At 42.4% G+C, this 72,089-nt stretch overlaps 1 protein-coding gene across 1 annotated transcript; it reads left to right on the top strand.

Moving 5' to 3' along the window:
* Positions 1 to 30,870: 30,870 nt before the first annotated feature.
* GRPR (gastrin releasing peptide receptor) lies at positions 30,871 to 51,559 on the top strand. The gene is made up of 3 exons (XM_058800245.1): positions 30,871 to 31,531; positions 48,267 to 48,618; positions 51,167 to 51,559. Exons 1-3 carry the CDS (start codon positions 31,113 to 31,115, stop codon positions 51,557 to 51,559), a joined length of 1,164 nt encoding a protein of 387 aa, XP_058656228.1. The 5' UTR covers positions 30,871 to 31,112.
* The last annotated feature ends 20,530 nt before the right edge of the window (positions 51,560 to 72,089 follow it).

A 72,089-nucleotide genomic window follows, 5' to 3' on the forward strand; every position in this document is an offset into this window, starting at 1 on the left:
CTGAGCCTCTTATTTTTGGAGAGGCAATGGAGGAGCATTTGTTTGACTGCTTTTACAGGACCAATCCCAGTGTAGACATAAACACCATTGGTAATTACATGAAACTGTTTTTTCCTAGGCACCTTATCTTTTTTAGTACATATTTAGCAGGTCTTTATTGTCATATTTTTCTCATTTTTGTCTCCATATTTTACCTCCTGCAGGCTATTGAAACCACACACTGGAGACAGAACTATTTGCTTCTTCCCATGATGCCTATTTATGTGAGATCTGTTAATGACTTGTATTTTTTATATACCCAGCAAATGAGTGGGGATCTACTTTGCAAAGGGAAATCTGGGACACAGCTAATAGAGTTAAAAACATGCATTAATTTTGAGTATCCAATCAGAGATACTTTCAACCTTACTTTTTCAAAGCCTTGTATAGCCAATTCTAATTCAAGCAACAAATCTGAGTGTTCAGTGCTTTGACAGACCTGATCCCAGAGTTTCATATCACACATCACAGAAAATGAGGAACATTTTGACCACATGTGAAAAGCTCACTGCATGCCTTGAATGCCCTTGCGCAGGAACATGGTGGCAGAGGCAATAATTGTAGCTGATCCTCCACAGCATCACCTGGCCATTGTTTTTTCCGAGAGGTTCCTGCAACTCCTCCAACCATCTTTAAAAAATAGGGCTGAGACCACACAAGAAGCCATCTTCTCTACTACATGTCTCATATTCCTCCCTTAAGAAGTTTAATTCTGTGTTTTGACTGAGTAGGTGACATTTAGCCAAAATGATAAGAAAGCATATAATTGAAGACTTCAAAACAGAGTGCTCAAGAGAGATGTAACCCCAGTGCACTGACAAGCTGAACTGTAGCATTCCTTTGTTCTGAAGCACTTTCCATTCCATTTGTTCACAGGGTATTGTTCCCATCAGGGCTGGGTGCTGGGGTTGGAGCGACTGCAGCCCCTCAGCTGCAGCTCCTGCACTGGCTCCTCGTGTCACCACAGTGTCCTGCCTGGGACACCCTGGCCATCATCTCACACCTGCTGCTTTGAAGCACAAGATGGGTGCAGCTGAGGTCCTCAGCCCTGTCTGATGCTGTGGGGGGATCTGACTCCTCCCAATGCCCAATCTCCTCACACAGTCACCATTTCTTCCTGACCTGGCTTTCTTTTTCCTACTCCCCCTTTTCAGCCTCAGTGTACCCACACTGATGTTCCCCATCCCTGACTCAGCCCAGGCTGATTTGGGGTCTGTAAGGTCCCAAATGCCCTTGTTGCTACACAGGAAAGGAGGCACAGGACTGGGACAACAGGCTGCACAGAGCAGCTGTTACAGAGTGAATATTCAAAGGAGAAGAGATCATTAAGACACAGTTCTCAAGACCCTGAGTGACAGGGCCTGGATCATAGCTGAATAATCAAAATTGCCTCATAGTGCTTTTCTTAATACTGAAAAACAGCTTCTCTTCTTGTCTTTTTTATTTTTTTTTGTTCTGTTTTTTTCCCTAGTTGTTTTCTTCCTTCTCAGAAGTGGCTAATCTACTTTGCCTGAAACCTCTGAAAAATGTTCAGCTTAGGGTGGGCACGTAGCACTGATATTTACAGCCTGAAGCATTCATGTCTGACAAAGTTAAAAGCAACTGAAAAAAGGGTATTGTAATAGGAAACAAAATAGGAATACCAAACTTAATAATCAGAAACTCTATCACCTCTGCCTGTTGTAATAAATGATCCAGAGAAGGTAATTCAAAGGACTCTTGTTTGCCCTTTCTCAGAAGATGAACAAGGTGACATTAAATGGAAAGGCTAAAGGGAAATACTCCTCACAGAGCATGCAGCACCTGAAATTTACTGTCAGATGATAATGCTGAGAACAAGAGAGCAGGAATTCACAGAAGAGTCAGTTCCACATAACAGGAACACCTACCATTGATTGATAAGACACATTTATAGAAGACATTTTTCTTTATGCTTAAGGACATATGGCAAGTGCTAACTGCCTGAAGAATTTTTCCTAACAGATTACCTGGCCACTGGGATTATCAGACCTGCTTCTCCAAAGTATTCAGCACTGCATTTGAACATGTTTGGACTATGAAGTATTCAAACCTACCAGTTCATTCACACAAACCTTAGCAGTCCCCTCAGCCAGTGACAGTGGGGTGGTGGGGTGGTGTTTTGGGTTTTGTTCGACTTAGGAGCAATTGAAAGGGAGATGAGCTGCTCTGTTCAAATGATGAAACATGGATCATCTCATGCATTAAATAATTGCAGTTTTAACATCAACATTCAGTGTTCCCAGAATAGATTCAAAACACAACTATTTATTCTAAAATATAACCTCTCTCCTTGATCAGTGTGTCACCAATGTTTTTAAATTGTAACATATGTCCTTTCCATCAGACATTGCATGATACATTTCAAAGGAAGAAAAGTCAAAATCACCTTTCAAGGCAAATGTCTAAAGGCAGCACACACTTTAATTGCTAGCTTATCACCAGATATTTGCTGTCACCTAACATACTACTGAACACATACTACTACAACATACTTGTCAGCAGTGCTACAGATGACTAGGAATTAAACAAACAGGATGAATTCCCTTAGAAGCTGCTCTGCCTAGTCTGATATGATGGAAATGTACAGGCAATTTTGTTTAGAACTTACTCTTCAGATACATTTCACTGTATTTGTGCAATAATGAGCCTTTTACATGCAACTTCATTTCCTCTGAACCACAAAAGCTTTCACACACTAGGTGTGAATTATGATAAAATCATTCACCATTGTCAAATTATAACATATATATTTTTCCATCTAAGTTTTTTTTAATCTGGTAAATCATTAATTGCAAGTAAAAGTGTCTACTGATAGTCTCTTTCTTAACAAAAGAAGTTATTCTGTGGGTTAGTTTAAATTAGTCTTGTCACAGCAGTTCCAGTTGAGATGGAAATAATCTGAATAATGAGTTTGTCTCACTAGAATATCTCAGTGTTATGGTGGGCTTCAAAAATAATACTTGTATATAACTCAAGTTATACATAAATCATATAAATATTGGCAAATTATTGCTTTATTCTTGTAATGAGATTTAATTTTTTTTCAAAATACAAATAAACCAAGAACAAAAACATCAGCAAAAGTAAAGAAATATCTATATATCTGGGATTACTTATCTAGTTTTATATTTATCAAACTTTCATGTGTGATATTGTCAAAAACTGATAGAATCATAAAAAATCCTGAGCCAGATGGGGCTCACACGAATCACCAAATTCCAGCTCCTGGCCCTGCACAGGACACCCCCAGGAATCCCTTCACATGCCCAAGTGCTGTCCAAGCATGTTGTGAACTCTGGCAGGCTGAGCACTTCAACTCCAGCACCAGTTCCAGTGCCCAGCCACTCTCTGGGTGAGGAACCTTTTCCTAATGTCCAACCCAGATCGCCACTGACACAGGTTCCTGCTTTTCCCTGGGTGCAAATTGGACCAGTTCAGGTGTCTGTCACAGCCTCTGTATCTCCATGTGCTGGGACAGAGGGCTCCTCAGTGCAGCGGAAAACTCTTCTCTGAGCCAGGAATTGCAGCTGCTCCTGATTGTGACAAGATGTGCAGACAGGATGTAGCAAGCAGAGCCAGTGAGTGCCATGTCTATGTGCCTGCAATCTGGAAATGAAGTCAGCACTGAAACTGTAAAAAAAAAAGTTGAAACTCCCCCAATTAATAACTTAGAAGCACTCAGGAAAAAAACAAACTTGTTCAATTTATAGGGTATTTACAGGACATTTTTTTTTCATGTCAGAATCTACTGTTCCAAAAAAGCAAATAACTTGCCTTATCCATTCTTCCAGTGGGGTTTTCTTGGGGGTTTTATTTGGTTTGGGGTTTTTTTTTCTGCACTGAATAATCACTGCATTAATTCAAGTCATTGAAGCAAAACTTCTAAGGGCAGCAAGGAGGCTGAGACTACAAAAATCTTCTGTTGGGCTACATAAGCACAAACAATATGGGTACCACTTCACTGCTGAGAGAAAGGTCTGTGAAAAGCAGCTGTAAAGGCAGATAAAGTGGGAGAGGACTGAGGCATCCTGGTATTTTGCTATTTCATGTTACCTGGTGTCACCCTCCAGTCTAAATTATTTGGTATTTTCTTTAATTGGCAGTAAATTGAATTTTAAAAATTTTAATTATATTGGCATTTCATTACTCATTCTGAGGAGATGATAAAAAATATCTGGAGAAAAAAGGATCCAGAATTAAATAATTGGCTAATACTGCCAATAGGGAAAAAAAAGTCTTTTCCTCATATTTGAAAGGAGAAAGAAGTCATAAATATTTTACAGACAACAGGACTGAGCTGGATATTTTATATTTATATGTATACATTTATACGGCTAGACCTTTACATCTGTCAATATGTGTGCATACATATGAGTGTAGTATATCTGCATGAGTATGTATATGTCTGTACACAAAAAATATATTAAATCACTGGAAAAGCCAGATACTTAATAAGTTGGAGATATTCTGCCAGTGGAAATCCTTTTTTTTTTTCTGAATCATGACCAGCAGTCCAGAATTATTATCTGACACTAAAGTGACACCAGTGAGAAAACAGAAGTAAAAATTTTCCTCTTCAGTTGCAAAAGTATGCATTATGATGGATACATTTCCTTAGGATACATTGATGGATACATTTCCTACATTATCCTGAGGACCTGGCTGAAGAGGTTCACACCTCTGAACATTTAGCTATATTACTATGGACTAATTGCTGTCATTTCAATTAAGGTGGTCCACATGTTTGTGAGGCACACAAAGAAATCATTGTGGTGGAAAATAACACACCAAGTACAATTTTCCATGGATATTACTAACCCAAATTATTCCAGCATCTTGGGTCATACAGGAACAAGGAGTTGAAGGGAGCAATAAGGTTCATTTTGGCAGCAGGAGTGCACAGGTAGAGAGGGAACCATCGAGAACCACACATGTAGAACAAGATAGGTAGATATAGATTAGATATAGAGATAGATAGGTAGATAGGTAGATAGATAGATAGATAGATAGATAGATTGATAGATAGATAGATAGATAGATAGATAGATAGATAGATAGATAGATAGATAGATAGATAGAACTGGACCAAATGAATTGAAATCACTTTGCAAGCTCTGAGAGCAGCCGGGAAGCTGAGGGAGGGAGGTGACAAAGCAAGCAGCAGGTGACAGAAACCTTGTCCTGCTGAGGACTGGTAACTCCTGAGCCCTTTCTCTCCCCCTGCCACCTGCCTTTCAGCCACTCAGGGTTGCTCTGGTACTTCCAGAGTGATTCTAAGATACATTCAATGAAAACAATGATTGTGCTTGCTTTTGCCCCCCATATTCTGGCTGCTAAGCAGACATCAGGATTTATCAGTTTACAACACCAGAGCATCACTAACCACTTGTGTTGATTGTGATTTAGAGCAATCCAATTGAAAAAGGTTTGGAATCCAGTTTGTAAAAGCTCTGATATCTTCACAGAAATGGACTTTACAAAGCAGAAATACTGCCCAGTGCAGATATCAGTTGTAAATACAGATGATTTATTGCACTGTAAAAATGCAAAAAAAAAAAATCTTACATGGGAGCATCAAGAAAGACTTTAGATAAAACTATGTCACTGTCACTTCAGAGAAATCTGTACATTACAAGATGTCTGGTTGCTACTTCTGGTTTTGTGTAACTTGCAGCCAACCCACTCCTGTTCAGTCAGGGATGCCTTTGGTTCAGTACATCAGTTGGGATCAACCAGCACAAAATCACTCACATCAGTGAAATTACAATCTGCATTCACCATGTGGCCTAAGGCAATTACCATGTCTCTTATGTCAATAGTTACAATTTTCCTTCTGTTAGCTTTACATATCTGTGACACACCAGCTTCTAGACACCACAGCTTTTTTTATTTCTGATTCTTACTGCATATGGTGAAGTGCCTGGGTATTTTGGTACAGTCTGACATGCTCCGGAAGTGCCAAATGGCCCAGTCTCACATAGTTAGCACTACTCCAGCAGCCTGTCTAGAAGTGTCATCTTAGGTCACACTCAGCTATGGAGGATTGCTTTGGTTTTGTTTACTGTAAGCTACAAGAAACCTGGATTTGAGCTGTTCTCCATAAGTGTGAGTTTGCACATGACTGTGTGGCCATCTGGAGTCTGTAGTCTTCTGCAAGGTGAACCTCACCTTCAGCAAAGAGCACCACCACCACCATGCTCCTCAGCCTAATTCCCGACCAGCCCATCACACAAGATTATCTTGCTGCCCAACTAATACTGACATGCAAAATTGCAATTTTTATGGCAGGTGAGAAACCTGAGTAGTGTTTCATCACCGTGTTTTATAATGACAATAAAAATATGCTTAAAAGTTATCTGCATCATTTAACTGTGTACAGCATTCCTCTTACTTCCCAGGAAATGTCCATAACACAGGACCACCTGCATCCGGAGTATCCTTGTACATGTCTACACCAAGGAAAGAGAAGATCAAGGAACAATCTCTGCAATTGAGGCCAACTGGCCAAGAGATCTGAGATATTAAAAGTACCTGAAGTGATAGTGGGGGCATGGGGGAGCTTGTCAGACTGTACTTATTACAACAAACTCATAGTGTGTGTTGCACTCTCTGGGGTGGGGTGAAAATACAGATGAATGGCTGATAGTTTAGCTAAGGAAAAGCTGATACAGTGCAAGAGATCCCTACATGGATACTATCCTGTGGGGGATAGAATGTAAGAAAATAAAGATTGTGCAGGAGGCAATCTCACCCCTGAGGAGTTGCAGCTGTACTAATTAGCAAAGATTAGGAACAGGCCTGACCTTAACAGGCCACAGCTGTGTCCAGTGAGGATGAGTGCTATAAAAGAGTGGGTTAGCTGGTTAAGAAAGGAGCTGCAGATTGTTGGCTCTGCTGTGAAGAAGAAAGAGTCAGTGCTGAGGAGCTGCTCGTGGGAAATTGCCAAAAAGGTATGGAACTTTTGCAATGAGATGACCACGCTATCCCATCCCCTCATCCGAGTTAACCCATCCTTGGGACATAAGAAAGTCTTTATTATTTTAGTTCTTTGCTGTAATTTCCATCGTGAGCTGATATCTTTAAATTTGTAGGTATATTAACTACTTTCTGCCTATTTTATTGCTTCTTTGCAATTTAAGGAATGCAATAAAACAGATAAATCAATCCCCTTACAAAAAGGCCACAAATTAGCTGTGTACAGCTATCCTAGTGCAAACAAATCTACCATGTGAATAAGAACAGAAATGTGTGAATAATGAGAGAAATAAGGGAAATTGCTTCATTAAGGAAATTTCCCTGGAAACAGTTATTGCTTGAAGCACTGTAACAAAAGATATTTTGTTTATGCCACAATTTAAAGAAATTATTTAACAATTCCCATGAGCATTCTCTGACTTAAAAATAAACACATTATGTCTTAGTCTGTGCCCAAAGAGTTAATGGCCAAATAAAATAGTTCAGCTTGGCTCTCACTCACATTAAAAGCATTTTGTACTCTGCCAGCATCAAGTAGCCAGAGTTCTGCCAGGCTTAAGAACTGGGAGTTGTACTTTTGCACATTTGGAAGAAGTCCAAAATGTATCCCAATACTGAGTACGTTTTAAGCTGCTTAAGGTGACTTTAAATGATGAGATTAGCGAAAAGGCTCAGGAAAGCAAATGACTCTGAGGTACAACAGGTCCACAGATGCACACTGCCCCCAAAGTTGTAGCAGCCCTGTGACATTCTAGTTGTTTAGCTATTTTTCAAGATCAGAGGTCCCCTTGGGCACCAATACCAGCGGGACTGGTATGGAGTATGTGACTGCTCCCGAGAATGAAGAATAATATTTTTGTTACAGAGTGTATTAGCTGCATAAAAATACTCTCTATTTGGAACACAACTGGCTTCCAGATTTGTGGGGAGTTTCTTGCATGTTAAAGCTGTACCTGGTTGCTTTCAAAAAAACTCTGTCCTGCTCCCCCCATTTGGCAAATGGTTAGAAGGTCCCAATGAAAACTGTGTGTTAATAACATTACAAACTGTTCTATTAATATTTTAATGAATATATAATGAATACTGTGAAATCAAAAGACTGGAACAGATTTAGTAAATAAGATGACTTTAAAACGCCATAGAATATTAGAATGATCCTGCAAAATCAGTATCTTTCCCCAAAGACTGAAAATTTGTCTTTATTATGTACTGAATAAGAAACCTCATAATCAAAAACCCCACATTTTTCTTTCAGCCTGAGACAAAACAGAGCCATATACTCAGAAATGTTTCTTCTGAGCTGTGTTCAAGTGGCAGTGATTTACATTTGAAGTCTTGCACTTCCAAAAATACACATGAATTTAAGTGGTCATGCCATCTTCTGATTTAGTAGGTTTTTTTTCATTATAGCACCCTTCTCTGCTCAGATGGAAAACAAGTTAGTTGGCATGTGGACTAAAATCAAAAATGCCTGCATGCTCATAAATGTGAGGCTCCTGTTTACCTGCATTTCCACCTTCTCAAGCTAAATTCCTGTCTGTTGCTCTGCACAATAAGAACTGCTTCTCTGCAGGTTTTAATTCTGTAATAATCTGCCTAGACTCCACATCTTTGCATCCCCCCTTGCAAAAAAAATGCAAAAAACCCCCACAATCTGACAGTATACCAAAGGGAATAGAGAATTCCCTGATTAATGCAAAAGCATGCAAAGCTTATAAAGCTGCCTCAGCATAAGACTTACAAAGCTTAATCCAGTTTTATTATATTCTAGACACTAATAGAAAAGCTTTGATTAAAAGGGTACTCTTTGTAAGAGTAAAAAAAAGAAGTGTTAATTTTCTATGTTATTTTGAGCAATTTCTTCTAAATGTTAATCCTGCTTTAATTCCTGTGAGAGCTTACAGCAGTAATGGGAGCAGGTTGTCCTGTGGCGTGCAGAGACCCAAACTCTTTGTCACCTCTCCAGCTACATCAATCTGTTGCTCAGGCTCACAGATACTAGTGAGAGAGAAAAAACTATTGTCAGCACATCATGAACCTTTCATCTGCTCTTGGAGGTGGCTTGGTACATCCAGGAGAGCTTACCTGGTGATATATATCTGTCTCAAATATATATAAGCATCGACACATTTACAGAAGTCTGAAGAACCTAGAAGAAGGCTGACTATTTATCTATATATTCTCAGTAAAATGACTTAACATTTCTCTCAACATATACAAACACCAAATTTGGGGTGAAGGGGATTTGCAGATTCAACTGTGTGAATTGGCTTCTGTAGCCTCTGACTCCATAGATTTAGAGGACTTCACTGGCTCTCTGTTGAGTCTTAAGGAATGTCAAAATCAGTCCCCTGTCATCCCTGTTGATAATTCTTTAATGTTTCATGCTCAGGCAGTAACAAATAGACACCTGTAAGGGGCATCCTTCACTAATATTCACAATCCACCTTAAGGATGGCCTCTTCATAAATCAGCCTCAGAGGAGGATTATTCAAAAGACAGCAACAAATGAAGCCTGACACATCCTGAGTAGTGAGGGGTTCTGAGTAAAAAGCAAAAATGTTATTAATGGCAAAGTCCATTAACACCTAACCAATAGTCACAAAAGTGACTATCAAATAGTAAGACTTATCCTTCCCTTGAATGGGAATGCTTTTAGAGAAGCACTAATACAGCAGGCACAAACATTGCAAAAAGAGGTCACATCACCTTGCAATTAAAATATTAACACCCTCGCTGAAGGAAGGTGTATAAAAAAAGTCTGAAGTGATGTTTTCCTAGAATGGTGAAGTCTAGCACAAAAACAAAGAAAAAACAGAGCTAGCTGACCTCTGTTGTGAGATTTAGCTGTCTAAAGCCTTGCTCTGTCTGATCACACTATCCTTACTCAACAGTATGACTGCAGTAAGTGGCTGGCACTTCAAAACCTGTGTAATCATCAAGAGTCAAGACAAGGGGTGTTTCTGGGCAGACAGTACAGTTTGGTGGCAATTTTCCATAGGAAAAGAAAGTGCAGAAAAGTAGCATGGATAACTTTGAGGAGCAGTGCAGACAAAATTTCTGTCAATTTAAGTGCTTTGAAGTTCATTCTTCCATATGCCCTTACAGGTCACACAGCCATCAGCCACCTGTGTATTTTACTGACAGAAGTTGATGCAATATAAGTTTCCAGACAAGTACAGTCAGGCCCATTCTGTACTGAAAAGATTGCCCAGAGGACAATAATGGTTTTTTGAAATATTCAACACGTCTTCACACTGTGCAATGTCCACCAGCAACCTTCATTTACACTTTTCCAGCTCAAGTTTCATATACAGAAATATTTGGAATCAAATAAAAAACTGCACCAGCTTCTGAATTGTACTGAAATTTGATTTCCATATGTACTGTCCTCCATCTGAGAACACAAAAGAAAGGAAGAAAATAAATCTAATACATAGCATCAGTTAGACTTAGTGGTGTTGAGTAGTTTGTGATGATATAATTGATTTTATATGGGATTTTGAGGTACCATTGTGCTATGAGTATGTGTGCTTCTAGACCTTGATCTGCTATTTCAGCATGCACGGTTCTTTTCAAAAACCTTTGTAGTAAGCTTCCCATTCTCAACATCTGATGCAATCACTAAGCTATATAACCAAGAGATCTTGGTCTCCAACTACCTTCTCCCACTTAAGATACAAAAGAGCCAAGTCATACTATCAAGATTCTCTTTGCGTCATAGCAGAATCATATTTCTAAATAACAGTAATTTTTTATCATCAATGGATTACTTCTATTTATTTGCTGACTGAATCATTACAAATCAAAGCGGTAGTAAATTTATTCCTGTTGAGAAGCCTTTACAGAATCATTCCATTTCTATAAACATGTTTATTTTCTGCAAGCAATAGTAAGTTATTTCCCTGATTATATTTCAAGAGATTTGTCTTTCATTTTTCTGCTTCCCAGAGTTGTTGATTGAAATCTGGAGGCAGGTGAATAATGACTGGCTTTCTCCAAGTGTTTGAAATGCAATATGGGCTCCATGGTGATTCATTAAATTCAGTAAGAATACATAGAGGTTTTTCCCAAATTGCAGGCAGCTGTCCTAGTTACTATAAATGATAAATATTGTTATGAAAATAAATGAAAATGAAATCATTGCTTTTATTCCTCAGGATGTTCACAAGTCACTCACAATAATGAGTCAAGATTAAATACCTCAACAGTCTGGCAGATCCAGAGTGTCTAAACTTTAGAAATTAAATACCCATGCTTCTTGTCTGCTGCCAGAGACTTTGTCCAGGACAGGATTTCAGACCTCATTAAATGGCCCTTGTCATTTTATCCAAAAGTTTGGATAAAAGTGGCGTTATTGCCATTTGAGAAAAATTGGCGCAATTTGAAAAATTGTGCTTCTTAGAGATATGGACTTAGAATCTCTACTGAGACTAGGGATCGTTGCTGGTGGCCAAAACTTTGGAAATAGGCGTGTTTCTAGGGCAGGCATGGGACAGAAAGTTGAGAGCTCTGCTAGTCCGGGTCTCAATAGGGGCGCTGCCTCTGTGGCACCTCACAGATTTCCCACATGGCACCCATTCAGAGCAAGCCCCACAGGAAACACTTTCATTGCTTCATTTTCTAACTCTGTTTCTACCTGCTCCATAGGCATGAGATGCACCTTCCTCTCAAATCATCCAGCTGAAAGCTCACTCATGCCCAGTTTGTTGTGATGACTCCTGACCTGTCCCCTCCTGGCTGGAGGGCACCTTAGTAACAGTAAAATAGCAGAGTAAACTTGTGAGGAGAAATTTTTCCTTTGTTTTTTTCCCCTGCATAATAGAGAGCTGTAAATTACCAGCACTGCTCTTAGCAAGGCAGATTACATCTCTAATGTCCTGCAGTGCTGCTGACTGCAGTCAGTGCATCATTACACCCTGTGTGGCAAAGGCAGGTGCTGGCTCACTGTAAACAGAGCAGGACTTCTCCCCTCTTCTGCATCTGAAACCCCTGGACTACAGGAACAGCCTGCAACAAATTCTGTGTGGGGCCACAGTGAATCAGGAGGGCTTGGGAACAGTGTCAAAGCAGTGCCCAGGGCTGGCAGAGAGCAAAGGAAAGGAAGGTTTCCCCCTCTAAGGACTAAAAAGGAAAGCCAGAAGGGGTTGTCATAGAAAGGGAGGTAAACAAGGATAATTTGCCAACAGTGTGTTCCAATAAGATAAATGATACACTAAAACTTTTCTAATAAGGAATGAAAGAACTGTCAGGGGTTTAAACATTCAAATAAACACTTTTTACAATTTCAGTCACAAGGAATTTTCTGTGACTGGAGAGAGTAAACAGTGGCTCTCACAGAAGATTATTTCTAAGTTTGTGAGCTGAGGCTCAAGAGACATTTAAAATACAGAGTTTTTTCCTTTTTTTACTCTTCTGAACCTAAGGGGAAACATATAATGTCAAACCTTTAAGTGCAAAGGTGAAGAGCATGTGCACAAAACTTCCAGAAAGCATGGACGGGGTGACTCATATGGATGTGGACAGTGGCTTTAAATGTTTCCATGTTTACTGTAACCAGGCAAGGAATTTTTAATTTTGAAGAAGAGTAATTGAATATTTTAAGAAAACTTCCAGCAAAGCTCCTCGACTACAATTGCCTAGAGGCTTGAGGAAAAATCCAGCCCTTCACCTCTGTTGCAACCTGGCCTAGAAGGTAAAAGTAACTCAAGTTCTTGTTAATAGATCCCTTGGGGTAGATTAGAGTGAAATTACACTGAATGATCAGTGTTTGTAAAAAAAAAAAATATAGACTTTATCTTTCAACAGTTTGGTTGCAATAGAAGCTTTCCACCTGAGCCACTCATAGCCTTCATTTCTTATGGGACTAAACTGTGTTTGGTAACTGACCTCAAGTGCGAGGACAGCTACAAAGAAAATTTTCCCAGGTTAAGGAAAAGAAAGAACATATAAATGGGACAATCCATAAGAAAACAATATTATCTTTATCGTAATTGTTCCAAAAATACCATTAGTCTGCCTTACTCACTACCTGAAAATTATCCAGTATCTTCCATGAGTGTTTTGTGGACAGTTTGCTACAGCAGGGTGTTGTTGAAGTAAAAAAATCAGCTCTTTCCAAGAACAAGGTCATGGATATTTGATGGTTTAGTTAAGGATAAAGAATTGACTAGTAGAAAATTAAGAAGAGGCTTATTGCCTCAGTAACAGATAATACAGCTATGAGGGGAGTGGTGATGTGAAAGCAAAAAATGGGGATTCCTGAAAGTGTTCAGATAGTTTGGAAGCCAGGTGAGCTTCCAACATCCAGTTATACCTAACTGAACAAAACCTTGTTCAGCAGAGCAGATCCCTGATTTTGCAGAGATGCCAGCGTTTTTGTCAAAAGCTGTGATGCTGATTTACAAAATAAATACATCTTCAGTGAAAAATTAAAAAAAAAAAAAAAGAAGATAAAATAAAAGGGATTAGATGGAGTGGCAAAAATTCTCTCTGTGTTAAAGTCTGCAGAATCAGTGTAGTCAATTCATCTAAGACAGGAAGCATTTAAATAATTATATAGCAGAAGCTTCTTACTAAGATTATAAAGAGCATTCTCTTGAAAACAGCAGTACAGCCAGTATCAGTTAAAGGTGCACAGAAGGTGCTGGACAAGAGAAAAACTGGCACATTTAATTGTTTGAGCTTCAGAAGGACCTAAAGGTTTATAGAATTGCAAAGAAACCATTCCTGCAGATGGATTTTTTACTGCAAAAACACTGACAAAGACAAGGAAAGATGGCACTTGTAGAGATAAAATTGACTGTGAACTTCCACCTGCTAACTGAAAGAGTGCTTTGTCAGGGTGACTGACTCCATGTGTCCCTGTTATTAAAGAACCACCATGGAAAAACAATTAAGAAAATAAATTATAGCGAGAAGCAAACTGTCATAATGGATTTTTCTATCTGAAACAGAGAAATAAAGATCTACCTGACTTTAACTGCAATAAAATTCATCTTCTAACAGGAGAGTGGGATGGAGTTTCTGAACTGCACTGCACCTTAGACTCTCAGCAACTCAGCATCCTTGGATGTTCAAAGGCAGACATCCCTTAGCTTAGGTCTTCAGTGTACAAAAATGGTGCACAAAACTGATCTTTATTTTCAGTAATTAGTTCATTAACTAGACAAAAGAAATTAATCACTGAGAATAATATGCATTTCTGTCTGTGGGCAGTTGTCAGCAGGATGGGCCCAGACTCTTCAGTGCTGCCCAACAAGAGGACAAGGGGTAACAGTCACAAATTGAAGTTCCATCTAAATATGAGGAAAAAACCCCAAAACTTCTTTACTGTGAGGATGACAGAGCACTGGAAGAGGCTGTGCAGAAAGGTTGTGAAATGTCCTTCTCTGGAGGTACTCAAAATTCTCCTGGACGTGACTCTGTGCAACCAGCTCCAGGTGAACCTGCTTTAGCAGGGGATCTGGGCTAGATGATCTCCAGAAGTCCCTTCCAATCCCAGCTATTCTGGGATTTCTGTCATTCTCTAGATACTTCGGGGAAAATTTGAGCTACACTCTGTTTTTTAGGCTCCCATGCCTTTTTCTAAAGGCCACATTCTGAAAACTGCTGCTTTCATTGTTCAGGTCATTATTGGATCAAATAATATTTTTTCAGGTTCTCTTGGATCAAAACATGATTGTTATAGGTAACTGTGATGCAACATTCAAAGATAGCACATAATGTAGCATTGGTGCTGCAGAGAAGCAGAAGTGCTCTAGTACTCAATTGTTTGTGTCAAGGGCATCAATGGGATGACCAACACAGAAACCCAGAGAAGCTTTGGCAAAATGATGAATTAACTGACATAAAATAAGCTGCTTAAGATGTTTGGCCATGACATGGCAAAAGCAGACACTTTTTGAACGTCCTGTACTGAAGCAAGAAACGTGCTCTGAAAAAAGAGAAAGAAAATTGAAGGGAAAGTATTGAAAGTGTCACCTAATAATACAAGAAGGAAATGCACAAAGAGTGAAAGAGGTTAAATGAACCAGTGGAAAGGGCTAGGAAGATAGGTTAAACATAGATGTTTTTTTAAAAAGAAGAATTGGGATGAAGCATTTGCAGCATATTCCCATTTAATATATAACACAAGAGAAAAGATGACACAGATTAAAAGTACCCCTTTGGAAGGGGGAAAAGAAATAGCAATTTTAGGCAAACATCAAAGGGTAATTGCTCTGTTTATACTGAATGAAAAATGTTCTGCAAAGGAGTCAATTTACATAATGTGGAGGCATTTAGTATGATTTATAGCCCTGCCTTAAAGGCAGTGGAGTGCAAAAAATGTTATTAAAACCCTTATATTTTCTTGGAGGAATAATTGATGTTGAAGAAGAAACTTGTAAGAACATCATGAGTTTAGAGATTGGGAAGAAGCTGCAGGTGGACTTGTGTTGTTGCACAGTTAGACGGGGAGCTGCAAGGGCACCTTTTCCCCAGTACCATTATGGGAAAATGGGAAGAAAGAGCCTTGCAGGCAGCCAGAGTGAGATCCCATAAGACCCTGAGGAGGACAGACTTTCCCCCCAGAGCTCTAATGTGTGGTGATATGCTCTCCATCTTAAACAGTAAACTAGCAGCCAACTGCCCTGCTGAATCTCCCCAAGTTGCCTGCCTGCCTGTGCTCTAGCTCACAGCTAGCTCATATTTTGCTTGGTAACTTCCACACCAAAACCAATCTGGATATAAAAAGTGTTTCTTCACTTCTTTCTGGTCCTGCTGCCAGCTGGACCTGCTTCTTGAGACTGCCCGGGTCTCAGGTGTCAGTACTCACAGGAAAACAAAGGTGGATGTGGAAAATGCTCAGCCCAGCAAGGGGACAGGGCAGCGCCTCTCTTGTGACAGCTGCCCCTCAGATTTTGCAGCTTAAAGCAGTTGCAGAACAACAGCCTCATTCCCTGTAGAGATCCTAGCCAGGAAGAGAGCTAAATCAGTGAGAAGCACAAGGCCTGAGATTGTATCAGGCTTCAACAGTTAAACAACTTTCTTATGCCATTTAAATTACACTCAGGGGAAGAGAAGTGCAGATAACTCAGAAGAGCCTCCTTTACACCAGTGTGACAGGGCTGCCCAAAGTTCCTGGCTGGAGCAGCCTGACACAGAGGTCTGGCAGAGCTTTGAGACAGAGTTCTGTGCAGGTGAGTTCCCAGCTCTGGGGGCTGTGCTGGTCACTGCCTGGGAGCCCAGAGGGTGCACATGGCATGAGCACTTGCTGCTGGGTGCCTTTAGGCTGAGCCTAAAGTTACAGCTCCGCTTTGCTGCTGGGATCCAGGGCAGCTTTATTCCCAGGCTACCTCTGGTCTCATTTTGCTCTTGAAAAGGGACTGCTTTTACCACAAAGGTGTTGCCACAGCACTCTTTACGCTGATCCTTCTGCCCTCTCCTGTTCTACAGCTCCTAAGGCCAGGCAGCAACATGAGCTCCTTGTGACTGGCACATGGATATTCCTGTGAGTTCTGCATAACCTGTGAAATGCTCTCCTTTCTGAGGAAAACTGCTCTGCTACTCACTTTCCAGCTGAGAAGGAATTCATGGCATGCCTATTTTGTTTTGAATCAAAAGAGGTGATCACATTTTGATTTGCCCATGGATAATATTTAGTGCAAGCTTTTAAAAGGAAGTATTTTTGCTTTGTTCTGCAAGACATTGAACACTCCCAAATTTTTAACAGCCTGGTGTAGTGGGACTTGTCCCTATCCATGGCAGGGGAGTTGAAACTCGATGATATTTTAAGGTCCTTTCCAACCCAAACCATTATATGATACTGTGATTCACTGATCTAAATGACAAATCATAATTCCCCACATGATAATGGAATAGTCTTGATCATGTTCTGGTAATAGCCACTGAGAAATTAGTAAAAGCTAGAGCTAACATTCTTCTTTTCAAACTCAGTGTTCTATTTACTTCCTTGAAAATGTGGAGATTGAGTTTCTCACCTGAGCACAAAGTAATTTCTACCAAACAAGTACTTATGGAACAAACTTGTTCATGCATTTTTGAGAGGCATAAAATGAGAACATTTTCATGAAAATTGCTACATAACGTTTCATTGTTTATCTTTGAAAAAAACGTAACAGAACACCATTAAGCTAAAGACTCTATCTCTGCTAGCCAGGGGTTAGCAGGTTGATAGTGCATGTAAGATCAATACCAGATAACTTAATTGTCGACTAATCTCAATTCACACATTCCTAGGGATAAGTGAACTATAGGGATTTTTATCCTGTTTAATTAATGAAAAAGGAAAGATTCTTTCCAAGATTACCCAGACTGTTCATTTTATAGACTGCACTTTAAAAAACACTGTTCTGTAAAATTGAAGAAACAGGAATCTGATACAAATCTAATACAGAAGGTAGTCAGGTAATTCATAATTTGAGCTCCATTCATAAATGTATTAGCTTCATAATGGTAGAAAATCATTTACCCTCTCACACACAGCCTAACTCATTGTCCCTGTCTGGTACTGTGGTCAGGACATTTGTCTTTCGAGCATTATTTAAACAATTTAAACTCATTAGGGACCATAATACCATTACTGACAGGGAGCAACACCTTACATAAAGTTCAGTCTCACCTGTCTCACCTATGGAATGAGACATTGGCCAAAATCAGTACAGACTGTGCAGCAGGGTCCTGAGTGTGTGGTAGCCATAGCAGAAAGAACAGGAAAATGTCACAGCATTATTATGTAAGCACGAAAGGTCTCATTGTTCCCAGTACAATTCTCTTTATTCTTGAGCATGTTCCTTTTACACACTTGCTGTGGGATTTTCAGGCTATTTTAGAGTATCTATGACTCAGTTATGAATCTTCATAAACACAGATCATTGTCAGCATGGGCTCAAGTGAATTCAGCATTTCCAAGGAGAAATAAATAGGCAATAAGAAGCATACTTCTCATTTCACATGTCTATTCAAATACTGTCTCACATCAGTCAGATCCATACACTTTAAAGCCTGCCTCGAGAGACTATGGCTGCACTTGTAAGTAGCAGCAGAAGCACTCAACAAGCTGAAAAGGAGTCACTGAGGGGATGTCACTGAACACAAAGCTTGGCAGACACTCATGATGGAGCATGACAACATGAAAGCCTTGACTGAATGCAGATCATGTCCATGGTTGTTCATTTGTGGGGGTTTTTTCAGGAGAATAATCTTTGCTTCCAGAGTGGTTAGGAGTCTTATTTATTCATTCACCGTACAACAGCACTTCACTGCTATTTATTTCTTTGAATCACAGGATCAATCATGTTGGAAAAGACCTGTGAAATCACTGAGTCCAACCCACAAGCCAACACCTGCCAACTAGACCAGGGCACCTAATGTCACATCCAGTCTTTCCTTAAACACCACCAGGACAGTGACTCCACCACCTCCCTGGGCAGCCCATTCCAAAATCTAATCACCCTTTCTGTGCAAAACCCTTCCTAATATCCAACCTAAACCTCCCCTGGTGGAGTTTAAGATAATGATGTCCTCTTGTCTTGTCATGGGTTGCCTGGGAGAAGAGGCTGATCCCTGTCTGGCCACAACCTTGTTTCAGGCAGTCACAGGGAGTGATAAGGTCAGTCCCTCAGACAATATACTTTGCTGCTCTGAGAGACCATTTCTGCCAAAGGAACACACCAAAGCTTGGCAATTGTCTTGAAGGAAATAGGTTGGATTTCAGCTGAGTCTCAGTTCATCCTGTCTGTCTGCTTCTCTCTTCAGTGAAAGAAAAGTGAATTGCTGCACACTTCACAGGGCTTTGTTCCAACAGCCATGAATTTGTTGGATGATTACATTGATAAGGAGATGCTTATCTGTCTGAGACCAGTGTTCCTATAAATTATTAGTAAATAACAGCAATCCCATGATAAAGCATTTATCTTCCTTTGTTTCATAACAATTGCATTTGTATTGACTTAATTTTCAGGAGGTAAGCCATTAGAAACCAGATGTTTATATCTTTACATTTGCCTCAGGGTGTAATGCCTAAACATAAGAGGAAGACATAAACAAAAACAAAAACCAGTGTAAAGGAATATATATAACCTATCCTGCATCCATCCCCATGCTGCATGGGCGGGGCCCAAAGCATTAATATAAAAATCTGAAATCCTTTCTACTATTACTTATAAATGATGAATGTGGGGAAGATGAGATGTAGTTGGTTTTTTTTTTAATCCTAGTATCTATTACAGAAAAGGTGATGGTACTTCATCCCTGACAGTCATCTGCAGGGTGTTTGCCAGCTTGCCAATTCCTCTTGATTAGGGCCATTTGGGTCAGCTCCAGTGAAACTCTTAATTATTCCATTGAACCAAGTACAGGAAGGAAAGGATGGATGGGTTGGTTGGAGTAATGACCACTGCATTCAGGGAAGGTGCAGAACTAAAGGCATTAAAAGGAGTGCAAGGCTCAGGACTGGGATGGAGATGAGAAGCCAGGGTGAGAAAGGTAAGGGAGGACCAGCTGTGGCAGGGCTCTATGTGTGCTTTGTGCCCTCATTCTGGGAGTGAAGTGGGAGTCCTGCCCCACTAGAATATGCTTACCTTCCCCATCTACCCACCTGCTCACTCCTGCAGTGTGCAGGAGAGGAACAGCACAAAATACAGAAGCATCTGAGCTGGCAGTGTGCCCTGGTGGCCAAGAAGGCAAATGGAATCCTGGGGTGCATAAGGAAGAGCATTGCCAGCAGGTCCAGGGATGTGATCCTGCCCCACTTGGCAGCCCTGGTGAAGCCACATCTGGACTGCTGTGTCCAGTTCTGGGCTCCTCAGTACAAGAAAGACTTGTACTGAAGTGGGTTCAGTGGAGGGCAAAAAAGAAAAAAGATGAATAAGGGATCTGAGCATCTCTCTTATGAGGAAAGGTTGGGGAAACTGCACCTGCTTATCTGCAAGGAGAGATGGCTAAAAGGGGACCTCATCAATGTTTATCAGTATCTGAAGGGAGGGTGCCAGAGGATGGAGCCAGTGTCTTCTCAGTGATGATGAGCAATCAGACAAGAAAACAACAAAAATTAAGCCTTTGAACTCCACTAACAAGTTGATAGGTAATTTCTCAGAGTGGAAAACTTTTGCTCATAGCTTTTTATTGTGGCTTAGTTTATCCTCATGAAACACTGAATGAGCACTCTTAATAACCATTCTGAGTGAAAGAGCAGCTTGGGCAGTGAGGTGAAGTGCCTCCACCTGCTGTGTTAGCCCAGACAAAAAGAGCACTTAGAATTGCCTTTACACACACAGAGCTTACTGTCAAAAAAAGGTATTTTAATTTATCAGCTCCCTCACAGAGTTTTCATAATAACTTTTCCTAGCTTTTCTGGTTCTTTGGTCTCAGAGCTATTCAGATGGGAAATGTAGGGTGCCTTCCTGTACAAATATCTTGATACTTTTAGTTTTCAGTTTAGTTAGAATTTTTATGTCAGGAAAATGGCTGCAGTCAGGCATTGGCCAAGAGTGTTCCCAGTGCAGCCTATTGGCATTAATGGAACCTCAAATAGGTTTCCTATTTGACTACCGAGGCTTGGAAAACAACCACAAAATCTGGACTGTTTTTAGATGTGGCTGAAAGTTATACAGCTATGTTGGGTTGAGTCTGCCTCGAAATTGTTTTGGATATTGTCAAGGACATGGTTTCATTTTACCTTCATCGTATTTAACACACTTGAAATGGTCCATTTGCATTGTACATTACAGGGAGAAGCCTGAACTGTTAGTGCTGTTAAATGTCTTATCAGTACTGCTGGGTTTTTTTCATCTAAGGGATAGAATGATGTTCAATTTTGGATGGCAAAGCATTTAATTATTTCTACTCTTTCTTCCCCAGCGTTTTAAATATTAATATGATATCTGTGTTTTGGCACACCCGAAAGAGCAGACTGGATTAGCACAAAAGTTTAATCTCACAGAAGGTGGGCGAAGGATAGTCCTGTTTTCAGTCACTGCTCAAGTTCCTGGAAAGGATTTTCAGTATGACAGCATAATTGGTGTGTTAGAGATAAATGTTGATAATTCAGAGTCCTCTGGTGACTTTCATCTGTGTCCAATACCCAACCAGCATAGCTGGTTTTCTGAGGCTAGAAAATCTTCATTTTACTGACAGCATCTTTGCTAAATAAATGCCTGCTGAAAATATTTTCTTTCCTGTCAAATTTGTGAGGTGGAAGCTGAGGACCTCAACATTCTTCATTTAGTCCACAATGTGTTCATATTGCCTGAGGTTTAAACTTCTTTGCTGAACAGAAGTGAATAATTTAGTTTCAGCTGCAAAGTTACTGACAGCTGGAACAGTCCTTTTGCCTTTTCTAGTGCTGCATATTGCATCCAAATTAACAGTACAAACACACTAGAAGAATGCTAATACAAAGATTGCAGGATGGATGAAAGGCAACCTAAAGTTAAAAAAAAAGATACATGTCCAATGTACATGTGTCCCAAGAAAAGAGATCAAAGCAGTGTCACAACTACAGCTCCAGCTGAATGACTGCAGAGCCATTCCTTGGTAGAGGATCCTCAAAGCATTTGCCAGATGCTTTGTCTTTTCCATATTCACATTTTCACTCAACTTCCAGGATGATACATTCACTTTGTACTTGAATTCTCTTCTCTTCTAACAGTGCAGTCTGACAGATAATAAGATTAGCTCCATGAAATGCAGAAGAAGCAATAGTTATACTTGTTGTATTGTTTTAGAAGCCTCTTATTTGGGATTTCTATGAATAGGATGTTTGCTGAAGCACAGTGATATGCTGAGAAAATTATTCAAAAAGTCATTTATTTTTCACACACTTGTCTGTCTGCCCAGAAAACCAATAATTTGTTTACTCAGTTAAATAAGATAGGACACTGACTTGCCAAGAAACAGAAATGAGTACTGAGAGCTGTCAATACATTCATGAATACAGATAGTATTTTACACTGACTTTGATTTAATTTTAGTTGAGGGCTTATGCATCTTCCTGAAACATTTTTTCCCCTGTGGTATTCATGGTAAGAACCATCAGGGCAGTAAACTCCAGGGATCTTCCAGCTCCCTCATTTTGTATGGATAACATTCATCATGGGAAGAAGAGCTGTATTTTATTGGAATGATATAACTGAATTGAGGTCCTATTCAATCATATCCATTGGCACATTCTCTACAAACCTTTGGCACTCTGATTTCTGAGTGAAGTTGAGGAACATGTTTAGAAATGTACTCTACATAGATGGAGTGGGAATTGCACACTGGGCCTTTCTTCCTTACGAAGCATGGAGAGCTTTCTCCTGGTTCAGTGCTGACTTTTCCAGCACACTCAAAGTTCTGTATCTCAATTTTGTCTCTCTCTGCAGTTGCTATAAATGCAGAATTGAATTTGCTGAATGCTGCTATGTGTCTTTTCCTGGTAAATCAAGACAACAAATCACTGAGTTCAGGGAAGTTATGCCATTAGAAAAGCAGTGTGATATCAGACTTGGCTCTCTGCCTCATTGCAACCTAAGCTATGCTCCAAATCAGACTAAGCTTTACCTATTTCACACTTTCAGGTTTCCTTCTGATACACTATTTTTCTGGGGATAAAAGCCCAGTTATTTCAGCATTGCAAAGCCTTTTATCCCTCTGTCTTTATTGTTGCTAATGTAATTGCTTGTTGCAAATGATCGATTTCCCCCCCCTTTTTTTCCTTCATTAGTTTATCATTTGTTGGATGCTCAGAGAATACCATGAGACCATTCTGAACACCCATCTACCATACAGGTAAATATACAATTTTCAGATGTTATTTATACAAAGCACTCTCCTATTTTGTAACCTTTATTAAACCCCAAGTTTATGAAAGCTTTCATGGTGTCCGAGCATAAATGTATTGTCTGACTATCCTTATTTACAACCACACTGCCTCCCAACTTCAGTAACATTAGGTTTGAGGGCAATGGTTTCCTTCTATGAATGTTGTGTTGATTTTCCCCCTACTCTTTGTATTTCTTCTACTGATTTTGTTTTTAAATATGCTGTCTTCTTCAGACACCAGAAGCAAGGTGTCTGCCCTGCAGCACCCTAGCTCTCCACGCTTTTTGGACATCAATGTAACATTTGCACCACCTTTCTTTCTACTACCATTTGTCAGAGCAAAGTCACTACTTGGCACAAAACCCAGCACTGGCAAATTCACAGGAGGTGTTTTAATAAATGGAACTACACTGGTAGATGGCTTTGCTTTCCAGAAAATGCAATTCTTCCCGCCTTTCCCAGACATCGGCTGGAGTTAATCAATCAGGATGGAGTCAGATGCTGTGTTGATATGGCAAAGCCACTAAAACAAATCCCGTGGATGGGTGATGGGGACAATGCACGAAACTAAAATCAGAGCTAAATTAAAGCGAGACAAGAACAGAAAGTCTGCCCAACTTCTGCCTCTGCCTCTCCCTGCTGTAGGAAGACCCTCTCAGTCTGTCACTGTCACCCGCCGGCTTCTCGCCCCTCCTGAGGCCCGAGCGCAGCACAGGGGCGCTCTCGGCCGGCTCTCGGTGCCTGTGGCCGCTGCTGTCGCTGTCTGTACCTGCGATCTGCAGCGCCAATGCCCGGTGGAGCAGCAGCGGCCCCTCCAAAAGCCCTCTGGGCCCCTTCCAGACCCCTCCCGGCCCCTCACGACCCTCCCCGGCCCCCGCCCGGCCCGGCCCGGCCCCGCCGCCGGCTCAGCGCCGCCCTCCGGCGGCCGCGGCCCGCAGCGCCCGGGGAGCGGCGGGCTCGGGAGGCCCAGCCCCGGGCAGGGGCGCGCGTCCCACCGGGCCCGATAAAGCACAGCAGACTTGCTCAAACAAAAGTGCCCTCGGAGCTTCTGTAAGGGTCCAGAGTCCCCCTGCCCGCGAGAAGCCGCTGGAGCGCTCTGCGGGGATGCGCCGAGGGGCTCGGGGCCTTTTGCTTGTCACAACTGCAGCTGCTTCCCCTTGTAACTTACACGACAAATCACTGCCCTTAAATATTTGAGATTTGCTCTCTTTCTCATGTGAGAGAAGATAATAGAAAACCAATCAGATACCAGCTGTAGACAAAACCGATTTGTTTAGAATTGTCATTACTGTCTGACTCTATATTGTGTGATTTTCTTCTTGAAACATCCCTCAAGTACAATATGAAGACGGTAAATGGTAATATTACCTTGCTGTGTTTCTCCAGCACATTTCTTGGTGAGTTATGCCAGGAAGCTTTGGAACCATTTGTTTAGAAAAAGCTTTAACAGCCTTGTTGATGATGGGTTTCAACATATTTTTCTTCTCTAAAATACATATTTGACACTGAGTTGTTTCATTTGTTCCAATCTCCCAGAGTACAATTCTTATTATTAATAATAACAATATTTCCATTTTTGTGTTTTTCTCTTAGGTGGGGAATTGTACTTTCCCATGACAATCAAGATGGGGGGAAAAAAGTGCATCTTACCTTACAAAAGGAAAAGAACAACATGCATTCAGCAATAATTTATTCCACCAGCTGCTTGTCAGTGACAACATTGAAAGAAAAAATGTTCCTGCCCCAGGAGCCCAAGGAAAATAGTGGGATGATGAAGGAAAGGAAGGGAGTGAAGCTGGGTGTGAATCCATCAGCACTGCTCAGCCCAAGGAAGGGCTGGCACATCATAAATGATACTTCTGGCAAGCCAGGGGTCAGGAACAAAGATTTAGTCTGGTTAAATTGGCACCTGTACTTCCTGTGAAGTGACACAGCTGAGATGCTGATGGACACAGGGCTGATGCTCACAATTCTAAGTGCCTTTAGTATTCCTGCCTGGCCTTGCCAGAGTTAGTGTTTGAACAAACTCTCAGGCTGACTCTGCCCAGGTTTCACCAACCAAATAAAGTCTGAGATACCTACTAATGGTCCCAGTGCTGTTCAGTGCTGTCTGGCAGTAGATCTGAAAATAAGGTGTTGGTAGGAAGGACTGGTAACATTGAGGGTGGTGTTTCATCACCTGTTTTGCAGTGTGTATGCCACTCAATGTTCTGCTCTGCTCAGTGGTCTTACCAGGGAAATGCTCCCACATCCCTGCCAAGGGCCAGCAACTGCAGGAAGGTGCTGGCTCTGCTGATGGCCAAGAGCAGGAGAGCTTTCCAGGAGTGTATCACCAAAGTGCCCAGTTTAAGGTGCCCTTCAGAAAGAATTAGCAAACTCACGAAAGGCACTTTTTGTGCACTTTTTGTGCCCTTCTATGCTGATGTGTCCAACCTTCTTGCACCCAGATCCTTTTATTCCCCCTTCATCTTGGAAAACAGATGCATGGAAAAAGAGCATCTTCTTTTACAGCTCCAGCCCAAACTTTTAATCCGGCTTAATCACCCCCACAGCACTGAAGTTTCATGCACAAAAGTCTATGATTCTTTAAGATTCTTCTAGCCCAAACTGTGCTACTAGCTTCACCTGACCTGGACATCCTATTTAGGATTATGTATTTGATTATACATTGAACCCAAAATCTTGGTTTCCCCTCCTTTTCTCATCTGCCTTCTCTTTTTCTGCATGCTTTTTCCCTTCTGCAGGATCTTTGATGATTTCTTTTTGTCTCCCCTCAGCTGTTTGTGGGATGATCTTTCCTTTGTATCCTTCCTTGCCTCTCTGAGCTGTCCTTATCCACAAACTTTCGCCTTCTTTCCGTGCAGACAACTTTCTTTCAATGACTTCACCTCCATCTATCAGGATGGGAATCTCATCCTACAACATTTCCTTGGGAATTATTTGCTGCCAACATGAGCTCCACATGGTTAAAAGAGATGTTAATGTCTTCTCTGCACCAAGGTGGCAGCACTTTTCTGGACTGTTTTTCACTCAGTCCTGCTTCCTACTTGTTGCTCTCCCTGCTTCCCCAGGTCTTTCTGTCTTGCAGGGTGTGGGTGCAGAGAGGTGTCTGCTCACAAAGTATGTGAAATAAAACTCCCTACCTCTTTTTTAGCTTTCTTGCCCATATCTTGCCTGTTACAGCATTCTTTGCTCTCAAAAAATGCATTGTTACTTCTTGAAGGGTTGCCAAGATCCTTTTCCTTGCACTGGGCTCACATCAACACCCTGTGCATCTTTTTCAATTGTGCCCTCCTTGAAAGTGGCTCACACAGGCGTCTCTCTACATTCTCAAGTCCCTTTTCATCCCTCATTTACCAGGTACAGTCTGGCTCCCTGCTCCTGCTTGCCCACCATGCAACCTTTACTTTCTCACTTACAGCATTTTCAGATGCTGTTATGGCTTTGTTACTCTTCAAGCAGAAGATTCCTGTAAACATTTATCTGCATGTGTCTCCTTCAAACACTTCTTCTCCATGAGCACACATCCAGTGTGTTAGGCAGTTCAGACATCCCTTCCAGCTGTGTCAGTTTTTGATGGCTGTGTGTCATGATGAAATGCTGGGAATATATAAGGGATTTGTAAAGCTAAAAACACACTGAAGGAGTTGCCTAATTTAGAATGAACAAGCTATTTTCAAAGGCACAGTGGGAGCACTTCACATTGTATGGCCTGCATCTTCATTTGCACTGTAGGCTGTGCGTCAGCAAGGCTGCAGGATGGAGGAAACCTGACAATGCTTCATTTCCATTTTTACATATGCAAGAAACCAGCACATTGTGTCTACTCAGGGGATTTTTACACTGTGAATCATATTCAGTTTCTTCCTCAGCCCCTCTGACCCCCAGTCATGCAGGTATGAGTAAAATCTTGGCTCAAGAAAATAAAAAGTTTATGTAATTTACTGTCTGTAAAGCCCTGATATAAATCTGATCCCTGGAATGAAATGGGTTAGAAAATCACCCTTTTGTGAACCATTTCTGTTAACTTTGGTGACTGAAATGGAGTGGTGAACACAGAGCACTATTCAGGCACATAGGAGTGACAGCAATAAAAATGAAGAATTTGCTTGAAGAGATTATAGGCAGGATGCCTTACACTGCTTCATTCCCTCTGGGAGATGAAGTTTGCAGGAGAATACTTAGTAAATCAGCGGATGTTGTGCTCCAGAAGCTCAGCAGTGAGTAATCCCTGGTTCACTGGTTCCTAGCCCCAGTAATCCAGTTATCAGGAACAGCAAAACCCTGAGCACAGAGACTCCTCCTGACTCCTGACCATGGATGCAAGTTTATCCATCTCCTTTGAGAGGGGAAGAGTTTGATGCAAAGGAAAGTCACACAAGCAACCATGACACCCCTGGCACAGAGCTCCAAGGAGATGATTTCCCATTGCCACCATGTTCCCTGCATGTGGGAGGTGTCTGGTGTGGGGGATGCTGCATGGGCTGCCCACCCTGGTGCAGCAGGTTGCTCCTGCTCTCCGAGGTGATGGCTGGGCCAGCCTCAGGGTCTGCTGGTGGCCACACCAGCATTCTCTGGCTCCCATCACCAGGTCATCTCCCATGGAACCTCACAGAATCCCCTGTTGCATTAGATTTTCCAAAGTGGTCCATTTAGATAGGTAGAACACATGATCAGTGTCGTACAAAAGACCTCGGCACACTGGCTGTTAGGGCTCTGAAAATCTGCCTGGAGCTGTGATTGTGGCAGCTGCAGCTCTCCAAGCACCTTTGAAAAGTGGGTCCTCGTGTACTTTTCTCAGTGCAGACTGCAGTTGTTTGAAACTCTGGCTCCACTTCCAGGTGTTACACTCATAAACAATGTAGGAGCCCAAACTTCATTACCTTTCATGTAGGCTTAACTGCTTTTGAAAATTTTGCCCATCAAACATTTACAAATCTCCCCCACTATGCACAGTTAAGAAAGTTTTCTCTTTGCAGCTGTCATTTGGAGGTTGGACAAAGGCTGAGAGATTAAATAAAAGCATCTACTGAAAGGATGTGTGGAATCTCCCATCGTCCAACCAGAAACCATTATAATGCAGGACCAGGCTCACAAGCCCTGCATCATTCTGTTCACAACTCTGCCAGCAGCTTGTTAAGTAACTTTGTGCCAGGTTTTTGGTGGTTTTGGGTTTGTTTTTTATTGTTTTTGGTTTTGGTTTTGTTTTTGTTTTTTTTTAATGCATGCAGGTTACTCCAGCAGTAAAACAGGGGTATTGATGCTTACTGTCCTTTGGAGAGAGGCTTGGGATCTTGAAAGGAACACAGAGGTGGTATGCTCATGGAAGTGCCCAGACATTTTGCCTGCTATGGGCTGGGGGAAGCTGTGGGGACCTCCCATACAGCCCATGGTAGGGGTGGTTCTCCGAGGGCACCGAGCTCATCCAGGGGGGCGACTCAGGCGGGGACGTGTGATGTTCTGAGGAGGCAGCAGTGATGTGATCATGATCCAGGGAGGCCACAACTGGTGGCAGGGAAAACAGACGTGACAAGTCTTTGTGTAGTACAAGAGTCTATTTTACTCCCCCCCTGTGCCAGGGAGCAGGGCCCGAGAGCCTGAGCAGAGCCCAGAGAGCTGGAAGCGAGCAGACCTGGGGCCATGGGGTTTTATCAGGTGTCCCATGGGAGGAGTCTTACAATCAGATTACAGCGTCCTCAGAACAGGAAGGCTCTACAAGATGTTCTATCTCTGAGTGGTGGGTTTACAAATCCCAGTGTCAATCTGAACGGGAAAGGAGACAAGTCCCCACCTCCTACTCAGGGTAGGTCACTGCTAACTACTGACCAGGCTGCTGGCCACAGGGGTCCATCAGGATTACACCAAGTGGCTGCTCCCATTTCCAGAAGTGTCCTGTCCCCTTTATCCTAATGCTCAGAAGGCACAGTGTGGGAGGAGGGAGGGGGAGGTGTGCATCCCTTTTTCATGCAGCCCCCATCACCAGGCTCCCAGGTATGCTGGGGGGATATTCTGGGAGAGGTGTCCCACCATGGTGTGTGGCAGGGCTGCTTCAGTAGCTCCACAGCTCCTCTCTGTGCCTTTGGCTCTGCTGTGTCAAATATGGCATTGCCTCCCAGGGGCACCCAGCCAGGCTGGCAGCGTTGCCCAGAGCTGGCCCTGACCTGCACAAGTCCCGTGTGCCCCGACCAGAATGCGCACAGTTGCTCTGCGTCCTCTGCTTTTAACCGTGGTAACCTCCAGCCTTTTCTTAAAAGCAGGCTTCTGTCTGAAAGGAACACTACAAAATTTGGCTTCTCCTCTGCACTCTCAAGCTCTCAGCACAGCACTGCCATGTGTGTTTGGCTTGAAAAACATATGGAAGTAGCCCTACTTAAAGTTAAGAGTACACATAAGTCCTTTGTTGACTTAGAGTGGACTGCAGTAAAACAGCTGAAAACACTGACCCAGGTCACGAGAATGAGGCAGAAAAACAGCTATTGAAGCCTCCTGCTTCAAATCCCACCCTGGGACACCACTTTCAAACCCCTGGGGATTTTCCAGAATGTGTCCTGAAATGCTTCTTTTATGCAGAAACCAGTGATCACACTTTAATGCCGGTTTTGAATTGCCTCCCCTCTCACTTCCAAGTAACTCTAGCAGTTGGTGAAACATTCTTTTGCCTGTAAAAATTAGCAGTCGGCAGAGAAAATTTAAAGTACAGCTTCATTTAATTCTGCAGGCTGGTTTCCAAATTAACTATGTATCTCTGCAGTCCAGAAAGTTCTCCTATAAATTCATAAATAGCCTGTTATAAAGCAGTAAGGCATCAGTAATAGTTATATCTTAATTCAGTTCTAAGAAGGAGTTTTTTCAGACTGTTATAAGCCAAGCAAATTTCTTTCTGTTTCATCTCAACATGCATTATCTATGGATGCCAATATGATGGGTACCTCATAAATAGAAATTATTGCATAGAATGGTGAACTTTGTCTCTTGGCATTGTTACCTCCAAATTAAAAAATTGACATAAAAGTGTGCAGAGTTAAGGTTTCCCTGTAAAACTTCAGGCTCACAGTGCTGATAATCATTTGCCTACCTTAACAACAATGTTGGGTTTTATCCTAATTGGCTTTATTAATTTCACCTGCCTAGGGAGGAGAGGGGAAGATGAATTTGGCTTTATATCATCATTCTCTTTCACTGGAATAATTGAATACCAGAGTGCAAGAAAAATAGGTGTGCTTTTAGTTAAGAAGGTGGGATGGCTTTCCTGAACACATTGTTCACAGTATGAAATTGGGTTTTGTTTCGTTGGTCGATTTGTATGGGGTACGGCTGTTTGATTTTGGTGGGTTTGAGGCTTTTTGTGGCTTGTTTGGGGGGCTTGGTGGGTTTTTTTCGGGAAGGGGGGGAGATTTGGGGGTTTTTTTGGGGGGGGTGGGAGATTTGGAGTTGGATTTTTTGGGGGGGGGGAGATTTGGGGTTGGATTTTTGGGGGAGGGGGGAGGTTTGGGGTTGGGTTTCTTTGGGGGAGGGAGTGTGTGTGGAGCCGGTGAGGCACGTCAGGAGCCCAGAGTGAGCAGACAGATGTGTGTTTTGTCAGCGGAAGGGTTAAGGGCGGCGCTGCCCGGAGCATCCAGCAGGCGGCCGCGCGGCCGCGCTCCCGCCGCTCCCGGAGCGCCGCCGGCAGCCCGCGCACTCCCCGGGAAGCAGCGCAAGGACTGACGTCCAGAACATCCTGCCTATAGGATCCCGGCCGCCAGCCGAGCCCCGCTTTCCCCCTCGCTTTAAATCCGGCCGGCGATGGCAGGCGGCGAAAGCGGGAGAGATTGGCAATGCAGCGCGGCAGCGACTCCCCAAAGTTCTTGTTTTCTGTAACTCCCGGCTTTCGGACTCGGAGCCGCCGGGCACTGCCGAAGCTGCGAGTTTAACCAGCCCTGTTTGCGAAAATGCCTGCCACTTACTGGTCTTTGAGTTTGATAATTGGCCTTCCAGAGCTGAGGAATACTTAACAGCAAGAGAAGTCGAGGAGGAAAAGGCAAGTTTCACAATTCAAACGATGCTAAAACAGGTTCTACTTTCGACCTTATGGAAACAGGACTGTGGATTAAGCTGCAGGTGCTTTTTGGTTGGGTTATTGACAAGATGTGCCACAAAGTGATATGACTTTTAAACTCTTCTGACTGTTTAAAGCCAGCAAGGAGCAGCAAAATTGAAGCAAGAATTTAATTTGAGGAATTTTGGGACTTTCAAGGAAGAAAGCTGTTTTCTGAGAAGAGCAAAGTAGGACGATGGCATCTGGAGAGTGCCTTCTGCTAGACCTAGAAACAGATAACTTCGTTTTCTATAACATCTCTGTGAACCAGAGTGCAAACTTCTCCCTCCTGGGGGAAGACTGGTTCTACCCAGCTTTCCTCTACGCCATCCCCACTATCTATGGGATCATCATTCTGATAGGCCTTATTGGCAATATCACCTTGATTAAGATCTTCTGTACTGTGAAATCGATGAGAAATGTCCCTAATTTGTTCATTTCCAGTTTGGCTCTGGGAGACCTGCTGCTTTTAGTGACTTGTGTGCCTGTGGATGCCAGCAGGTACCTTGCTGACGAGTGGCTGTTTGGCAGAACTGGATGCAAACTTATTCCCTTCATACAGCTCACCTCTGTAGGGGTGTCAGTCTTTACTCTCACTGCTCTCTCAGCTGACAGGTAAGCTTGGCTGCTGTTGCCTTGAAAAGAAGCCTGCATAATTATGACTCCATAAAATGTACAATTATAAATTTGTATTTTCGGGTAAAATGTTTCTTTTTAATGTGATGAGGGAAGAAGAACCACCTCAGGTGATTTCTGATGAATATTAGCATACAACTTGAGAAGGATGCTGACTGAACACAGGATACTTTTTCTGAACTGTTTGTGCAACTTAGCTAATAGTCTACATTAATTCAAAGAGAGACAAGAGCAGATCAAGCTAAAGCTAAAGACCACAGAAAGAAAATGCCATTAATGGAGCTCTGCTAAAAGATAGCGTGTTCATATTTGCCAAAAAGATAATTGATCCATACTTCATCAAGTGTGAAGGCACTGGAGCAGCAATTTAAAGTGCAATGAGAATAATTTCTTTCTAGTGGCTTGCTTCCTTGAAGTTAATAATATGTGAGACAATATTTCATAAAATATTTTTCAAATACTCAAATGAGCTTGCCTGAAACCAGGAATCATAGTTGCCACAGCCAGTGTATTTCCCTTGGTTAAACAGTTTGCCCCTTATCCAGTCAAAACTGATCTGTGTTGTTGGTTCAGAAACTTCAGTTTCCAATAATGTTTAGTAAAAAATAATGTGCAGTAAATATGTTGGTTTATTTTCTGAATGCTTCCAAAAGAGATTAAGGAACACATTGTTACCATGCTGAAGTGACACAGAAGTACTGAGTGAAAAATTATTTTAGTTTTGTTGTGATCAAAAAACACATGGGGATTGTATCCTTGATCACAAATAAGTGAAACCAGGTTTGCTTTGGGTAGTCTCTTGCATGCCACTGTCCCTTGCTAAGCTGCTTTAAAACATTAGACTACTTTTGTTCAGATTTCAGTGTAGTTCACACACATATTTCAATTTACTTTTTGCAGTCTCAATGAAAGCAGGAGCTCCTTGGTGTTTCAGAGACAGAATGGTCAATATGTTTGTCCTCTCCTCTGTGTTGGGATATATAAAAATAGCACTGTCTGTCCCAGTAGCAGATGACAAACAGGCCTATGTGTAGATAAAAGTCTTAAAGCAGTATGCTTTAAAGTGCTGTGAAGGTAGAAAAAACCTGCACTACTGAAAGACCACATGCACTTTTGCTCCTGAGTTTGATGTGGTGCTTGATGTGGTGTCTGGATCCCGTCTGACCGCTCTGAAGAAAATGTTGAGAAAATGATAAGTATCTCTTAAGGAAAATACATCTTTCTAAAGCTGTAATGTGTTTTAAGGGGTGTAAGGAAAACAAAAATGCATTGTAAAGAAGATTATGTTAGAGATATTTGTTGCTATCTGATCACTTGCTACATAAAGTAAACATTGCAAATGCTTTTACTGAGCAGCGCATCAATAGCACTTTTTGCCTGAAGTGGTAGAACAGAATAGAAAACAGCAGCTCTGCCAAGCTTGGGGTTTTGACTTCAAGTTCTGAACTTCAGCCTTATCAGGAACCTGTTAACCATTATGCTGCACTGATGATCAAATGTTTCCAGTTCAAAGGGATCATTTTGCCCTCTTCTAATGCATCTGTGGTCCACTGCCGAAGGAGATATTAATGAAACTTGTAACTTTGTTAGGTCTATGAATCTGATATGCTGTGCATTGAAACACAAATGTCCCTTATCTGTTAAGTTTACAGAAGTTTCGATTTTGATAAATTATCAGCAGTGCTGGGTTAATTTTGTTACAAAATAATACAGCCTGTATTTTGTCAGTTCACAGCCCATTAGTCTAGCTCCTTAGAACTGTCACCCTGAACTCCAGACCCCAGCATTAATCGTGTCAGAATCATTAGGGAAATAGCCTCAAAATGTAAAGGGAAAGCTTCCAAAATGTGCGTTGAATGTGAACCAGTGTGTGAACCAGCTGGCTGAGGGCTGTGGAGGGTCTGGAAGCCCAACTCCTGCAGGTGAGATGCTGAACCTAGCATGTGGGGTGGTTTCATAGACACCCATTTCTGATGACAGATATGGCGCTGCATGAAGGGAAACAGAAAAAAGGGGTGTGGTGGTGAGATGATTAATGTTCAGTGAGGTGAATCCTACATGAGATGCTTACCTGAGGTGTGTGAATGTCCCTGTTCTCACTAATCAAAGCCATAGGCCATCTAAGAGAAAAGGCTCCTAAATCTCCTGCTCTGAATAGCCTTACATGGCACTGTCTCCAAGGAAAGGGAGACTTGTCAGTGTACTACAGACCTTTTCTGTCTATAATTCATCATTTGCAAAAAGTTATCATAAAACCCTCTTGGTTTCAGCATCCTTCCATTGAAAAATCAAACATGGAAACAACTGCTGGCATTACTGAGCATATCATGGTGATGCCTGAGATACATCACAGGGAGCAGAATTCGGATGTGTAAGGAAAAGCATTGGAGTGTGATACAAGAGGGTCATTTCCAGAGACATGAGCATTGAAACACAAGGTGAAAGGCAGTGGGTAAGTGTGATGGACAGAGAGAGTATGTGGGAGTGTGAGACACTTCTGGTGCTTTACAACAATGGCACAAATTGTCCTGGCTGTATTGGATCACCTTCTGAAAACGAGGGGCCCAATTTTAGTAGGTTCTTGCACTCACATCATCAGTGCATCAGTATGTGCCTTCCTGAGGTATACTTTCATTATTTCCATTTCCACTTTGCCCCGTGTTAGGAATCTCTCATCTGCCAGTGACTGCAAACCCTTGACTGAGTGCCAGCCTCCAGCACAGAGCACCTAAAGCTACTCGGTGGTTTGACCCACCAGAATGAGGAGTTGTCCAGAGGATTGATTGTTCACTTGCACATTTCTCAAGGAGAAACAGAGGGACAAACTGCTGACATCAGCTTTTCCTGCCGTGGGAGCTTCTCAGCCTGCAAGTGCTCTGTGCACATATGGACACAGCTGAGCATGCCTGCCCAGGTTTGAGCAGCAAGGCACCAGCCAGAGCATCCCTGGGTGCTTAGGATGGGTCTGTGTACAATCATGAGATTTCTTTCCGATTTCACTGTTATTTCAGAAAATACCTAAGAAAGGACAAAAAAAAAAAAAGTTGACAGTATTATAAATGGATTTCCTCTGAGACCGCTCCACTGTCTGCACAGTGCTTGCATCTGTCTGGCTGCATTTGCAGGAGCAGTGGGAGCTGTCAGGAGACACCTGTTTTCCTGCAAGTGTGTCAGATTTTCAGAGCAGCCAGGAGAGGGTTAAGGCGTGTGCTGTGCTTCCAGCCACCTTCCATGAGTGATAAGGCGCCAGCACTGAGTATACAAGAGCGAGGAAACAAGCAGCCCATGTGTGTGCATGATGTTTCTGTGTTTTAGAAACACTGTAATGAGGTTGGTAGGGGACGGACAGCTGTCTGCCCTGCTGCTCTACACTGTTGAGCCAGTGGTTTCTTCAGTTACTGCTCCGTTTATCCCAGAAAAAACGGGAGTTTGGGTTCTGCCCTCCTCCTCCTTCACCTCCTCCTCAGCGGTACAGAGGCAGCCGTGAGAGCAGTGGCACCTGAGCTTCTAGCCCAGGCAGAAAAGCCAAGGCTGTCTCAGCAAGGGACAGGAGATTAAGGAAAATCTTTGCACAGCAAGAGGAAAAGCAACTATTTAATTGCCCATGTCATGGGAGATGTCTTTATTTAATCGGCTTTCTCCCGTGACTGACAGGGTATGTACATTTGCATTTGAATTAGCCAGGCTGTCAAGCATTGATCATCGTTCCTCCGTGTTAGGCCGGCATGGTAAAAGATCGAAATGCCCCGGTGCTCATGCAGCGAAACCTTTCTGAAGCAATGCTGTTTTCACAAGCACACAGCAGAGTCATGTGAAATGTAATTGGAGTTTACAGGCAGCATCTTTACTTTAAGCACCTTGCATTACGTGGATTCTAGCCCTGGGAAGCTGCAGCATGCCTGCAGCCCGTGGTGGGAGTGACAGCGTTCTGAGATATGTGCAGTGACATTACACTGGAGATTAGGTGGCTTACAGTGGTACAACCAGCTGCAGACAGCAGGGTTGCACTCATGTGGGATGCCTGAGATGAGGATGTTAGCTTTGGAAATGTTTGCCTTAGTGCCTTGGGTGCAGGGATGGATGCAGGAATGCTGCAGGGCTCCCAGCCCTGCTGGGTCCCTTGGAATGCACCACAAACACAAATTTTGATGTTCCTCTGATGGTTTGTTTATCTAAGAAATAAAACTTTGAAACAACACTCCTAAAAAAAGCTTCAGTGCAAGGAAAGAAACAAATCCAGAATTTCTACATTCATCACTTCTGTGATTTAGATGTCTCCAGACCCTATTATTAATATTACCTACCATACTACAGGAGGTGTAATATCTATATGCCAGATCATTTATTTTACTTTACAATCACTGGTTTATATCTCCACTACCGGACTAAGGGAAGTGTGCCATGGTAATAAAAAGCTGTGAAAAATCAACTCAGATTTCCCTGAGTTCATTTACATAATGACACTTTTAAAAAATACCATCAGTTGTAAAGTGCCAAGTCCGTAGTAGTTTAGAATGTATTCTGGGCATTCTAGTCACAGGGAAGAAAACTGGAGGGACTTTGGGGCCCAGCCCAAAGCCTTCCCTCACTCTGAAGCACCAGGCAGCCCCATTTCCACTCTTGCCACTGGCACAGTGTCTGTGCTGCTGCCCTTCATGTGCTGATGGATGCAGGATGATGGACACCTGTCTTCTTCAGCTGATCCTGGTTGCTGGACACGGTGTCAGTGCAATATAAACACTCTTTACACCCTTAGTTTTAGCTCTCATTTCCTCAGCCTCTGAATCCATCTGCACCAAAAGCAACTGATCAAAGAGCACAAACTTTCTTAATATCTTGATTAACCAGAGCAGATGGCCAAAACACAATGGATGTACTTCTATAACCAGGAAGATTAGAGCTTCCATTTATAGCAGTGGGACTAGTACGGAAATCTGAGTTTAGAGTCAGTGCTAATGTGCTGGAGACTGTCAATATTTAAGCAATCAAAAGGAAGAAAAGTCAGATTACCTATTGTTTACATTTCAGTAAAACCTAAAACCCCCAATCAGTTGTCATGGTCTCATAGTACGAGGTGCTCTACACACTGTTATTAAGGAGAGCAACTGGCTGCAGAGAATTTGCTGGCTGTGTGTCCCAGCAGTGGGCTGGGATTTAACCATCACTCAAGCAAGGAGATGAGCTTACTGTGGACCCGTCCGTTCATGTCTTACTGTTTGATGTTCAGATGTGGACAAGAGCCTGGCTGAGAGGAGTAGGAGGTAGCTGAGCTGAAAAAGTAGAAGCAGGCACAACCACACTGTGAAGTATCCAGCAACTGTTTTGCTCAGAGATGACCCTTGCAATAACCTGTTTTCCTTTATTTTGGAAAGAGACTTCACCACAGTCCCTAAGGAGCCCCCTCACCTTGTTTTTCAGCAGTTTGACACCCAGGTGCCCACCTCACCCTGTAATATCTGGGACACCATGGGCTGTGATCTCCTGCTCATAGCAGGCTCTGTAACCCCCCACCCACAGTCTGCTGAGCAGGATCTCAGGCAGAGCAAGGGCTCTCAAAATCCCTGTGCCATGGGGCAGAAAACAGGGACAGTCCATGGGCCTCTCACAGTACTGAGGCACCTGAAGGCATCCCAGCAGCAGGCCAAGTGCTCTGCTGTAGAGAAAAGCAGAAAGCTGGAGATGCCTTGCAGAAACTCCCCTCCTATGCCAGGCTAGTGATCAGTTTAATTGGACTGCAGAAAACTGTGGAGCATCAAAGGGAGAAGCATCAATAGAGCTCTGCCCATCCTGTCCTCACTTGCCCTCTGTCCACAGTCAGTCTCTGCAGCTCTCTGGGAAAGCAGGACAGAAAGCAGTACCATGACACCCTGAGAGAAAAAAATTTTCTTCACACCTTCAAGAACCCTGAAGCATGAGATTGAGACATGAATGTTTAAATTATTTGGGAGAACCAGAGATGTGGATGCAGGACTAGGAGATACCACATTAGCCATCAACTCAGCAGTAGTTCTTGCCCACACCTGTGCACAGAGGCTACTGAGTATCTCACAGGATTTGTATTAAAACAAATCTTTCCAGTGACCCGAGGCTGCTTTCTGAGCAGTCAGACTAAAGGCGCATACATCACTCTGCCGCCTCTGGTGTGTCTGGCACTCTGTTACCCTCTCGTCTTGGAACTCAGGTCATGTTTCAAATTGAAATTTGTCTGACCTCTAACCACTGCATAATAACCCAACTCACAGCAAACCTGAAAGGCTGAGAGCATTGTGGCTGTTCAGTATGGAGAAGAGAAGGTTCTGGGGATATCTGATTGCAGCCTTTCAATGCTTAAAGAGGTTTATGAGAAAGACAGAGCAACTTTTTACGAAGGCCTATAATGGATGAGGGGCAATGGACAGTGGGTTTAAGTTAGACATAAGGAAGAAATTTTTTATGGTGAGGGTTGTAAGGCCCTGGAGGGAGCTTGCCCAGAGAAGTGCCCCACCTCTCAAAGTGTTCAAAGCCAGCTTGGATGGGTCCTTGAGCAGCCTGACTTAATTGAAGATGTCCTTACTTATTGTGGGGGGCTTGTTAATCTTTTAAAGGTCCCCTCCTAACCAAGCTATTCTATGGCTCTATGATTAGAGCAGTCAAGGATAGCAATCGATTGTTCAGCCCCTACATGCTGCTGAAGGTTCATGTAGTGATGATGATCTCTTATGACACCTACATTTACTGAAACTACAGAAGGGACTTAAGGATCATATAACTGGCTTAGCTTTATATGGAATTACACTAAAGCCATAACACCATGAGAATCCCACAGGAGATCTCATTTTGTCACATGCAGAAGAGTCACTCTGATGTCTTCTTTTATCTCTTCTTAACAGAGCACTAATTTTTTTGCATCTCCAGCTCACTTGGCTCCTGTATTTACTATTTTACCCATAACTGAGTTAAAATGGTTTGTTTTAGACTATGGCCATTTACCCCAGTGACTACAATGTTCTCAGTCTGGTTAGCCACTGTATCATCTGCAAACTTTTCCAGCCAAGGTTTTATAGCCTGCTCAAGGCAGGTGATACACACAATAAATAACACTGCAGCTAGAGAAAGTGCCCAGGACCCAGGCTACAAATGGTTCCACACACTGCTTCTTACCATCATGCTTTTTGCACTGCTAGGGAAGCATGGGGCTCAGAGTCTCCACCTGGAATTCCCCCCTTCCCAGACCAGGAGTCCTCATTTTAACCCTCTCCTGTGGGAGTGGGACAGGGATTGCATGGGTAGGAGAGGGAGGATCACATGTACCCTGGCTCACACATGTGCATATCTACATGCACAGTCACCTGTGCCAACATGCTCACAAAAGCTCCAGCTCCTCTGTACACCAGCATGGCTCACACCCTATTTACACTCCCTGTTATGTTGTGACAAGATAAAACAATGCTGACATCTGCTCTGTGTTAAACAAGACAGACATATTAATTATCACCTGTTAGCAGGATTAACCTATCTCTTACTCCTTCTGCAACTGGCCATGGGCAGCACAAATATTTGCACTTTTCTTGGTCACACCATCCAGTTTTTCTGAACATCATATCTTTGAAGCCAGTTCTCCACTTCTGAGAAAATTCACCACTTTTTCAAGATTTGTAAAAAAATTAGCTCCACTTGTTCTTCAGCTGGTTCCTTTAGTACTCCTAGGTGTAAATTATTCAGGCCTGCTGGTGTGAAATTAGTTTGTGTTAGCAGATGTTGGCTCACAGCTTCCTTAATACAGCTCACAAGTTTTCTGCCACATCTGTAGTGCTGCACACATAGTATAGAACCACACAGATCTCCTGCTCATTTGGTTCTGAAGATGACTATCAAGTTACTGCTTTTCACTTTGTCTCATCATTGTTTATATCTTCACTATTTATGAGTATGCCTGCCTTACTGATTTTTTTTTTATTCCTGATGTATTTAAAAATGCACATTTGTCTGTTGCAGAGGGACCTTTGATAATTTGTTGGCTCCTTCAGCTTCCCTTATCAGTCATGAACATTTTAAAACTCCAATACTTGCTGTCATTTACTTTTGCTTTTTTTCCCATCTGTTGCATATTGATTTTTAAAATTACTTCTTTGAGGTTTTAGCATGACTCCTCCTTTTCTGTTATCCAGGGCAGCTTTTTGCTGTGCTTTTTTCATGGCAAGGAGAGAGACACCAGGGAGCAGGCTGGAAGTCAGTGACTAATTTATAGTTAGTGATACTCCTTTAGATTTGTGTTCTCAGTCTGTTGATTTGAAAGCTGATTTTAACTTTAGCAAATCTGCTTCTCTAAAGTTAACATAATCATAGAATCATAGAATGGTTTGGGTTGGAAGAGACCTTAGTGGTCATCTACTTCCAACCCCCCAGAAGTGGGCAGGAGCACCTTCCAGTAGACCAGGTTGCCCAAAGCCTCATCCAACCTGGCCTTGGTTCTAAATATATATAGCTTTTTATTCTATTTCAAAAAAACTAATATAAGCAAACCCCAGCTGCTATAGCTTATGGGAGTGCTAATTTTTAGGTCAATGATGAGCTCTTCTTTCTCTATCAAAACAAGGTACAGTATTGATTTATTGTATAGGAAGGACTTTTTCTGTTGAAAAACTGCCATTTTTAGAAACTCTAATGAATTTCTATAACTGGCTCTGTGGGATACCCAGCAGTTATGCCACCTACTTAGATTACTCAGTGATTCTGTCTTTTTGGACCAAAGGTAGTGCTTTCAGCAGAAATAAGGCAGATTCTCTAGGGAAATGAGGAGTCCATGTCTGAGGCTGCAGCTTTAGTTGCCCTGGTCACTGTTCAATCCTCAGGCCTGCACATCTCCCACTCCCAGGCTGCTGGCATCCCTGGAGATGGGCTGAGGCAGTAGAGCCCAGGATGGAAGCACCCCTGAGGCCTGCTCCTTCTCATGCCAGCTCTGTGCCAGCCCCAGTTGTCCCAGCTGCCTCCAGACGCTCAGCACATCACAACCCTGACACCAGCACATGCTCTGGTGCCACATGGCTCAGGCAGGAACATCCCTCTGGCTGCATCCAGGCACTGAGCACGCAGAAATGTGTGCAGTGCTTGGCTGGTGCTGGGCAGCTGAGTGGGAACTTGCCAGTTTTGAAATTAAAGGATGTTTCCAAGCTGTGTCCAGGGGGGCATCAGGCCCTGCATCACCATACGGGCAGGGAAGGGGACTGTCCCTTGGCAAGGGAGGGGATTGGCCCTCTGGCCCTGCACTGGGGCAGCCTCACCTCCAGTGCTGGGGGCAGTTCTGGGCACCACAATATAAGAAAGATATTAAACTATTACAGAGCATCCAAAGGAGGGCAACAAAGATGGTGAAGGGTCTCAAGGGGAAGCCATGTGAGGAGTGGGTGAGGTCACTTGGTCTGTTCAGCCTGGAGGAGACTGAGGGGAGATCTCACTGCAATTACAACTTCCTCATGAGGGGAAGAGCAGGGGCAGGCGCTGATCTCTGCTCTGTGGTGACCAGTGGCAGCACCCAAGGGAATGGCCTGAAGTTGTATCAGGGGAGGTTTAGGTTGGATATCAGGAAAAGGTTCTTCACCCACAGGGTGGTCAGGCACTGGAACAGCTCCCCAGGGAAGTGGTCACAGAAGTGAACCTGACAAGAGTTCAAGAAGCATTTGGACAATGCTCTCAGGCACAAGGTCTGGCTCTCAGGGTATCCTGTGCAGGGCCAGGAGTTGGATTCAGTGATCCTTGTGAGTCCCTTCCAGCTCAGCATATTCTGTGGTTCTGTAAATGGATGGGTCCCAGCCCTGCTTCAGACAGCAAGTCTCACATCTGTTTGCAAGGATCCATGAAGCTGGCCCCACTGAAATCTTTAACCTGGCATGAAGCTGAAGATCACCTTCTGGGAATAACTACCCTGGGTGTAAAGGGCATTCTTCTGATGTCCATGGAAGTCACACTGTTTCCTGCAGTAACCTTTTAATCCATTGTATTGTGGATTTTCATATGTATAATATGTATGTGTTGTTTTCATATGTATAGTCAATTTCTGAAATATTTTAAGTTGTTGATGATTATGATTAGGAATAACACTTTCACTATCAAATGACTAATGTTTAAGGTCTCCTTCACCAGTATGCAGTACAGTCCAGTGGTCTCTAAAACACTCTGTCTGAATTTAGGCATTCGTATACTGAGATTTTTATTTGTCCCTATTCCAGGATAATGTAGCAGTATGCAGATACAGATTGAATTTTGAACATATGCTTTAAAAGTAAGAGCTGTGCCACTTTCATCAATGCCTCCTTTTTCTTTCCATTTAAGTGTTAAATTAATAAAAAGAGAAAGTAGGCAGTACCTGCCAATGTATTTAGATTTGCCCATTAGAGATGTCTTTGTGCCCATATGCAATTTACTAAAGATTTTAATAACAGATGTTCACTCAAGAATCATGCATAATAATGATAATCTTAACTAAGTATGCAGAAAGCAGATAGACCCAGAATAGGTTGTCGGAGTGTGTTGATGGGTTAGACAGTCTAGCAATTTTGTGGATTTACTGAATTGTCTTCAGAGCTATAAATATTCATAACATCCATGGTGGAAACAATAAAGAAAGTTTGCGGATTGCATTTGTCATAAATTTCTTGGTATATTTAACAAGACTCTTTTCTTGCTTTCCAGGTGGAGCTTCACACTCAACAGGGCTCCATCTTCTTCATTTATGTAGTTTTTCCATGGCATCGATTTTTCTCTGTTGCCTGAGGCTTTTTTGCATGGTAATTGAGCCAGTCCTTCATATTATGTGGGCAAAACATTAATGTGATGCTCTTAGAACTTAATTGCAAAATCTTAATGAAAGTATTTGTGTTTGGTCTGTTCTCAGGCCAGGACCAGACCAATGTGCCATTAACCTTGCAAATGGAAACAGATGACTTTGGATCAGAGGGACTGCAAATTGCATTTTTCTCACTACAAGGGATTCAGTTACAAGTGGGAACAGAAGAAGTATGGGGGACGTGCTGACTGAGAGGCAGTTCTTCCATCCTTACCACAGGAAGTCATTGCAATTTCGGGAGCTCATTTTCTAGAACTGGGAGGAACTCAGAGTTTTCACTTCTCAGCAATTTACATGACTGCTTCTGTAAGACATCAGTTTGTTCCAGCCAATCCCTGCTTTTTTATTTAAGTCTGAGTTTCAAATTAGTTCAACTTCTCAAAAATAGAGCACAGTTCAAACAGATTCAAAACTTTGCAAGTGGATTTCTCCCTTCAGAGAGAAAGAAAGTAGCAATGTGTACATCTTTGCACCAGCTTCATGCAGTCTAAATAGTGGGATTAGTAATAAAGCAAGAGTGGGCAAAGCTTCTGAAATCGTGTTTGAACAGGTTTTAATACACTTGGATTTTAAACCACGATAAAAATTCAGGAGTGGGGCACAGGATCTTTTTATATAAAATGTGTAGGGCATAGTAAAAGATGATACTACTTGGAGGAAAATTTCCTTGACATTTAAGTACTCCTGCAAATTCATTTTGGAGGGGCACTGTCCCTTTTCTCTGGAGGAAAGATGGGCAGACCTTTTTTTTCCTCTTACATTTCTTGCAAGTGTGATGTTAAGTTGTAGAAAGATGGATGTGCTTGGAAGGACAGAGCTAGAAAAGGGCAGTACTCTGTGGCAGAGTCTTTTTCAGCCATTTTCTCTCCCTACACTCCCACTCCTGGGTCACCTACATTAGCTTTCCTTGCTGTCATAAGGGAAAGAAAGGCATCAATACCAAGCAGTCATGGAGAGGAGAGCAAGCTGAGGCTGCCTATAGCACCAGCTTCTCCACACAGCATAAAGTTACCTCCCTAAAAAAAACCAAAAGCACAAAACCAGAGACTTAGCCATATGGAGCTAAACTAATTTCAAATCCCAGGGAAACATCTGATTTCCCCCCTATGCTTTAGTTGTTTTCATTTAATTTTTATGGCTGCTGTAGCAGGCACAAGTAAGTGGATGAAGGTGACAGGAAAAAGCCATGAAGGAAGCACAGAGGCTGCAGTCTTTGTGGGTAAGGTCCTTTCTTCCCCAGAGAGCAAAACTACAGCCCTTCTGTGATTAGAAATGTATAGGCAGTGTGGCTTTGAAGGTAAAGCCTGTTCATGCTTCAGATGATGTGCATTTTCTTGGCTCAGCTGAGGAGCACAAAGATGGATAAAATATTTTTGTACCAACAGAGAAATACACCTAGGAAACACTGATATCATTTGGGGCCATAATTTGGTTGGTATCTTTGGACCATGTATCTATAAGTGTCTTTTTCATGCTGCAGCTACTTCTGTGTTTATATTTGAAGCTGCAGCTTTGGGGCTAAGTGCATGGTATTAACCAATGTTTGCATACTCCAAGCTTTAGAGTACATTAAGTGATGCTATCCTTAGTTACATTATTATTAATACAGGGACAATGACACAGTTTTCCTGTTTCCCTTGCATAGTAACCTCAGTGGGAAAAGTATTTGCCACAAAAAGACCTTGGGTGTGCCACATTTTAGTGGTTTATGGTCATTTCAGTAGTTTCAGTTGTGAGAAACAATTACTCAATGAGCACCATAGAGATCCTAAGGGATGTGTAAAAGATGTTTTCAAGGATTCAGTGGAGATGCACATGCTCTGTGGACTCCTACCAATCCACAGTGAATTTTTGGGATTGGGTTAAAAAGTGATCAGGTGTTCTGGGTTGAAGGAACACATCTTTCTCACAGCTTTCTCTTGGAGGCTTGAATACTGCCCTGGAGAACAGGGACAGAACCAGAGTCACTGTGGCTGGTGTGGGGAGGATTTCCTTAGCAGGGGAATCCTCACAGTGCCTCATGAATTCCAATTGCATTAAGCACACTTAGGATAGCCCCATGAGTAATTTCTTTTGAGGGCTTATTTGAGTGAGACTGTGAGACAAGGAGCTGACTGGCATCCATCCTGGCTGGGAGGTGATTGGCAGCTGCAGTGTACCTGGCTGCTTCACCATTGGGAACAGAGAAATTCAAAGACTGAGCAGTAGTAAAGGGCAGCATCTCTTTCATATTTCCAATCAGATCAGCAACTCAGTCATTTTCATCTGAGCTGTTTGGCATGAGTTCTTGACCATGTTTTCTTTAATTCAACTGAATCTTCACAAGACATATTTTGAAGTTTTGGGCTTTGTTGCATGCATTAATTGTACTTCTGTTTTTAAAACTTTTCCCAAAAATTCTTTAAAAGCCAATAGGGAAAGAAGTTTACCTGAAAAGAATATATATATATTTGAAACAATAATTCAATAATTAGAGACTGAATGTGTGAGCAGCAGAGGTGATCAGGCCAGGGCCATGTCTAGATCTACTGCAGACAGTTGAGCATGCAATGTGACTCACATTCTCAGAGGGCATGTTATGACCTGGGCTAAAAATTATGCATGAAAACTCAGTTCCATGAGATCCATGGCTCCTCTAAGGTGTATAGGTATATTCATCAATGTCTCCTTCAAAGGGGGTTGAAATATTTACATGCTGGATGTTAAATATGGGAAAGTTGTGTTCCTCAGGCTAACTCATTGAAAAACAAATGGCAGAGGACAAAGCTGTGGAAACTTGAAATATTGTTTGACATACAAACTGGAAATACACACGCTGAAAAGCAGAATGAGCTGCTACTCAAATCCAGTCTACCTGGATGAAGTTCTGAATAAATGTCAAATAAATTGTAAGCCCCAGGCTTGACCCTGCCAGGAAAGTGGTATGGAAAAGTAAAGGAGTGAAGGCATTTCTGACCCCTACTCAGGAGCCAACCAGGAGATGCAGCTTTTTCACACCCTGAGCACCAGCAACAGGGAAATCTAGTGCTGTCCCACCCAGCCCAAGCACCAGCCAGGGGAGCCAATTCCTCATGTGTAGCATCCCCTGTGCCCTGACCAGGAGCAGCCCCTGCAGCTGCTGTCCAGAGCCTGAGCTGGAGTGGAATGCTGGAACACAAACTGGAGAGACCCACTGACACATCAGCAAGGCAGCTGGAAATGGGGATTCCTACCAGATCAGTACTGATCACTCACACATCAATACTTGGGGAGTGACAGAGATTACTAGAGATTTCTGCTTAAATTTACCCACCATCAAGGAAGTCATGCAGAAAGTCAGCAAAATAACTTTATTTGAGTGTCAGGCTATTAAGAAAATACCTACCAGGTCCTGTACCTGGGAACTAATATTTTCAAAATCTTTTTTCTAGCTTTGTTTCCTCTGTTTTATCTTTCTCTTTTTTCACTCCCATCCCATGGGTCTACACTGAACCCTTTGCAAGCAAAACTTCTCTCATATCTTCTCTTACATCTGCTGTAGGAGGCTTTAAAAATACACTAAATGCCTAGTAGTCAGTGCCAACATCCTAGACATTTCTAATTATGTTCTGTCCAAATTAAATTGTTTGTGTATGCCATCTCTGATTAAAATGTGCCAATAACTTGAAATGAAGTAATTTTCTGGCTCCCCTGGCTCTGTTAATGTTAATAAAAATTAAACAGTTTCTCTATATTCTTTAACTTACCCATCTTCCTGGAACATAATACTAGAAAATATTCTCTCAGCTGTCTGTATCTTGTAAGACAATCCCTGAAATAATTATGCTAACATGTCATGTTGATAAGCATACAGTAAACATCTGCAGAAAGACCTTTGAATCAACCAAATTTGCTAATACCTTGATATATTATTAATTTCCTTTTGCATTTCTTTTCTTTAAGATTTACTGAAGACTTTCAGTGAGCTAATGTTTCTGTCAATAATCTATATCTGGTCAATGAGACTATAAATGGAGCTATTTTAACACCACTCCTTTAGTAATCTGCCTAGCACTTCTGTTTTATGACTGCAATATCCAGAGCATCATATTTGTTTAAGAGCTGTGACGTTCTTCACCTGAGTTTATGATCTGGTGCTGGAAAATTGTGTTTTGTGTTATGACACCACTTAATCCACAGTTTTCAGAGTGAAAGTTAAAGAGGCACTAAGCAAGCCTTAAAAATCCTGTGTGTGGCCCCTGTAGCTGGATAAAAGGGGAGCTGCAGGGCTTGGAGAGTAAGTGTTTAAACAGCAAACTACTGAGCACGGTGTTGGTAGTACATGAAAGGAAAAGTCCTCTACACAAGACACACCTGCATGAAGAAATACCTGCAAATGATAAAATGTCTAGATGCAGTCTTCATAAAAATAACTGTGTAACTATGTATGTAGTTATGTATACATAAATGTACATGCATATAAATATGTGTGTGTGTTTAAAATCATACACAAAGATACGTAGACACATATATACCTACATGGAGGGAAAGCTGGGTGTACTGAGCAGGATATTGCATATAATCAGAAGTTGAATGCATGCTTACCCTGCAAATAAAGCAATTAAGCAGTTAAAACACTTCAGGACTGATGGACTCCTCTTTCAGATGTTGAGCTTTAGGACAATGCAGGCTGTAGCAGGGGGGGACTCATGGAGTGTTTGTAGAGCCTGGTTTGTGCTGCTGCATGGAGGGGCCCTGCTGTGCCACCCGCACTGGGGCAGGGTGTGTGTGCTCACTGCCTCTGCTCCCACCCAGTGCCCACTTCAGCTGTCTGAAGGAGCCAGGATGCTGGAAGGAGCTTAGAGATGGACTGAGGAGCTGATGGGATGTACCCTGCCGTGCCAGAGAGGGCTGGGACTGCCCGGGACCCAGGCACACACCAGTCCCAGGGAGCAGTGACCAACGGGGAGCCAAGCACACCATGGCAGAGTGAGGCAGATCCTGGAAGAAATATCCGACAGTTTGTAACTTATAATAATGACCCTCCATGCTAGTTTGTGAAACGTGTAGATAGTCCTTCCTAATCACCTTTTTTTTCTTCTACTATGCTCCTTAAAAGCATATGTGAGTTGTGGCTTGCTTGGAGTGTCAAATCCTGCCAAAGCAGGGTTCCAGCATATATTAAGCTCTGATGTTTTCCATTCCTCTCATTACACACACCAATTTCAAATAAGTTTCATTCTTTGATATCCTTGGATTCTAAAGTACAATTTTCTGAAAGGCTGAAGTCATGAAAGGCAACATTTCAAGTCAAAAAATGTCTCTATGTATATAGAACAGCAAGCAATAATGGTGATTTTCTGCAAGAGACTCAGTTAGCACTTCTGGCTACTTTACCTCAATGCATTGAGCTACTCTTGGCAGCTACACCACCAAACAGCAATTAAGCAGGCAGCATGCTCTTTGTAGCTTGACAAAAAATAAGATTTGCAGGAGACCGCTATACTCACAGCTTGAAAAGTGTGTCAAAATCTCAGCCCAGTTTCCTTCAACACTGTTCTGGGGTATAAGCTGCTGTACACTTTGGAAGAGAAGTTTATGATTGCACTTCCTGTCTTAATGCTGTTTGCACACATATTAATGTCATTAATATTAATTAAAATGTTAATGTCAGGGAGCCCTGTGCTTTGTTGGGTCAATTACAAATTAAATGAACTCAATACACATGAAACTGAATGAACTGATGACAGGTGGTGCTGGGTTTAAATTGAGAAATCTATTGAAAATATTGAAATGAAAAACACCAGAAAAAATCCTGTCTTGAGTAAAGAATGGTTTTGTTTGTGTTTTTATTTCTGAATGGAAGGGAAAAGCAGTAATACTATGCTTGAATGTTGAGGTCAATAAACTATATCCCTTTTTTGTTTTTTTTAGGTATAAAGCTATAGTAAGGCCAATGGAGATCCAAGCATCGCATGCACTGATGAAGATTTGTGTGAGAGCTGCTATAATCTGGATTGTATCCATGTTGCTTGCCATCCCTGAAGCAGTATTTTCAGATCTGCACCCTTTCCATGACAAAGGGACTAATAAAACCTTTATCAGCTGCGCTCCTTACCCTCATTCAGATGGGCTGCATCCCAAAATCCACTCAATGGCATCCTTTCTCATATTTTATATTATTCCCCTATCTGTAATTTCAGTATATTATTATTTTATTGCTAAGAATCTGATCCAGAGTGCTTACAACATCCCCGTGGAAGGAAATGTGCATGTGAGAAAACAGGTAGAGATTTGACTTTCTTAAAAAATCCACATTTTCTTTGAATCTGGGAGGAAAGAGGGAATACAGGGAAATTTATACTGTGACAGACTGTGTCTGTCATACTGATTTTAATAGATTAGGTGGGGTAAAAGAATTAAAATGGATGAAAGAAGCCATAATACCGGGCTAAACAGTTAAAGCATCTCCTCCTGTTTGTAAGTTCAGAGACTTTGGCAGACTGGTCACCATGGCAAGCATAGCAGGAGACCCTTGCCAAAGCCTGGAAAGGTACTGACTAGGATGCAGGGAAAGGGGCAGAGCAGATACAGCATTGCAGATTGAAGCAAAGGGGTGATATGGGAGAAAATCAAAACTTCACAAAGTTGCTTTGTGAGAGGGAGGACCTTGGATGAAGCCTTGCCTGTTTCTAAACAGCCTATTTACCTTGAGGTATTTATCTTATTTTGCCTTACCTCCTCTTTTTAACTGAGGTGTGCTTCAACCTCAGCAAAACTAACACAAGCCATTCGTAGCTGAGCAATTGTCCACTCAGTTGCTCCCAGCTGGCGCCTCCACCTTAGACTGACCCAACAAAATCATCTTACCCAGCCTTCAGGTGCTATGCTGAAGCTGTAAGGCTGGAAAGACTTGGGTTTTGCCCATCAAATGATGTGTGATCCCTGAGATCCTTATCCTTTTTCCCTTCTGAATGTGCGTAAATCTTTTCCCCCGCAGGCCATTTCTCTGCTGATTCGATGGCTGTTTTGATTAGTGGCAATAAAGTGAGCAGTACAAGCAGCCCTTTCCCCTTTGGTTTTGGGGAGAGAGCTCTAAAGAAAGCAAAAGGCCAGGCTGGTCTAGCACCCTCTGTCCATCATTCCCATCCTGCAGTGCATTCAAGTGCTATACGTCTCCATCTGAGATAACTGGTATCGATTTCTTTATTGCATTGCTTCCTTTCTTTATAGTGCAGATGTGGCCTCAATAGCCCTATATCAAATTAAGAATACATTTTAAAAGAATATATGGTTTAGCCAAGGAGAGCCCTTTCTCAAAGGATTTAATTTTCAGCCTGCTCGCTGGAGATGTTATCATCTGGTGCATGTCAGTCCTTCCTGAGCTCAATGGCTGATTTTTTTAGTCTGTGCCATTAAAGGGGCATGAAATAAAGTCCAAATGGGCTTGCAGTGTCTCTCCTGCCTACTTCCTGCTTGCAGCTGTCCTGAGAATAGATCAGCCTGTGTGAAATGCTCAGTTTCTGATTTACCTGTGGAGCTTGGAAGCAGAGTGAGGATGGGGCAGTGTCCTGGGAGCCTGGCCAGGCGCTGTGGCCGCACTGGGGCAGGAGCAAGGGCAGCAGGGCTGAGGCTAGGGGCAGTTGCAGGCCTTTCACATCCTACTTAAGTACAAGAAGTGGGATGCAGCTAATTCTCTAGGAGTGCCAGGGAGTGTTAGTGGGATTACCACACAGGAGAACATTAGGGAGCCCTAAAAGATCAGCAGTGTTACATTTCCCAATCCTGCAAACTCTGGTGGCATTACCTCTCCCAAGGAGTGATGCATTTTAGCAGGTTTTTCTGGGCAGCTCTGTCCTCTCTTTTTCAGCAACCTCCTTCATGGCTTTTGCATTCATAAGGAAGAGAGATGTGGTTTTCAGTGGCTTTGTTATCTTAATGTACAGCATTTGTAGGCAAAAGACAAGGTGTGGTTTACCTCAGCTCCCCTCAGTTGAGCAATACCTATGGGTTGACTCCAAGCCTGTGGAAGCAAAAAGTAAAACAAAAGTGTGGCTGGTCTGCATGAAGGTTACACTGCGTGCTGGCTGGCTTTGTGAAAGCACCTTTCCCTGACAAAGCTCAGATTCTGCCTAGAGGTGGTCATCCATCTATTCACCACCTGCAGCTCTCTCCTGGTGGCTCCAGTGCTTTCAGCTGAAGGGTCCACCTCGCTGCTGCCTTGGTGTTCCTCCAAGTACAGAATATCCTCTTTTTGTTTCTCCATCTGCTTCAGACTGAGTGCTGAACTTGGTCTTAAAGGGCTGTGAGCTGTTGACAGCACTTTTGTGTACATACACTACATGGCCCCATGGCAGAATGTCCTGCCTGTGAGCTCTGTGAAATATCCCAGACTCCTACATGATTATTAATTATAATAATAGCAATAATAATAAGGTAATTTATTAAAATTACATTTGATTGTATATATTATGTGTGGATAACTAATGCAGATTGTCCACACTTTTCTTGCCAGAGCTGGGATTTTGCAAAGTGACAAGCCACTGGAAATTTTATTTCTAAACAGAAAGGAAAAGAAAGACTACTTCTTATGTAATAAATTCTCAGAATTTTTTGTTTATAAGGGAAGGGCGGTTGAGGAAGACAAGGAGAATTTTTGACTGTGTTCACCTGCAGTCCAGATTTCTTGACTGTGTTCACCTGCAGTCCACATCCCTGCTCTGGGTGTGCTATGTGCCATATATTAGCTGGAAAGCTGCAGCACTGGCAGAAATAGCCAGGCCCTGGTCTGAGCTAGGACCATCAGCTAATCTGTGTTTCTCTTCTTTGTCCAGATTGAGTCCCGTAAGCGCCTGGCCAAGACCGTGCTGGTCTTCGTGTGCCTCTTCGCCTTCTGCTGGCTGCCCACCCACATCATCTACTTGTACCGCTCCTACCACTACTCCGAGGTGGACACCTCAGTGCTGCATTTCATTGCCAGCATCTGTGCTCGGATCCTGGCCTTCACTAACTCTTGTGTCAACCCCTTTGCTCTGTACTTGCTGAGCAAGAGCTTCCGGAAGCAGTTCAACAACCAGCTGCTGTGCTGCAGGGCCCGCCTGCTCATCCGCTCGCACAGCATGGCCAGGAGCACCACGCGCATGACCTCCCTCAAGAGCACCAACCACTCCCTGGCCACCTTCAGCCTCATCAATGGCAACCACATCTGCCACGAGGGCTGTGTCTAAAGGGCACAGGCAGGGACGTGAATTGATGAGCGTGGCTGCTGGACTTTGCTCCGTGGGCATGGTGAGCAGCGCACGCACGCATGCGCACGCACATGCAGGGAGGTGTGCTGTGCTCAGAGAGCTCAGAGGAGCTTGAAGCAATCGGCATTTCATCTTGGGCTCAGGCTGAAGCATCCAGCATTTCACCCTGGACTGAGGCATCGCCAGAGCATCAGATCATTGAGCACCAGCTCACAGGATCTCCCTGGGAAGGGCTGCTGTGCTTTCAATGAGAGCAAAATGAGCACCTTAAGATCAAATCTTTTTTGGCTCTGCAGAATCCTCATCATTTCCTGCTCAATCCCATACTTATGCAGACTTGCAGCAGTGATAAAGACCATATCAGGTGCACACAATTTGTCAGAACAGTTGCATCCATCACTTCATGGTGTAATGTACTTTGACATAGAAATAAATCCATTCAAATAAGGTAAATACTTTTACAAAAGAGTTCAACATAGGTCATTTACAGACTTTTCAAGTATTTATTAATGTCCTGAGTACAGTGTTAATTCATGGTCTAAAAGATATCAAGAGTTTACTGGGGCATGTCTGTGGCCCCATCTGAAATGAGCACTATCTTGCACCACGTCAATGTGAAAGCAGTAACGTGAATAAATGTGAGTTGCAATATGTTTACAGCTTTCAACTGTGTGAGCTTTTGCTGTGTTGTGGAAGAGACAGCAGGGCAATTTCCAAGCATTACTGTTTTGTTCTTCCTGTCTTCAAAGGTGTGAGGTAGTGAAAGTTCCATCACCTAAGTGGTACCACAAAATTTGAGTAAGGTTTAACTAAGGGCAGGCAATAGCAGAAATTGATGTACAGCTATTTTTCTTGTAGTAGTGCTTTGTAAAGCACTAGTTTTTCAGCAAAAGCTATCAGCAATGCAAGGTGTGATCTCCAGCCTACATTTTTTCCTACTGTCCTCACAGAAATCTGTGGAGACAGAGTGCCAAAACTGGCTGACAGATTGGAGAAACAGATCTGTAAAGTTTGCCCCAGAACAATTCCTGTTCCAGATATCATCTGTTCTGGAACAGGAGCACAGTGTCCTGCAGATAATAAACTCCTGAAGCGCCTGGGCTATAAGACATTCAGTGAAGCTGCACACCTGATAAATAAAACTGCTGCCAAATGAGGCCATAAACCAATCACTGTAGCAGAATATTGGGTTTTTAATGGTCCTTATCCTCTTTGATGATGATATTTTTCATTACCACACCAAAAGATACATTAAAGCTGGTAAAACTTTACCTGGGTTTGCTCTGTGTTTGTAGAAAAAGTCATGTGTGCAGTGTAAAAGCTCTCAGCCTGTGTCTGCAGCTGCTTTGGGATGCTGGTGGGATCTGCCGTCTCCAAGGACTCAAACAGGCTCTGATGGCAAAGGCAGAGCCCTGAAAACTTCACCTCATTTTCCCTTTTGTGCTCTGGATGAGGCTGGGCACGCAGGTGAGCTGAGGATGGGGCCACTGTGCTGCCAAGGGTGACACTGCCCTGCTCACCCCAGCCCTGGGCACTGCCACCTGTGTGTCACCCCCTGCTGCAGTCATCAGTGCCCCACATCCCAGGCAGGCTGAAAACTAATGGGACAGGGTTATTTTAAACATGGGTCAATGCCCTTGCTTGGCTGACTGTGTCACTATGATGTTAATTTCAATTTACTGAGCTATCTGAGGTCCTCCCTTACTAAAATTTTCAGTGCTTTCCCTAATCTTTCCTACAAAGCCACATACAGTACCAGAAGCTCGGTCTGCAACCATTTCAGAGAGTTTGGTTGAATTCCAAGCTGTTTATGACATTTCAAAATGAGAAAAAATTATCTGGTGTAAGGTAATTTTATTAAATATTTTCTTTAGCCTTGTAAGAATTTAATCAAAGGGAAGCAGGAATTACATACTTCAACAGCAAACACACCAGGAATTACATATTTCAACAGCTACACAATGTGTCCTCCTGTTTGGTAACAAACAAGAGATTACTGTTGTTCTACAAGAGACTTCAAAAGTTTCTGATTTTTTTTTTTCTGAGAGAAGGGACTAAAATCATAAATCATGAATCATAAAAATGAGAAAATCATAAATATGGGGGAAAGAGCACGGTTATAACTCCCTTAGGGCTATGCTGAATCAAATAGCCTGCCTCTCTGAGAAAGGCATTGTTTTGAACACAGGAGAGCTATGAAGATTTAGCACTGTAGATTTAAATAAGTGCTATTGATTATATACTTCAAACCCGAGCTAGTGACTCCTCCAAGAACAGAAAAGGGTTATGGCTCTGGTCTGAAAAGTGCTTTCCAGAAATGCAGCTGCAGGTTGTCCACATGTGTCACAACCTCACTCTTGCTTAAGTTGCTCACTAGTGTTTAGTGATGGACTTGGCGCTGCTGGTTGAACTCAATGACCTTAGAGGTCTTTCCAACCTTAATGATTCTGTGATTCCATGATTCCTTTTTACTTTGTTTTTGCATCTGATAGGCTTAAATTTATGGGGGGGGCTCCATGCAAAATGCAATCTTTTCATCAGAATCTAAGACACATACAAGTTGTTTTAATATTTAGAAAATTAGATCAAGTCTTTTCAAATGAGATGTCAATTTTCATTAACATTCTTCATTTTATTCAGATCCGTGACTCCCTGTTCAATATCTTTAAGACAATTCGATGGGTCTGTGAAAAAAAATACTGAAAATGTTCCTTGCAAAAAGTATTTTGAAACACATTTCACAAACTTGCACTCATTTTTTAAAACCACTGAAAGAGCAAACCTGTGGTTGGATTTATTTCTATTTCATCCTCATATTAAAATAATGAAAAATATCAATGCAGCAGGTGAGATCAGAGAAGGAAGGAAGATTCAAGAAAGTTTTCTGAAATATGCCAGCATGTAACTGAAATATTTGTAGCTGCATTTTTTATGTGTGTTTCTCACTCCTTGTCTCATTACCTTGGTTTCAAAAACACGATGTACTTTACACTGTTGCAGCAGCCTGATCCCTTATCTAGGGCTCTCCCAGTGTTTGCCGGCACAGCTGCAGTGCTGATTCTTTGAACATGGAGCGTTGTCTGCAGCGTTTTGTTTGTTTGGTAAATTTTCAAAGTGCCAAAGATAAAACCTGTGCCCAAGCATATCCCAAGAAAACCTGTGCCCAAGATAAAATCCTGGCAGGCAGCTCCAGCCCTGTGCTCTCAGGTAGTGCCCAGTCCTGGGAGGCTGTGCAGTCCCTGGCTGTGACCCTGGGGTGGCTCTCCACCCTGCTTCCAGCTCCCTCCATCAGCACTGGAAGCACTGCAGCAGTGACTCAGGACATGGTTTTTGAGGAATGCTATATTTCAGTGTCCCTGGAATGCCTGGCTCCTGGGAGACTGAGGAATAAAGTGGAAAGGTGAAATTCCCTTTGAACCAGGCAGCCCTTTGGGTCAGTCTGGCCTGTCCTGTGTGACACATGGCAGTTGTGCCATTTCAGGTGTCTGCAGGCTGGCAGTGTGGGTCAGGCTGTGTGAGTGGCACAGCAGGGCACTGTAGCTGTTCCCACAGTGCAGCTCTGCTTTCCTCCTGGGTCACAAGCGCTACCAGGCAGAGAGGCACTAAAAGAATACATGGCTGCCATTTGCTGAAGTGGTGTGAAATGCAAAATTAACATTAAACAGGGATGGATCCAGTACCTGAAGGGGGACTGCAGTGAAACTGGAGAGGCACTCTTGATCAGGAACTGTAGTGACAGGACAGGGAGCAATGGGTTCAGACTGAAAGAGGGGAAATTTAGGTTTAGGCTTACAGAAGAAATTATTTACTGTGAGGGTGGTGAGGCACTGGAAGAGGATGTCCGGAGAAGCTGTGAATGCCCCATTCCTGGAAGAGTTCAGGGCCAGGCTGGATGGGGCTCTGAGCAACCTGGTCTAGTGGAAGGTGTCCAGACCCTTGAGACAGGGGCTGGAACTATATGGTCTTAATGGTTCCACCCAAACCAAGCTATTTTTTGATTCTACATTGAGTTATGTTCATGCTTACATTGAGTTATGTCCCTGCTTGCTGAGGAGGAATTAAATAGGATAAAAAATTGTTCTTCATTAGGAATTAATTTTTTTCTGAAATTCCTGAATTCCTTTCCTGAACCTGGTGGGAGATGAAGATGCCAAGTAAATCAGAGCTTTCAGCTGTTCTTGCTTTATTTTAGGATTCTTCTGAGCAATTTGGCTCTAAAACTATTTATTGTAGGTTTGAAAAATCACCACAAAGAAACTTGCTAATACTGACACCAGATATACAATTCATATTCCTCACCTCTGTCTGCAAGAGAAATTTTTCTTGCAGTATTTCCAAATGTCGCCTTTTAGAATATGTTTAAATATGAAAAATAAAAGGTGTAAAATTCTGCTACATGGCAACAATAGGTGCAAACAAGAAAAAATTCCGATGGTGAAAAAATATCAAGATGGCAAGAAATGGTGAAAAGAAAGAGTTTAAGTTTTAAACACAAAGATTTATTTATGAAAATATTTGTTGAACTCAGTTATTTTTTAAATCTACAAAAAATGCAAAAGGTAATGACTTTTTCTTTGTTTTAAATAACAAACAACAATTCAAAGCATCTCTGTTCACCTAACAAGAAAGAAGGAAGCCTGTTACTGATATGTGTAATCCTGATTCTCCCAATTAGCTTGATTTATGCAGAATGAATGTTATAGTTAAACCCCAGAAAGATTATACTTTTATGCATGGTTTGGCAGAAATAATATACCTTCTTCCTCATTTTTCTGACAAAATAATTTTTTTACAGCAGAAAACTGTGTGTATTCAGCTGGGGAAAAGTCCCTATCTTTCAGCCTTCTTTAAAGGCAAGAAGCTCAGTGCTGCTTATCTGAGCAGTGAGCAATCCCCTGAATGCTAACTGCTCTTTGTTAGTGCTGGGCCATGATAATAGGGTAGCTTATCCTCTCCATCCTAGGAAACCACAGCAGGTGATGGGCCTCTGTCATTCACCATAAATCATTAGAGATTACTGATATTGCCCTTTCCAAGACAAACATGGCAGCAGTTTGAAGATGCAAGGAAATATTTAGATGACATTGTTCAAACCTGAGAGTTTTCTGCCCCTTACTGAAATATTTGTGCTACCCTCACTTCATTGTATTTTTTTAATGACATAATCTTTATATGTGATACTGTCTTTTAACACTAAAAATCATGGAGGGAAAATAGCTGATTTTAGCTGACTTGGGTCTTCTGGCACAGGGTGTTTCTTGCAGGGGTTGTACATCTCACATGCACCTCTGCAGCCAGAGCCAGCAGCCTGGGCCAGCCTGGTGCTCACACACTCCCTTTGGTCAGACACCTTGCCCTGACCCCTCTCTCCTCGCAGAAGGGCTGGCAGGGTTCCACTGCTGCCATCCCACTGCAGCTGGGGCTGTAGGCAGCTGCACCCCTGGAAGAAGAGGCACTACACATCTCCAAATGGTGCTTCAGGCACCCCAGGTGCTGCTGCTTGGGCCCAGGCTGCAGATCTCCTGTAACTTATTTCTCCATTGTAATGGCTCCCCTAGGAAGGCTGAAGTTTGATTACTAATTCTTCAGGCCACCTTGAAAGGCTCAGCACCTTGAAATTGGTGGAGTTCCATGAGGATTCACACTTAACCCATGAGTCCTCACACAGGTAGGGCAGCTGTGCAGGTCATCCACAAAAGGGATGAAAGAGTTCCCTTTGGAAAGAGTCCCTCCTTAAAAAGTACCTCACTGCTGGCCAGCTGGATTAGTATTATGTCTTTATTACTTCCTAATAATTGAGCACAGCAATTGTAAAATCTTTAAAGAATAGAGACTGAATAACATTCTGCTTAATGCTAAGATTATCAATGAAGACTATGTCTCATTTTGTATTAAAATCACATCTAAAAGTCATTTTATAAGTGCCTAATTGCTTGTTTATGGAAATAGCTACTTCAAATGATTTCTGTGATTAGCCTGACTGTTTCACTGTAAGTGGATATGAATTAAAGAGAATCAATCCTAGAATTCTTTTGAAATAAAAGATTGAATCTATCTTAATGTAAATTAATAACATTTACTGGAAAAATGCCTGCCTTATGCTGAACATCTCTTTGTAACGGCTACTCTGTGTTTTCCAGGCAAGTCAGGTCCACCCAGTGTGTTGCTCTGAAGTGATGGATCTGAGCTTTGTGTCAGCACTTCCAGCTGCAGAGTCAGTGTATTATCCACACCAACATCCCTCTGCAGCTGGGCTTTAGTGGGAATGGATTTGACTCCAGGCTCTGCACTGAGGTAGAGAAGGAAGACTATAACATATGTCCATTGAGTAAGTCTTCTTGTCCAAAACGTTTCAAAGAGTTAAAGGGAATTAAAAAAAAAAAAAAAAAAGAAAAGAAAAAAAAAAAAAAGATGTTTCTATCTGTGTTTTATGATTGCCTAAACTCAAATCAAAGCAGGTAGAAATGGGTGGCTCACTGGCCCTGGAGGTCAGCAAAAAAGCTGAGCATAGTTCCAAAGGTGTGGGGTGCCACTCTCCTTCCTACAGCACTGATAAAAGCAGGCACCCAGCCTTGTTGAGCATCCACCTTGTCCTCACCAGTCCATGGAGATGGACAGGCTCATCCTCACCAATCTATGGACATAGACAGACACATCCTCACCAATCCATGGAGATGAACAGGCTCATCCTCACCAATCTATGGAGATAGACAGACACATCCTCACCAATCCATGGAGATGGACAGGCTCATCCTCACCAGTCCATGGAGATGGACAGGCACATCCAGTGCACACTGTACCCCCTGTTTTGGACACCACCCTTTGCATGAGACCCAGGCCCCATCTCCCATCTCCCAGACCAACTCCAGCTGGCCACATGGGCTGAATGCCTAACTTTTAAATGGCTGATGTCTGTCCAGCTAAGTCCCAGCACACTGATCTGAGTCTCTCTATCCAGCCCTGTCTCCCTGCTGGCCAGCAGAAGGATGTACCTGATGCCCCATTATTCTATTCTTACCAGCTGCTGCCCTGTCACTACCATCTCATGTCACCTTAGGTTGGCTCTCAGGTTTAACAAGGAGAATGAGTCTTTTACTCCCCACAAGTCACCTTAATGAGGCATATAGGAGACCTCTTCAGATGGTGGTTCAGTTCTTTGCTCATTTGTCCCTCTGAGGTTGTCAAATTCCCCACTGGCATGATAAGGGGAATTGGCTGTGAAAACACTCCCAGTGGCCACAGGGACCCTGTGGGACCACTTGAGACAACTTGCTCAAGCTCTGCTAGACCAGAAGTCTAATTTATGGCCTGTCTCCCATGTGCCATCTGGTTACATAGAATAAAAATGTCTTACTGCCATTCAGAAGAAGGTAATCCAGGAAGTTCTCAAGCCAATCTCATGCCTACAGTATTTACACTTCTTCTATCTATGCCAGAGGCTGAAGGCAAAGAGCAAGAGAACTGGTCCTTGATCTGAAACACACTCATATGTGCCATGAAAGGGACAATCTGTAGGAAAAAACAATTTATGGATGACCAAAACAAAACTTGGGAAAAGTGGGTGTGTTTCTCCCTATAAGTGTAGTATTGCATTTCAGGGAAGAGGCAAACTGCACAGTATCATCTGAGGGACAGTCTAGGTTGAAAAACACTCTAATTTTGTGCCCTCACTCAGCAGTTAGCAGTGTCCAGGCAGAACTCACCTCTTTCCAAGAAGTGGAGCCCTTTGAGGGAGCGGTGAGTGCTAAACTCCAGGGAGGCATTTCAAGTTCGGTTGTTTGTTCCTGGAGGAAAAATCATTGAGCGCTTCCAATCATTCTGAATGTGCATTCAAGACCAGTTGCTGGCAATCTAGAACAAGCCAGGAATCGATTCAGGAAGGTGGCAATCCATTACCATGATATGCACTTAAAAATATCTTAAAGAGACCACGCAGTATTTGCTTTTTATAAAAATCAGAACAGCAGGATGAGAAGCCACAGCTTTATCAGCAGTGCACTCTGAGGACAGCAGAAGACACAGCTCCCGTCATTTCAGTTTCCAAGTGCATATGTGCAAAAGCTTAGTTACAAACTACAAGATTGTACATATTTCATAAAATGTGCAAAAATTTGATACTTCCTATGAATATTATTTATTGCTTTGTAAAGTAATGTATGTATGCATTCAGCCATCTGTATAGAATGTATATATCTTGTATTGCTGTGCACACAGACAGTGCAGTTTATTTCATCTGAAACATACTTTGCTTTCCTTTTCCAGAGGTATGTATAATCTGCTATGAAAACAGGGAAAAATAATTTCCCTATTAAAAGAAAATTTGCATTAATGTCAATGTCTCAGCTCTCTTGAAATAGCATTTAGAAGGAAATTTAGAAGAAAAAATGTCAAAAAATGAAAACGTGTTACAATTTGGATTTTTTTCTGTGACTTTGATGTATTTTCTAATTTTATGCACTATGCTTTTAAAATTGCTCATGACTGGCCTCTACATAAATATGGACTCAGTTGAAGACTGTCAAATGTGAATATTGAATTGCACAAAACTTACAGCTAATAAAGCATGACAGACAAAATAGATTACATCTCTTGCTTCTTAGTTAGAAGAAAACCTACAAGTTTCATAAACATGTTTATCCACTTGCTTTTGTGTGAATTTTCAAGCATCAGAAAGGGTTATCTTCCAGTGACCAAACAGACAAGACCAGAGGCTGTGCCACCAAAAATCCCACTGAGAACCTCATCCCAGGTCCAGTTTGCTCCCATGGGCAGCACTGGACTGGCAACAGGTGTGCAAACCCAAAGGGCTTGGCAGAGGAGAGGTTTTTTGATGCTCCCATTTCTGCCACCACTGACCTGCAGCACTGGTGGAGATGTGAATGCAGCACCGGGGGCTGTGGAGGGAGCAGGGGAGAGATGAGGCCACAGCCTGAGCAATGAAAAGCTGCAGTCAGCATTGCCTGTAAAAACAAAGGGCTCTGAGCAATTGTATTAGAATAATTGGATACATCTAACAGTTATTGGCTGTGAAACTCAGCTGCATAAGGTTGATTAATTAATGGAAATATACAGAAGCATGTTGTGAAAGCTCTCCTGTGACAGGTTGGCATCGGTGGACTTTGTGTCTGGCTCACTGGAAGGAAACTGTGAGTGACCTTTGCTTCAACATCCATACCACTTAGAGCATCTGTTACACACAGTTTTGGCCCTCTTAGAATCAATTGCAGCTCACAATTGAAGGAGATGTTGCTTTTGTGGAGAGTTATTGCACTTGAGGTCATCCATCCAATCCACCAAGTCCATGGCTCTTTTCCATCCTCACTACAAACATTGTGAGCTGGATGCAGATTTAGGAATGTAGGAGTGCTGCAGGAGGCAGAATGTCACACTAACTTCATTTTCTTCTGCTTGGCATTGTTTTATTCAGATTCATAATGCAGCTCACACTTTGCTCCATGTTTGACTTATTATTAATAATATTATTTAAAGCATAAACAGTATAGACAATTGACAAAAGACTGTTTATTGGGAAGGTTTTCTTTGTATGTTTAGACCATCCCTCATTTAAAACTTCAATATCCTGTTGGCTACAGTTCTGTTCTATATCATTATACAAAACTGCTTCTTATATTGCATTGTCTTCCAAGTGATCTGTGTATTATAATATTAAACACTACTAAATAATCTGAATACTGCATTTGAGTAGATATTTTTCACAGATTACATGTATCAAAACAGACCTTTCACTGTGCATTTAACATTAAAAGGTATGGAGCACAGTAATCCCATTAGTTTGGGGGGTTTTTTTATGTAGCACTTTGCACAAATTGGAAGTTCCCTGATACTCACTGGAAAATCTATAGAGAAAAGTGTTGCAAGACACTTCTCACAGCACTGCAAGCAATGCAGTTCCCAGAGGCTGCAAATTCTACAAGTCTGCAGTCTGGTTTCTTTCTGCTCAGGCAGACAAGGCCATTACGAGTTGTGCTGGCACATCAGCAATCTCATGGCTTGAACACACAAAGAAGTAAAGAAATTCTCTGAGCAACCTGTTCCAGCATCTCACAGTAATGAAGAATTTCCTCCTGACATCTCATTTCAACCTGTACTTTTTCAGGATGAAGCCATTCCCCCTTGTCCTAGAATTACAGGCCATGGTAAAAAGTCCAGCTCTCATTTCAGTGCTTTGGGTGCTGCAAGGCTGATAGCAGGTCAGAGCCTTCTCCTCTCCATGCCAAACAGCCCCAGCTCTCTCAGGCTGTCCTCATAGGAGGGGTGCTCCAGCCCTTTGTCCCTCTCATGCTGGGTCCCCAGAGCTGGCTGCAGAACTCCAGGTGAGGTCTCATGAGAGTGGAGCTGAGGGAGTGAATCCCTTCCCTCGACACCCCTCCTGGTGCAGCTGAGGACTCTGCTGGCTTGCAGGGCTGTGAGCACACATTGCTGGGTCATGTCCAGCTCCTTGTCCACCAACACCCACAATTCTTAGAACAGCTTTGTCATATAATACAAGAATGGTAAAAAGTATCACCTTATGCTGCCTGACATTACTTTCAGATAGAAATGTTCTGGACCAGAACTGTGCTTCTCTTGGTTTCTGCTGCATCTTGTCCAGTGTTGACATTAATTACCAGTTTACATTGTATTTCTATTTGCATGAGAGATCTTGGGAATTCTCTACTGGAAAAATACATTTCTTTGCTGTTTCATACTATCAGACATAGGGATTTATTAAGATACTCATTAAGAAAATATGTCAAGTCTCTTACCTAATAGGTTTTATTAAGTTTGGGGTTATTAACTTTACTGGGTTTTATTAAGTTTTCTGCCACTGGCTTAAAGGACACTCTTACCAGGAAATTAAGTTAATGAAGCTTATTTCCATATTATACTTATATTAGGAATATTATGTGCACCCTCATTCAGAGCTGGTCAAATGTAAATAAGGATATCTTTACTGGCAGTTACTCTAGGGTCCCTCAAGCCACTTAATTCAGTTTCATCAGTATGACTGAGAACTGATTCTTAAGCTTTCTTGTGTAACCTCAACTTCTTGCTAATCCTCCTGCAACAGACTATTAGCCTTTGATTAAGATAGGTTATTATTTTCTTTATTATAATTTTTCATTTGTTTGTAGTAACCATACTTGAATTTGTTAAGCTTCAGGGGGCACTCCAGTGAACTTGTGAGTGCAGTTTCCATGTAAGAAGGGAACAGATCTGGTAAGTCACTATACATTCACACAAACACAACAGACCCTAGAACAGCTCTAAAATTCAAATTAAGGCAGAGGATCTAAAACCACATTCTCTTGCACTGAAAAATTAAATAAATGCTATTGGGGGAAACAAAAAAATTTTTGCTGAGAGAAAAATGTGCTCTCCCTGCTGCTTCACCAGAGCGGGATAATTTTCTGCAATGACACTTTCCAAAGCCTACCCAGTAGATATTTTCCAGGAACAAGAGGCGCAGGAAGAACAAAATGAAACATCACTACAGCTGAGTTGTGGTGTTTCATCCATTGAGAAACCTGAATGGAAACATTTCTGATGTTGGAAATGTTATAGAAATTGTTACCTTCAGCACTGGCTTCTTTGCAGACTTTTTCTAGATGCCATGTGAAAATAAGGCTTTGAAGAAAACAGTAAAGATGGATGGGGTGAGTCTTCTCAAGCAATGCAAGATGTTTTTTGATAAAAAATGTTACTGTGCCTGGTGAAAAGAGCAGAGAGACAACTGGAAAAAAAAAAGTGATGGAGATATCTAAGAGAAAGGCTGAAGTTTGAAAAAGTGACTGGCCATACAGGCTAGCATTACTTTCAGTGAAGAAAAAAAGGTTATCCTACTCTTTTTGAAGATCAAAACAGCAGGACACATCTCCAAACATTGCAGGCTCTGCTATTACCTCTAGCATGGGCACTGCAGAGAGCTAATTCTCACCTAGATTAGGCTGAACCCTGTCCATTGAAAAGAGGCAATCACACTGATTTCACTCCTTCTAAACATTTAAATCCTTTCTGTTACATTATTTTATGGAGTATAATTGTTATGCTCAATTTTTCTAAGAGCACAGGACCAGTTTTCCATCTGAACACAGGTGTTCACAGCATATGGAAGATGTCAAGGTGAGCGTAATCATAATTTCCAAAAAAAGTGAAGGCACATGGGTGGAGACAAAATAATGACTCTTTGCTTTTAGATTTTGCTTCTTTCTTCAGTGAATTAAACTAAATGCAGTATAGACAAAGTGCAAATACCAGAAAAGAAATTATCTGTGCTTTCATAGGTAGCATTGCTATAAGAGCTACATCTCCAAAGGTATCAGGGAAACAAAAAGATAACATTCATTTTCATGCTTCTAAATGATGAGTTGTAGGAAATCTTGACAGCTCCTTTATGAAGTAGTCCTTTTGATGAAGCATTTATCAGTGTTGTCAGTCCATATAAACTATAATGCCAATGACAAGTTCATCTTCTCTCTGTGTGCTACAATGATTATGAGATGGACACACAACAGAACACACAACACTCCTGCCTTGCATTGAGGCTGGGCAGTCAACTGGCTTCAAAGAGGTTGTGAGAATCTGTTAGACTCTTCTTACTGAAAGATACAAGGAGTTAGGTGTTGGTTTGGGTTGACTTTAGCCTTCTGCACCTTCCAAAGTAGAGAAACAGGCTTGTTTTGAACACTGGAGAGGTATGTGAGTGTGTGCCTTCTCTGTATATGGCTGTATATGAATGATCCTTGCCTGCTGATGGTTGTTCTTGTGTTTGTCTGGCATGGATGTGTGGGTTTAGAAATGCTTTAGAAAAAAAATTTATCAAAATGCAATTTTTAATTGTCATTTTAGCCATGTATGGGACGAGTCATTCCCTTGATGAGTGTGATGAGTGAGGATCCTAAGGCAGCTCCCATTTGAAATGGCAGATTGCCACCAAAGTCCTTTCTAATCTTTGGAAAAGATGGCACCAAGGCTGAAGAGTCAGATGACAGGTTCACACTTCTTTTCAACATTGCTTTGGTGAACACATATCCCTGATAGCGTTTAAAGGGCAGGGGAGCAGCACTCAGACTTGATGGGGTACAAGTCTATCAGGTGCACAGGTTTGTTGGAACTCTAAATTTCTAGCTTTTTCTAGTGTCTAACCCCAGTACTGTATTCTGCACAAAGCTGGGATCTTTGGAACACTTTCATGTAAGTGTGGCAATTATTTTGGCTCCCAGTGCATCCAGTCTGCTTACAGCTGATGGTGGCATACCTGCCTTTAGGTAGCCTGAGGTAAGTGCAGATCCTAGCTGGTACCACCACGTTCCAGAATTTTCCTGAGGAAGCTCCAAGACTTGATTCTGTCAGTACATAGAGGAATGCCTTTCCATGGGAAGCTGCAAATGCAGCTGCAGTCAGGTATGGACATCGTGACACCAGCCCTGGTTCAAGCTGTTTGCCCAAGGGACCTGGCTCTGCTGCACCAGAGCGCCTCAAACTCACTCCAGGTTGCCTCCTAGTAACTTGCTGGCATGTCAGTTTTTGTAAGCCAAACAGGAAACACTAGTTGAGCTGAGAGATTCAAGGGCACCTTTCAGTGCAGACATGCTTGTATTTGAAATTTATAGCACCCTGCATAAAATCATGACTTACTGCTTATGTCATGGAAATTTCAATTCCCATGATAATCCAATCTTCTTCAAACCTAGTTAAGAGATGCCTTATTATAGCTGTTGAAGTAGATCACAAAGCCTAAAATTCCCATTAGATTAATTAACATTTTGAAGGCACACTCCTAAGACACTTCTTGAGAGCCCAGGACAAGAAATAAATTTCATCATGACACTCACTCTGGTCCTGCCTTCCAAAATGCCCAAACCTTTCAGGGTAGCTCATCACTCATGTGCCATGGATGAAATGTTTATTAGATGCTCTGCATCTGTCCCTGTCTTTGCAGAATGTTTTCTTGAATCTCTCTAGACACAAATTCTATTACTATTTTTAAATTGTCTTTCAGAACTTGTTAATCTTCTCTATTCTTCAGTCGTTCTGTGAGTTTCTCTGCACTCCTGAAAGATTATTTTAGTATCATAGATATCAGAATTTCTTTTTAAATAAAAGGTTAAATCTGTACTTTAATATAATTCTTATTATCAGCAGGAAATTAGGATAGCATCCAGGCAATTTACAGAAAACTAGGAAATGAGAAACAGAAGTGAGCAAGAAGCCTTCAATAAGTGTATAACTGCAAGATAAACATTTTGGGAATGTATTGCTTATCTGGATTATTTGCCATATTGGCATCTCTGGAGCTGCTGGAAAGAAGTGAGAGAAAAATCTGTTTTGCTATGGTTTTTGCTAGGATAGAGTTAATTTACTTCAGCTGGCATGAGGCTGTGTTTTGGATTTGTGCTGAAAACTGCTAATAACACACAGATGAAGGAAGTGGCGGAAGGAAGTGGCGGAAGGAAGGAAGTGGCGGAAGGAAGGAAGTGGCGGAAGGAAGTGGCGGAAGGAAGTGGCGGAAGTGGCGGAAGTGGCGGAAGTGGCGGAAGGAAGGAAGGGGCGGAAGGAAGGAAGGGGCGGAAGGAAGTGTCGGAAGGAAGTGTCGGAAGGAAGGAAGGAAGTGTCGGAAGGAAGGAAGTGTCGGAAGGAAGTGTCGGAAGGAAGTGTCGGAAGGAAGTGTCGGAAGGAAGGAAGGAAGGAAGGAAGGAAGGAAGGAAGGAAGGAAGGAAGGAAGTGTCGGAAGGAAGTGTCGGAAGGAAGTGTCGGAAGGAAGTGTCGGAAGGAAGTGTCGGAAGGAAGGAAGGAAGGAAGGAAGGAAGGAAGGAAGGAAGGAAGGAAGGAAGGAAGGAAGGAAGGAAGGAAGGAAGGAAGGAAGGAAGTGTCGGAAGGAAGGAAGTGTCGGAAGGAAGTGTCGGAAGGAAGTGTCGGAAGGAAGGAAGTGTCGGAAGGAAGGAAGGAAGGAAGGAAGGAAGGAAGGAAGGAAGTGTCGGAAGGAAGTGTCGGAAGGAAGGAAGGAAGGAAGGAAGGAAGGAAGGAAGGAAGGAAGGAAGGAAGGAAGGAAGGAAGGAAGGAAGGAAGGAAGGAAGGAAGTGTCGGAAGGAAGTGTCGGAAGGAAGTGTCGGAAGGAAGGAAGGAAGGAAGGAAGGAAGGAAGGAAGGAAGGAAGGAAGGAAGGAAGGAAGTGTCGGAAGGAAGGAAGTGTCGGAAGGAAGGAAGTGTCGGAAGGAAGTGTCGGAAGGAAGTGTCGGAAGGAAGGAAGTGTCGGAAGGAAGTGTCGGAAGGAAGTGTCGGAAGGAAGGAAGGAAGGAAGGAAGGAAGGAAGGAAGGAAGGAAGGAAGGAAGGAAGGAAGGAAGGAAGGAAGGAAGTGTCGGAAGGAAGTGTCGGAAGGAAGTGTCGGAAGGAAGTGTCGGAAGGAAGGAAGGAAGGAAGGAAGGAAGGAAGGAAGGAAGGAAGGAAGGAAGGAAGGAAGGATCACCAATCACAGTTGCAGCTTTGATCCAGCTGATGGGTGTCCTAGGATGTGTGCACCCAGGCTTAACAGGGTTTACAGGTAAGTTTTCCCCACCCTGCAGCTAAGTTTCTTGCTTTCTATGCTAATTAGTTATCACACACAGTTTGTTTTTCTAGACCTTGCTGGAAATGGGTCAGAGGGCTTCAGTGATCTTTGGTCGTCTTTCTTGCAGATGGCAGAACACCCATCTGCCCGTGGGAATTGGCTGCATAGGGCTGAGCTGCCAGCTGAGGGTAAACCAGGAGACAAACCTTGCTGTCATTCAGTGATCTGCAACAGCTGGAAGGGTAGACCCAGCTTCTCACTCTTGTGATATGCTGCCAAGCCACAAATATATATGACTTTTTACCCTTTAGTGGATGTTTTTATTTGTGAAATTAGAGAGGATGAAGCAGAGATAGATTTCTTCTGACTGTGCCAGCTGAAGTAGTACAGATGATTTTGAAGATTCTCCAGTGTTCTCTGGAGTTCAGAGGTGCAATTCCCACCCTGATCCAGCCACCCGCCACCCCCCTCCCCCCCCCCCCCGCCCCAAAACTAATCCTTCTCCAAAGCTAGAAGAACAAATTATTCTTTGCTTTTTATATTCTTGACTGCATCCCTTTGGACAGCCCATCAAACACCCAACTTTACCCCTCTCTCTCTAGGAAAAGTTTCCCAGATAAAAGCTATCCAGTTTGCAAGATTTGGCCGACTTCTGGAGCTTGCACACCCCCTTCACAATCCTCTCCAGCCCTCTCTGGGGTCAGCTGTCCTCATGGTCCTCTTCAAAGAGAATTGGTCGTGACAGTTGTACCTGAAGGCTTTTGCAGCTAATAAAAAAATAACCCTGGCTTTTGGTGACCTCTGGTTCATGCCCTGATTCCATGAAAGGTCTAGTAATAAGTTTTTTCTACCTCACATGATGATGACCAGTGACTGATGTTTGAGAGCTAAGTCAGCCTTTCACAAAAATTTCATTACTCTGTTTCACCAGGTCAAAAGGCTTAGGAAACGAGACACTTAAAGAGCTGTGACAGAGGGAGCAGTGAATGAGCAGGAAATGAAAAGGGCTTGCTGCCTGCAGCCATTCCCACTGCACTGACTCAGGGGAGCTGTCTGAGAAGGGACTCTGATTGTTCTGGTGTTTCCATTACCAGGGAGAGGAATGAATTCTTCACTGCAGCACCTCACCCAGGAAACACTGCCAGAGCCCATGGCTTGGGTTGTCAATGGGAGCAGAGTATGTCACACTGCTATTTCAGCATGTACCCACTGCTCCTCCTTGCTGTCCTAGGAATTCATTCCTTCTTCCTTTGCATTTTTACTTACAAGAAAATACTGTGATCTCCATGTGTTAAGTATTTGATGATCCATATTCAAGTTGTACCACTGTCTTACATATTTTACTGGAAATACAAATTATACTCTGTTCTCTTGTGTACTTTCAAAATATATATAATTATTCCATGTAACATTTTGGTTGTCTGATTATTCCAGCTGTTTATATTATTTCTGGGCCAATAAATTACAGCAGCTATAAAGGTAATATATTATAGAGAATGGAGACAGTCTTTATTGTCGACTGCAGGGGTGAGAAGGTAAGAGAGCAAATCTAACACAGGACCATGAAGTGTAATGTAAGGAACTGCAAATTGTAGAGAGCTGGAGATGAGCTATGCTGAGTACTCAGGAGACTGGAATGGGGAAAGTCCTAGTAAAGGGGTAAAGTCCTACTAAAGCAGTTTGCTGCTGCAAATAATGATTTGGCTTAGTGGGTTTGAGAGTGGTAATTGAACCTTCCTAACTTATGTTTTGCCTATGTACCACCTACTCCATTCTCTCTAAATAGGCAAAACCAACAAATACACTATTTTAGCTGCTTGTATATTTTGCTACTACAAGATAGGACCCACAAGCTTCAATTAACACAGTGTTGCTGGGGCAGTGGGGGAAGAATTATCACATTACGAGACACATTAACTATCATGATCAAATATTTCAAACTGCAGTGACTCTCTGTTGCAGTGACTGGCTCAACTGAGAAGTTTAGAAATCAGGATAGACTTCAGAAAGAGGCATGAAGGGTTCTGAGTAGCTTCTCCGTCACAGGTGTGAGCCGGTGCTATCTCATGTGGCTAATTACAGAGACTTTGCCAGACCTCTTTCTGAATTGTTCTTTTCTTATCCAGCCATAAGTCTCTCCTTGTGATTTAGTCCTTGCATAGCTTCACTCAGTGAAAGATTTCTGTTTCATCCACACTTCATCCTGCTCCACTCTGCAATGCCATCTGAGTCACCATCTGGAAAAGGAGATGTCTGTGCACTGAGGGCTTTCCTCAGCAAACATGAGGAACACAAGTCCCCACAGCAAGTCCCTGTGGGACTTCATTCTGGCTCTGGTTTGTCAGGGAAGAGGGATGCATCCACTATGAATGCCTTCACCAGATATCCCAAACAAACACCACAATTAACTTAGCTGTGTTCCTCTGACTTTTCCACCAAAGCCATCAGTCAACCTAATGTCCTCCCTTCAGGACAGGAGCCCAAGTATATCTGCACTGTGGAAAGGAATGCTCACTCCATCTTCCTTCAGTGTTGCAAGTGCAGAATATGAAGATTTTGGTCAGCAAATAGATAAAGCAAATTCCCAAAGTTTCCTAGAAGGATTTAGGCAAAGCAAAGGCTTGAAGTAGTGCAATGTCCACGGCAGAGCTTCATCAGTAGCAAGTGCTCCTTGGAGACCATGCAGTGATCCTCACTGTCTCCAGTGGTCTCCATTCCCTTTTTCTGGAGGTGGAACTAGCCCACTGTGGCATCCTGGTTACCCCTCTGTGTGCTGAGGCACCAGTGAGAGGTGAAAAGCCATGATGGGGAAAAGATGCAAAATTGTGCTGCTTCTTGTACCCAATTCCTGGCTTCAATGTGGCCTTTTTTCCTGAACCATCTAGTGAAGTGAGGGAAGTCATGCAGACAAGTATTTTATAAATGTACAGTCATTCCAGATCTGTAAATACCACAAACCAAGAAGACAAGAGAGAAGTAACAAAACCATGAAGATCATCCTCCCTCAGTTGCCTCAAGGAAAGTGAGAAATTAATGGTCTTGTGGCTGGGTACTCCCACTGAGAGCATCCTCTTCTCTGTGCAGGGAGGATTTCAGAGGCCTAATGATGCATGTCACTTCTTGATGCTGCAGCTGAGACTGTCCTGCCGTGGCACCATCCCTGGGAAAAAGTAATTATTGAAGCCTGGCCTCAGATGCTGAAGGAAAGAAAGGAGCTGCAAGTGTGCATATCTTAGAATAGATATTGAAACAGGAGTATGGTTGACAGTACACCAGGCCCCTGGGTTGAATACCAAGCTATTGTATACAATGCAAAAAGCTTGGGAAAGGGGAAAAGCTGATGACTACAAATTAGTTGTTTAGGAAGGCATTGAAATGGCCTCTGGAAAGTTCTTTATTATGCCCTCCTTTACTTTATTTGGGAAAAAGAATGGTGGTGGGAATGGAGACATCTCTTCTGTGCTACGGAGTAGTGGAGCAAACTAAAGGCATGATGTGAAAGCACAAGTGATTTTGCAAAATTTGTTTGAAAATATTGTGGGAAGGCATGACTGTAGCAAAATGCTCTGCCCTGGAATGTGATCAAGCAGCTTGGAAAATGTCCTGTTTGCAAAACTATTAATAGTGGATTGATTGAGAGGGGCTGCCACGTGCTGGTTTTGCTGTTTTGAATTATGCTAAAAGCAGTCCAGCTAACTACCCCCACATTATCATCCTGATAGAGAGGCAAATATTTGGCAGATAAGCTGCTAAGCTCTCCTGGATACATATGATGGGTAGTCAATCACTTTATAGTATAAAAGCACTTTCATAGAGTTAGGTTCTTCCAACACATTCCTGCTTGGAATGTGTGCAGTTTACTCCCTTGGACAGGGGGAGACCCCCCACAGATATTCCTTGAGGTTAAGAGAAAGGGATCTGCCCACAAGCACTGGTATGGTGAGTTACACCAATCTCTACTTAACAATTATTTCTTTTTGCTAGCTTTAATATAATTGCTTTGATATAGTGCACTATACTACACTACACACTGCTAATAGTTTTAGCTTTTTATACTGTGTAGTAAGTAACTCTGATTAAGATCTTTTGTCTAATCATTTGTCATAATAAATAATTCATATTATATGAATATATCTGATTTGCCATCATTAAAGCCTGCAGGACAAAGTTACTTGAGCCATTGACAGTCTGTGCCAAGATGAGATCCATCTGCCCCCAGGTTCCTCTCTGAGAAAGAGTTTAGTACACAAGGGGGTCCTTTCTGCACCTCAGAGCTCAGTGGCAGGGCTTCTCTAATATAATTTTCCTGAGGCTCCCGCAACAATGACTTAAAGGCTTCTCATGCTGTGGTATTACTGGGGTAGAGTATAGGATGAAAATGAAAAACATCTCTGTGTCAGATGATGAAAACCTAAGTACAATATGGCAAGAAGGACCAGCAGCTCCCATAGGGTGGTGACATCTTGCCCTGACACAGAGCAAAGCAGACTATTGTGCAAAAGAAAAACAATAGTCACAAGAGTAAAAGGCAGAATCTTCAGAAATATTGAGTGATATCCTCTGTAGGTATTCTTCCATCTGAGTCCCCATAGAACTACTAAAGGTAAAATAACACCACAGGAAAAGATGGAGACATATCTACTGCTCACCTATTAAGAAATCTCTCTTTTTTTTGTTATTTTATGTCCTTAAATCATTAATTTAATGGATAGACTTTGCACTTTGTAGTTTTTTGAAAGGATGTGTGCTGGAACTCATGTTATCCCACATGTTCATATGTCATCTGGAAAAATGAAGTAATGAAATTTTCTGATGATACTCTATTATTTAAGGCAATAAAATGGAATTCAACTGTGAAGAGTTGCAGATGGCCCACAATACCAAGTGATTGTGAGAAAAATGGCAGATGAGATGCTGATAAATTTGAAGTATTGCACATGGAAATAAACATTCTTAACCATG

Source organism: Ammospiza caudacuta, chromosome 2 (genome assembly GCF_027887145.1).
Source record: "Ammospiza caudacuta isolate bAmmCau1 chromosome 2, bAmmCau1.pri, whole genome shotgun sequence".
NCBI lineage: Eukaryota > Metazoa > Chordata > Aves > Passeriformes > Passerellidae > Ammospiza > Ammospiza caudacuta.

Bases quoted from the DNA above. Each gene is read 5' to 3' on its own strand.
- GRPR (XM_058800245.1), top strand. From the start codon at position 31,113: ATGGCATCTGGAGAGTGCCTTCTGCTAGACCTAGAAACAGATAACTTC. The intron at 31,532-48,266 runs GTAAGCTTGGCT...TGTTTTTTTTAG, and splicing joins ACTGCTCTCTCAGCTGACAG to GTATAAAGCTATAGTAAGGC. The intron at 48,619-51,166 runs GTAGAGATTTGA...TTCTTTGTCCAG, and splicing joins ATGTGCATGTGAGAAAACAG to ATTGAGTCCCGTAAGCGCCT.